At 37.7% G+C, this 72,089-nt stretch overlaps 1 pseudogene; it reads left to right on the forward strand.

The window, feature by feature from the left end:
- Nucleotides 1–30,328: 30,328 nt before the first annotated feature.
- Nucleotides 30,329–35,397, forward strand: LOC109454899 (phosducin-like protein 3; annotated as a pseudogene).
- Nucleotides 35,398–72,089: the final 36,692 nt, after the last annotated feature.

Consider the following 72,089-nt stretch of genomic DNA (forward strand, 5'->3'; position numbering starts at 1 on the left):
TTGCTGGGAGATTGGAGAGGACACTGTAGAAGTCAGACAACCGTGCATTTTATCATCTCAATGAGTTCAATCATTGACTTTTTGAAGGAAAGGAATGTGGTCAGGTCATGTGATTTTCAAACTTTGATGTGTATAGAAATTGTCAGGGATAATTGATAACTGTGTGCAGTGGAGACACCAGCATCATACCTCAAGAGATTCAGATTTAGTAACTCTAAGATATGCCCAATAATCTATATTTCCTATAAACAACACCCCACTCATTTGATTCTAATATAGGTCCCACCACACCATGAGAAACCCCAGTGTAGAGAAAAAAGAACTAAACCAGTGTTTCTTTAAGTGTGGCCCTTAGGCTAGTGAATAGGACCTGTAGATCAGCCTCACCTGGGAACTTGTTTGGAAAGCAAACTTTTGGGGCCCCAACCCAGACCTACTGAATGAGAAACTCTAGGGGTGGCAGGGAGGAGGTCCCAGTGATCTGTATTTTAACAAGCCCTCTAGGAATTTCTGATGCACACTCAGATTTTAGGACTGCTGAACTAGTAGTTGAGTCAGAAAGCCCACGTTCTCATCTGAGCTCTGTCTCTAGCCAGCTCAGTGACCACAGGAAAGTTATTCACTCTCTCGGGACCTCACCTTCTCTATTTATGATATAAAGATGAGAGGCCAAATATGCCCAAGGGCTTTAAAGTCCTAATCTCTAACTACTGTGTAGTATCTTCCATGTTATATTGTATTTTTGTACAAAACAAATCGTGTTTGGTTGAGAACCTTGAGTGCTATTATGTGTATTGCATAGGGATGCCCCAGGATCCAACAGCAAATATTTCCATGGCGCTAAGCAATCAAGCCAAGAACACTTCCAAACATGTGCATAAATGTCACCAATAATCCTGAGTGTGGATTGCCTATAAATCCTCTGAGTAGTCTACTGGCAAATAGTTTTTATCTTCTGTGTTTAAATATAAAAAGGCTGAGCTCCATGGGCATGTGTTTTACCCAGCTCATTTTCTTCCTCTGGCTCATTTGATCTTAATTACTAGGGCTAGTTCTTGAATTGCAGCAGCTTGCTTTAAGGAGCATATGGCAGAAGGTGCTAAGCACAGGCAGCAGACAATGTGTTACTAAAAGGAGAAGAAATTTTCCTTTACATAAGAAGCCATATGCAGTCCCAATTTATCCATACTGTATCACTAAAATGTGTATTTTAAAACTTCATCTATGCTTTTTCACAGGTATTGGTTTCATCCTTTGCATATTCAATATAGAACCTGCAAAGAACGGGCAAAGATTTTGATTCATTTCAAAATACTCTCAGATTGCTTCCATCCGTGTGTGACATTGGGGGCCACCATCTATTGTCTCCTCATGGGAGGTTTTGCTGAAAACCTAACACCCTCGTAAGGTGGCTTCTCCCCACAGCAGCCTCAGTTCTCAGGTCTCAAAAGGTCCTGATGTCAAGTTGCTCTTTCCTTGAAAGCAGAAAAAGTGTGAAAGCTGCCACACTCCTGCATTATGAGAAGAAAGCAGAGTTTGCTCTTTTTCTCTATCCTGACTCCTTTGTCTCTCTGTGAGAGACAGGGGGTCTCCGGAGCTTCTCCCTTCTGCAGCTTAGAGAACACCTGTAAAGCATCAAAGCCACAGAATGTGGCAAAGTGCCAGCCACCTGGATGTGGCCTTCTGCAAATTGTCTTCATCAACCCACTTATTTGAAATCTTATCTTGAATACCGCATCTCCTTTCCCCTCACCTGCCTTCAATTTCTGTCACCCCTTTTCGGCAACAGACCTCTGAGGGCACATATTAGCTACTTGGCCTTTCTTTTCCTTTTACAACAACTGTTCTGTCTCATCATCATCCTTGGAGCTTCAGGTTCCCAACTGTGGCACCTCCAAAATCTAATTGCCTGGCACTGCATTTCTGACATCACAGTCTGTTGCCATGGAAAGTGCCACCAATTCAGCATGATGACTTCCCTGCCAGAAGGAGAGGATACACAGAGAAGGAGACAACATTTGTTTAAGCATAAATATCTTTGATATTTAGCAAAGAGGCAAGAGACTACATGAAAGACAACAGAGGAAGCAAATATTCCAATTTAAACGATGCTTTGCTTTTGGGGCTCTTTTTGGGTGAAAGTCAGGTGCTCAACTTTCTTCAGGTCTTCCCATTATACAAGAATTTCAAGGTGATTATTGCTTTGACTTTCGGCTCTTTGGAAATAATACTGGAGTTTGAAAGCATTTACAGTTTGAAAAGCAGAATGTCCCTCCAAATGCTACATCTGCTTTTTCATGTCACTGTCGGGTGATTATCTTGGGAGAAAGATGAGCAGCAGCCATTCTAAATAGAGTTGCTCATCTGAGCACAGCCTTTCCAATGAAGCCAGTTTATAGACAATTTAAGCCAGCTTCTCCCTCCTGCACGTCCACTAAGACTCAGGTCCCCTTCTCTGCTAGGAATAAACCCTCCTAATAACGTCTACTGCTGAATTTACAGGGTTTCCCTGAACAGTTTTTACAAGGGTCTTGCCAAAACTCAAAATCTACTGTTATCGCATGGATGTAACTATTAAATGAAGACTTTCCAGACACCGTCTGGAAAATTACAAAAATTATATGCTAGTTTTTACTGTAACTTAATGGAAACTTATAATTTGGTACTTAAGGATTCATGGTAAAAGAGCAAATGTGAATGAATGAAATTTCAGAAAAAGAAATGAAAAAAATTCCTTTTGCAATTGCAACAAAGAAAATAAAATACCTAGGAATAAACTTAACAAAGGATGTGAAAGACCTATACTCTGAAAACTGTAAGACATTTTAAAAAGAAATTGGAAACACAAAGAAATGGAAAGACGTTTCGTGTTCATGGATTAGAAGAATCAACCTAGTTAAAATGGCCATATTACGCAAAGCGATATGCAGATTTAATGCAGTCCCCATCAAAATCCCCATGGCATTTTTTCAAGAAATAGAACACAAAAACCATCAGATTTGTATGGAATTACAAAAGACCCTGATTGTCCAAAGCAATCTTCAGAAAAAAGAACAAGGCTGGAGGTATCACACTCCCTGACTTCAGCTTGTACTACAAAACAACAACAATCAAAATGCATGGTATTGGCAGAAAAACAGACACACAGACCACTGGAATAGAATTGAAACCCAGAAATAAATCCACATAAATATAGGCAGACAATTTTCGCCAATGAGACAGAAACATGCAATGGAGAAAAGAAACTCTCTCTAATAAATGATGCTGGGAAAATTGGAAAGCCACATGCAAAAGAATGAAACTAGACTGCTATCTGTCACCATGTACCAAAATTTACTCGCAATGGGTCAAAGACCTAAACATAAGTCCTGAAACAATAAACTGCATAGGAGAAAACATAGGTACTAAACTTATGGACCTTTGATTCAAAGAGGATTTTATGAATTTGACCTTAAATGCAAGGGAAGTAAAAGCTAAAATGGAAATTCGATTCAACAAAATCAACGTAATCCATCACATCAACAAACTAAACAAGAAAAAATATATGATCATATCAACTGACAGAAAAAAGAAAATTGACAAAACCCAACACCCATTCATGATAAAAATCCTCAGCAAACTAGGAATGACAAGGAACTTCCTAAAACTAATAGACGACATCTAAAAAAAAAAAAAAAAAGAAAAACTACAGCTGACCTCAAGCTTAATGGTGAGAAGCTAGATACTTTCCCCTTAAAATCAGTAATAATACAAAGATGTCTCCTCTCCCCACTCCTATTCAACACAGTAATGGAAGTCCTACCTAATGCAATAAAAAATAAAAGATACACAGATTGTGAAGGAATAAATAAAACTATCATTCACAGATGACATGAGTATCTATGTAGAAAACCCAAACAATCAAGAACAAAAATCTCCTGGAACTAAGTGACCACAAGGTTTCAGGATACAAAGTTAACGTACAAAATTCAGTGGCTTTCCTGTATACCTGCAATGAATAAGAGAAATTTGAAATTTAAAATACCATACCATTTACAACATCCCCCAAAAGGAAATATTTAGGTATGAATCTGACAAAGTATGCACAAGATCAATAAGCACAAAACTATAAAACTGATTAAAGAAATCAAAGGAAATCTAAACAAAGAGATTTTTTTTGTTGTTCTTGGATTGGAAGAGTTAGTAATGTAAATATGTCTATAGTTTACAATTTGATCTATAAATTCAACTCTCTCCATCACCGTTTCAGCATGCTAATCTGTAGATTATCAACAAATTGACTCTAAAGTATATTTAGAACGTCAAGGAATTTGAATAGCCAACACAATACTTGATTTTAAGATTATTATAGGTCTACAGTAATCAAGACAGTGTTGTATTGCTGAGAGACTACTCGTAGGCACATAGATCCATGCAACAGAATAGAGCCTATAAATAGACTCACACAAACCGTCAATGGATTTTTGAGAAAGGAGCAGTGGCAAATTAATGGGGAAATAACAGCCTTTTCAAAAGAAATACTAGAAAAATTGGATGTCCCTAAGCAAATAAAAAAAGAAAGAAATCTAGACACAAACCTTACATCTTACACATAATTAACTCAAAATGGATCATAGACTTACATGTAAAATGCCAACCTATAAAACCCCTGTAAGAAAACATGGGAGAAAATCTACATGACCTTAGATTTGGTTATGAATTTTTAAATGTAAGACCAATAACATTTGTAAAAGAAAAAAATGGATAACAGACATTGGGAGTAGTTGCACTGGGTGGTTACAGAGAAGCAAGGAGAGTAGGCTAGAATGTCCCTGTGGTAATGGAGTAGAGTTACAGACATCATACGAACCCATGTTTAGCTTAATACAGACACAGATGGTTACATACAGAAATATTCATAGATATGTGCACAAACATAGGTTAGTACATACATTTTTTTTGCTCTGTCAGCTGAGAGTCTTATTTCATAGAATTAAGAATACCCCAGTGACAATGAGCATGCCTAGTAGGCAGATCTTGGTTTCTTTCTTCTTTTTTTAATTAATTTTATTGGGGTGACATTGGTTAACCTAAAATTATATAGGTTTCAAGTGTGCAATTCTATAATACATCATCTATATGCTGCATTGTGTGTTCACCACCCAGAGTCAGCTCTCCTTCCATCATCTTATATTTGACCCATTTTACACTCTTCTATCACCACCCCCCACCCCTCCTTACTCTCCAGGAACATACTTTTTGAGAAACTAAGAATTCTACTTGAGTCAATAATCTGTTTTGTTCTTGTCCACCTTGAAGGTGACAACTGGTTGGACATGGATCGCCATTGTATTGAACAGTAACTAGTTAAAAGAAAACTTTTACTGTTGTCTGTGTCTATGAGATTTTGCTTGCTTGTTTGTTTTGCTCATTTGTTGCTTTTTTTATATCCCATGAATGAATGAAATCATATGGTTCTTGAGTTTTTCTGTCTGACTTATTTTGCTTAGCATGATAACCTCAAGGTCCATCCATGTTGTCACAAATGGCACTATGGAAAACAGTATGGAGTTTCCTCAAAAAGTTAAGTATAGAATTAGGATATAACCCAGCAATCCCTCTTCTGCATAGCTACCCCCAAATTCTGAAAACGTTTATCCATAAAGACATATGTGCTCCAATGTTCATTGCAGCATTATTCATGGTGGCCAAGACATGGAAACAACCTAAGTGTCCTTTGATAAATGATTGGACAAAGAAGATGTGGTATATATACACAATGGAGTATTATTCAGTCATAAGAACAGATCTTGGTCTCCAAATACTACTTTCCAGTCAAAGGAACCAGGGTTCCTTGGAGAAATGACTGATTAGGACTGAGGCAGGAAATATATAAGATGATCCTGCAGCATTTTGTAATGCCAAAACTTAAGGAAATTCTAAAAAGAAAAAAAAAGAAAGAAAAAGAAAATGTACATTCTACAATGATGTGATGGAGGTGACATTGGAGTAAACTGAAAGAGTTCCCAGTTGCCAAAGTTGGAACAATTTAGGGGAAAAAAAAGAGTGTTGAATTATAACCCAAGGTATTTTAAAAGATCAATACTGATGATTAAATAAATAAGTAAATAAGAGATAACCTGTACATAATTAAAAATAATTTATGTACTACTTCATGCTTAAGGCGGTATAGGAGAATTTCCCACTCCTGAAGTGTGGCCTGTGTATAGTGACTTCCTTCTAGAGTCTAGCATAGAAAGGGAGAAGAAAAGCATAATTTTACAGTGGAAAACCAAACACTACCTTAAACCAGGTGATCAAGGTCAACCTCAACAGTGTAAGTCATATTGATAGTTTGTATCCTTTATATGTTGTGATGAGAACAGCATGTATTTCTGTGATGTTCCTCCCCAAAACGTATTATCCCAGCCTAATCATGGGAGTACCATCAGATAAATTCCAACTGAGGGATATTCCACAAAATACCAGTACTTCTGAAAACTGTCAAAGTCATCAAAAACAAGGAAAGTCAGAGAAGCTGTCACAGTCAAGAGGAGCCAAAAGAAATATGACTAATAAATATAACATGGTACTCTGGATGGAATCTTGGAACAGAAAACGGGCATTAGGGGAAAACTGAGGAAATGTGAGTAAAGTGTGGGTTTTATTTCATCATAATGTGTCAATATTGGTTCATTAATTGTGGCAAATGTACCACACTAAAGTAAGATGTAAATGTTATAATAAGGAAAACTGGGTATTGGATATGTGGGAAGTCTCTGGAATATCTAAAATAATTTTGTAAATCTAAAATTATTCCAATATTAAAAGTTTACTTAAATTATATAAAAATACGTAACTTTTTTTTCAAAAATACAAGTGTATTGTTGTGTGGTTTTCTAAAAAATACTGGTAACATTTCATCTTGGTTAGGAACATTTATACTTTCCTGGCAGAAATGTTAATACAGGACAACCACTTTATCCAGTGATTCTACTCATATTTTCTCAGGACTGATGAAAACATATGACTACAAAAAGCCTTGTACAAGAATATTTATGACAGCTATAATTCGTAGTGGCCAAAAGTTGAAGAGTCAAATATCCATCAATCGGAGAATGAATTAACAATGTGTGGTATCTTTATACAACGGGAGAGAGTTCGCATGAAAAGGGAGTCAACTACTTAACATTCTCACAACATGGGTGGATCTCAAGACGTGTGTTGAGCAAAAGAAGCCAGACACAAGAGTACACGATATAGGATTCCATTTACATGGAGTTTTAAAACAGGCAAAATGACTCTATAGTGAAATGATTGAGAAAAGTTTTGTGAGTGAGTGAGGAGAGTTGGACTGAGAAAGCCCTGAGGGAAATTTCTTGGGTGATGGAAATATTCTAATATCTTAATAGGAGTATGGGTTACATGAGCGTATACATTTGTTAAAATTCATGAATTGTACATTTAAGATTTGTACATTTTACTGTTATACATTTTATTTTAGAAGAAACTGTTAAAAAAAAAAGAAAACAAAAGCAATATCACTGTACTCATGTTGGTTCAGACCTTGAAATAATTACCCTCAAACTATATTTTGATTATTTCATTCATGTCATTCTTGTTTTCAAATATGATTTATGATTAAAATAGTTGTAGATCAAGAGAACAATTGAAATTTCAATAATTAGATATCTGAGTGTTTACTAGGAATAATTACCATAGGAAAACAACAATGAAATAAGAATTATTACCCAACTTTACAGATGAGTAAATTAGGGCTCAGTAAGGAAAGTGACTTGTTCAAGATTACTCAAAGGAGAGGGGTAGAATTCTCACCGACTACCAATATCTTTGGACCTTGCTCTTTGCCAGGTGGGTGGTGGGTAAAATAAAAGCCAAGGCACATAATGTAAATGAATAGTGAACTCAGCTCTGAGTTTTCAGGAATCTAGAGCAAAAGGGATACAAAAATGAGATGTGTAATTTTACTGCCCAATATAAGGAATTGTATTAGATGACCAGGAGGACCAAGCATCTTTTATGACACTAAATGAAAAGAAGAGTGTAGAACTTAGCACACAAGTCCTTGTGCGAGAGCCATGCCACAATGTCATGCACAATGTATTAAGTAGCAGTTCTACAGAACTTGCAGACACGTTCTTGATCTGACCCTTTCTCAACCCAATGTTCCATAAAAACTAAAAATCTACTGCAGCTCCCTTGCTCAGCTAACGGCCTTATTGTTGACATGGCCCTAGGAGCTCCATTTCAATAAACCCTATTTCATTTATTGTAGCCTGCATTAATCAGCCTATTCGTAATCATGCTAATTGAACTATTTGTTGTGAGTTCAATCTGATCTGCTACTTAGGAAAATAAACATCTTGGTTTATCCAGGACATGTGTTCTCAAGAAATGCTTCACTTAGCACTCAGCAGTAAGTCTGAATAAAATTGAGAAGAGAAATTTCCATAGACAAATGTTTTGGCTAACTCTCTCCTTTGGCATTTCAACTGAAATCTTCTCTTTAAAAAATATAGCTGCCACTTGAACCAAGATTTCTTTAGTTTATTCCATTTCCAATTAGTGGCTTAGCGTTGCATTGGCATTTCTGTTTTAGCAGCTGTAGTGGAATCATTGGGCCAAATGCTGCCTCCCTCTTTTGTCTACATGCCACTTTTACTGACGTACGCAGGCAGAGCATAAGTACCAGGGGGCAAAAGCTGCCCCAGAATATCTACTGTCCTATTCATTAATGCCTCAATGAGTCGATGACAGCAGTAGAAATCTGTCAAAACTTTTCTGAAGAACATAGATACCCCTGCTTATGGCTCGAATGAACGGTTGTTAAAAGCAATAGTCTTTCTCTCCTCCCAGCAGAAGAAATCATACCTCATGATAAAAGTTGTCATATTATTAGAAAACTGGAAGACTCCCTTGTAGAACATACATTGAATCTATTTAGTAAGCATCTTTGAAATAGAGGCTCAACATTACACTGGTTCTGCACGTGGTAGTCAGCAGAAGTGACTCTTTCTCCTTCTGTAGCAATGCTAGAAGTGTCTATGATGACTAGATTTTTAAAAAGAAATGGAGTGAAGACGTAAAGAGTAAGCAGCATGGCTTTGCCCGCTGGTCTGTCCCTCAGATGACTTTCTCTCCCACTTGAAGGATGGATGTTCATTTCAGAGGTTTGATTTAATGAGCACAGAATAATCCTCCTCTAATTTGGGGGTGGGGGGAGGTGGTCATATTTTTCTCTCTTAGGATGTGATGTTACACAAATATCTACAGTAAGTAACCAGAACCCTCCACTGCACTGTCCAATACGGTAAATACCGGCCACAAGTAGCTTACCTAAAATTTAAAAATTAAAAACAAAAACAAAACAACTTCTCAGCTGCACTAACTACATTTCAAGTATTTTGATGGCAGAGAATAGAACATCTCCATTATCAATGGAAGCCCTGTTGAACAACTCTACTCCACCTACGTGAAAAGGCCCCTGAAGACCTGGCTGCAGACAATTCTGGGTGGTTGAATTCAAGAGTCACCCATCATTGAAGACCATGGTAATTGACAGAGGCTTTTGATCTGACTGCAAAATCACCGATGCTCAATGGGGGTCAGCTCCTACCAGTGACAATATCAATAAGACCCTATACAGCATTATATTCTAAAGGGGTAACATACTGAAAACCTGAATCTTGACTTCAGGAAGCTTAGGGCTCAAGACGTTTTTCTCCCTCTTGCCTTTCTTCTCCATTCCCTTTGTCTTCGTACCTATCTTTGTCACCCTCCTTCTCTGAGTACCTTTCCCCTGCCTGCTCATCAGTGAAAGAATTCTGCTCATTTATGCCTCTGTAAGTAAATGATTCAATATGAGAAGACTTGTTGCTAGGTTTGAAGACAAAAGTTTTGACATCATAAGCCTGCTCTTGAGTAACATCTTTGCATATTCTTAAAAAAATATTGCTATTTCCCTTCTGGGAACTAATGGCATCCATCAAGACACAGTGACATCGTTGGGTATGCTGCAATGGCCTGCCAGACCGGTGACCCCGTAACTGTCCAAGCTTATCAAAATGCTACTGTGATGTCAGGACACCTGCATGATTGCTTCCGGAAAGTCTAATTACACTGGCTGGGAGATGAGCTTAAAAGGATAAAACGCTGTCCCTATGTAAGATAAGCAAGTGGAACTTTACAAATGTATATTCCCGTCCTCCTTGTCTCGTCTGTTGCCAACAGGCAGCCAAGAAGCCAGCAGGGTTCTTTCAAAGGCTGTCTTTCCATTAGGACCGCAGTGGCATTGGCAATGAAAGGTGAGACAGAAGGGCACGCAAAATGGAGCCGGATGCCACCCTGGAACCAAGTTTATTGTGCTGAGAACATACTTGTTGTTATGCTCATAGGGCAGGATTATATTTCTGACTATTTAAAATTTTCCAGCACAAATGAGGCAGTGTAGTGGGGCTGTTACATCACAGAGCTTTCAGAAAGGGTTAGTGGCTCCTGTCCATTTACACCTCCTCCTCTCACACATGGCCCCTTTCCTGGTGAGAAGATGCTTTTGCTTTTTACAAAGTGGTCCCATTTGCTTAGAAAACATCATGAGACTCAATGAGGATTTATAATAGCCAAATTTCATCAGGACTCCATACAGGTAAAGAAGCCTTGGCTATATTCCAAACATGTTCAACTGCCCACCCCTCCACCTCGCACTACTCCACAGCTGCTCCCCCAACGCCAGGAGGGAAAAAAAATGGGCCATTCAGCACCAGAGTTGAAAAGTTGGCTTAGGTTTTTTTGTGTGTTTTTTTCCTCCAATTTAAACTGAGTTCTGCTTTGTGGAAAGATGAGAGCAAATGAAGATAAAGCTGGAGAAAGTGAACGAGGAAGGAAGGAAGAGACTTGGGTTTGAGACATTGATCATTAATTGAGAATACGATTAAAAAGAAATGGTAAACAAAGTATCTGAAGCAAAAATAACTTGAAACTAACACATACACCTTTGTGCCTTTCCAATCCATCCACTTGTCTGCATTACTGCCACTCTCCTAACATAAGCTAGCATCTTCTCACAACTGGATTCCGAGTCTTCTCCCAACTAACTGGTCGACTAGTCCAACCATTGTTGCTCTGCTTCAGTTAATTCATTCTCCTCTCTACAGGCCAAGTGACGTTTTAATTTCTACATAAATCTCTTCAATAGCGTATAGTGCTTTTTAGATAGAGACAACCTTCCTGAACAGTTTGTGGGCTCTGGAAATCCAGCCCCGCCCTTCCTCTCTGAGAAGCTTCAGCTCACACCACGGTCACAGGCTTCTTTCAATCTCCCTGAAGCATCACACTTCATCCAGTTTCAAGATATTGGTACATGCCTGTCTCCTCTGCCTGACCCACTCTTTCTTCCTCTTTTCACTTGTTTAACTCTAATTCAACCTTTAAATCTCAGCCCAATAGCTACTTCATCAGGGAATGCTCCCTAATCTACGAAGGCAAAAGCCTCTATTATATTCAATGTTTTCTTTGTATCCTGACCTCACCTATCTAATTGTTATCAAGGTCTCATTTTTACATTCATTGTGTGACTATTTGATCAATGCTTCCCCCCTCCCACTAGCTTCATAAGGTCAGAGAACATGTATTTTGTGCTTACACTTATGTTCTTAGGGTCTACCTAGCACCTGGTTACTTTGTGACACCTCAAAAATATTGGAGAAAGGGAGGAAGGAAAGAAAGAAAGAGAAGGGGGGCGGGAGGGAGGAGAAGGGGAAGAGAAAGAGAAGTGGTGGGGGGGAGAGATTGGGTGGGAGCAGGAATTTATCCAGATATAATATATTCCCTGAAGGCATGGCATTCAGCCCATAACCCTGTTCCCTGTTTGTAGTGTCTTCTGGGTAAATCGTTGCTTAATCAAAAGCAGTTTGCAAAGAAAAATTGACAAAGGAAAGTGGTGAGTGTAGTAGGAAAAGGCTTTCTAGGTACAGGAAAGTGTACATCTAACAGCAGAGGAATGCACCTGTGAAGTGCATTAGTGGAGGTCTAGGCTGGATGTGGCTTTCCTGGGTTTGCTGGGTTATAGTTGAGATGAGCCAGGCTACATGTGTTCTAAGACACACAGCCAAAGATAATTGTAAGGTCTTGCCTTTGAAGAAATAGACCTTGCTGAATTTGCTTTCCTCAGACGGTGGAAGCAAAATGACGGACTAGGTGACCTCTGCCAAGTCCTCAGACCCCCAATTAAATCATGCAAATGCTACCAGTGAGCTTATTGAAGGGCCAGTTTGAGAGTGCTAAAAGGTATACCTTCCAAAAATTAGACAAAATATGATATTGACTCTACTGTTATTTTCCTAAATAGAGGACATTTTAGCTCACCAAATAAGATAAGTAGTATATTAAACAGCCTAACACATTTTCTGGTAGACTATTGCATCGCAATTATTTAATCAATGTTCAATCTGCGGCATGTTATGTAACTGTGAACAGAAAACAGAAAAAGGGGCTCTATAATAAAACTGACTGAAAGTAACCTGACAGTGTGATCTGATCATAAATTCCAACGGGGCAGGTCATGGTGGGCAGTGATGCCCCAGGCCTATAAGAAGGTTTATCTTTGCTTTAAGCAAGCTCTGTCCATTGCTCTTGTGCATCCAGATTGACACACCTTTGAAATGCCAGAGTAATCCTCTTTTGCAGACCCCTGAGAGGTGTAACTGCCCTCAAGAGAGCACATAATCTTTTTAACTATGCTGTACCTTGCTTTCTCTTACCTTCATATAATCTTCCTTATGTTCCCTCCTTAATTTCAAATGTACAAAAGAAACTGCAACGCTGTTATTCTCTGAAGTATTTGAGATCTTGCTTCTTGGCATGTCATCGGTTTGGCTCAAATAAACTCTTATAAAAATTCTCCACAGGTTTGGACATTTCTTACATTGACATATGGTATTTTGTTTGGGATCAGCTGAACCTAAACAATAGCAGCTCCCAGAACATGAATGTAAGGTCAGCCTGTATCTCCAATCCAAAACACAGCATCTACTTTGCATCACTCATCTGGTATTTCGGTTGCATGCGCCTGTGTATATTGTAGCTCCGCAGCAGCTTTAGTGACCCTGAGCTCCTAATAAGATGGATGTTAGCTCGCACTACCTAGATACTGGGCTGAGAATTACATTTCTGCATTGTCAACTGTTGTTTCTGAAGTGGATGAACCCTACAAAGATCGATAATGTCTAAACACACAATACTGAATCCATTATTAATCTTTCTTATTGCACTCTATAGCTAAGGCTAAACACTCGAATATAAAAAAATTCACGTTTCAAAAATGAGTATCGATATGTTCCATTTAAATTCTAGCTTCCAGGTAAATCATAAACACGGACTTAATGGATGATTTTAGAAGCACACTTGTCTAAGTTAAGAAGGACTCTCATTTATTATATTCTTAAATATTATTTAGCAGTTTTATAAAAGTTATGAAAAAAATAAAGAGACGTGCAAATTTGTTTACATAATTCTTAAGTGGTTAATTATAGCATAAACACCATGATTTTGTATATTGAAACAGACAAAAATATCCTGCGAGACATGTTTAATCACTTGGATCTAGTAGTGCAGTGTTTATTCATTCATTTTTAGTCCATTAGAGCGTATGTTAGATTTGATTTGCTTGCTCTGATTGGCTTAATTGCTCCAGTTACAGCTCAAATACAAATAAAAGTGTAAAAAATGGAACAGATGTTTAACCTACTCTACCAAGATCTTTAATAGTCAATTCCAATTGCAATTTACATTCAGCAATTTAACAAGACCCTTAGGAAACATATTTGATTATTAAAACAAGCTGCTTGCTTCTGTCTATGATGGAAACAAAACCACTGTGTCACATGCTTTGGCCTGGTGCTATTTTGTTTTGTATTTATATTTAATTTTGCTTATCTCTTGTTAGGGAAACACAAACACATACACACACACACACATACACACAGTGAATGCATGGCTACAGAAGTTTAGGTTGCCAGCTTGAAAAACAAATGGACACCATATTCAAATTGATGCTACAAGGGAAATTGTCCAAAATTATGAAATATTTTATTAAAAACTAAATCCTATTACATTTCCACAAACATCTTTAGCCTTTTTATAGCCAATGAGATAAACTCATCTTAATTAAAGCATCAATTAGAAAACAAATAACCAATTCCATTTTTCAGATTCTGCATGCCATTTACTCACAACCCATGTGGAAATAAAAATATACTTATAAAACAGGCATGGCATAGCACTGTCTGCTACAATCTGGTCACTTTAATGTGGCTGTTGAGATACTGCCTAACTTTTGTGTGATCTGTTCTTAAGAATGCTTGGCAGTAACTGACACATGGCATCTCTCATGTTTCCTCAAAAAGCAATTTAGGATGGATTTTGTGTCTACTGTTATAAATTTATATGAATTTCTAAAGAGAGTCTCATTATTTATACAGTGAGGTCATAATAGGTAACAGGAAAGTTAGTTTACTAAAAAGATAAGTTTGAAGTATAGACATAGAATTGTTGAATTGACAACCAAATAGACATTTAAAAAATCAGCTAATCCTAGAGTCAGAACTCCAATATATATAGCATCAGGGAAATAGCCTAAATGAGTGAAGTAACTACTTCAAAAAATTTCAAATATTCTGCATATTAAATAGCAACAACAAAAATCTGTGAACCAAGCACATCTTTAATTTATAGACTGCTGTTTACTCATTGATCTATCCAATCCCAATATTTTACAACTGATGACAGTGAGGCCCAAAGGGACCATTATTCCTTAATAGTAAAACCACAAACTAGAACCTCAGAAGTCCACCTCACGTCCTGCAAATTAGGAGGCTAAAAGCTCCCCTGACCAACTCTCAACACCTCTGAAATAGACAATAATAAAAAATTACTAATCCAGGAGGAGAAAGGCCTGTTTTTCTTATGAGATGTTTGTGTTTACCATTATGAGGCAAAGTGGAAAATAAAAAATAAAAAGTCATAAGCCAATTCGTCATTTAGAAATTGTTTCATTCAATCAAGTCCTTTTATTCCATCTGAATCCATGGTGATTTAATGCCTATTCAACTTGTCTTTATTATGGAGGATTGTTTTTGAAGTTCCTTATGTAAATATGACACACAATCCCTTGCCATGTATAAGCTACACAAAAGCCCAGCATTTACTTCCCAAGCATAGCATTCTAGTCAATGGAAAGAAAACACTAAATGCTTATAACTGGCTTCAGGTATAAGTTTTTGTCATTTTCCGAATGATCAAAAAAGAGAGGATCTGAGCCACTGTGAACAAAACTTGCAAAATGGGAAAAAGAAAGAGTATATTGGAATAATAAACAGTGAAATTCTCTTTACTGAGCTGAGAGTCACTGGTAGATATGACTCAGCACAAATTGTGGTATGCCATAGGTGCAATAGATTAAGATCATGTACAAAGTTTAAACCGGCAGGGGTTTAAATAAGAAATTGATGTTTTTTCATTTAAAAAAAATACATATATGTTTCTAAAAATTGCAGCACTTTTGTAAAAAACATCCTATGCTTTTTAAGAAAATATTTTCTATTATTTTGAAAGTAATTCCCTTTGTTTGGTTTTACTGCATAGTAAAATGAAGCAACAGACATGTAAATAATGACACTTAAGGTTAGAGTTTTGGGCATTATGTGTGATGGGTAACTTCAAAGGAAGGCTCTGCTGACTTGCATTAATAAGGAAGCATAGGTTCTCCTGGTAACTGCGAGAAATAGTCAAAATATAAAGCAATAGAAGAATTCATCACACCGTGAGTAAATAAGCTAAAAATGCATGAGATTATTTTTCTAGCCCACCATAAATTCCTTTAGGTAAAACTTGAATTTTAAATTCTACAGTTATTTTATGATATCAAGGGATGAAGTTCTGATGAAATAATTGAATTGGCCTCTTTCTGGAAATATGTGTCAGGAGTCCCATCAGACCTAAAATGTCATATTACTGGAAATATTGCCAAAGACCATTTGATCGTGCTCAGAATTTCTGGCACCTTTTGCTTCCAGAATATATAGGACAGATCCTGGAAACGTGAGTGTTTATCTGTTCAGAGGATTCCACAAGGTACTCTCTTTGGATTCAGGGAAACACAGTCTGGCACCTCCAGAAATTCCCCTAGTTTCCACCACAACAGCTGAAGAATCCATGGCAAACTGACCGTCTGTTCTTCTCAGGACTCCATTCACTGCGTCCATCTAGAAATCATTAATGAATCCTTCCAAAGCTTTCTCTACCTTTTAGTCCTGAAGGAGCTCTCATTCAATCTACTTCCACTCCTCTCCTTTTGACACTTTGTTTTTGACAGTAACTCCTGGAAATGTGGGAACTCAAGACTGGCAGAAAATATTCTGCCTCTGTGGCGAACGCGTCCATGTGAAGATTCCCAGATATCCCCGCCTCGACACTGAGACACTGCTTGTCCGGAGACTCGTCCAGATGGTCATGCAACATTGGAACCTGTGTGGTATCCTCAGACAAACCTTGTAAGCCCAGAGTTGGATGGGAAAGGAAGTAAGTGGTGACTGTGAAGGCCTCTGCCTGAATGACTTGCAGCGATCATTACCCATTTATCAGAAGAGCATCCTAAAACATTCAGTGCTTCACCAATTAAGGAGCTATTTGTAAATTCACCCTGACTTCGGTGAGTTTACAAAAAAATGTGAAGCAGCTGTTGGCCTGCAGGAATTCTTGAAGCATCTTAGGATGAGACCTGTCGAGGCTGGTGTGTGTACGCATATGTGTGTGAGTATATGCGCTTTCACACAATAGAATAGGCAGGGTGGGTGGGTCCAGCACTTATTCTTTCCTTAATGTAGCTATGTACCATGTTTGCATAATAATGATGAATCGGCCACATGGAGAGAGAACAGTCTTTAAAACTAGTGAGAATGTTGTATTAGTATTCCTACCGCCGCTGTAACAAATTACCTCAAACTTAGTAGCTGAAACCATTGCAAATTCACTATTTTACAATTATGAAGCCAGACGTGTCACTGGGCTTAAATCAAAGTATGGAGGTCTTATTGACTGAAATGAGTCCCCCAAAATTCACATGTTAAAGCCCTAACCTCCACGTGGCCGTATTTGAAAATAGGGCCTTGAAAGAGGCAATTTAGATTAAATGAGTTTGGAAGGGTAGGGCCCTAATTTGACACTACTGGGGTCCTTCTAAGAGGAGGAAGAGACATCAGAGATCTTTATCTCTCAATGCAGAGACAGAGGGAAGGCCACGTGAGGACAGAGCAACAAAGTGGCTTGCTACAAGCCAGAAAGAGAGCCCTCGTCAGACATCAACCCTGACTTCTAACCTCAAGAACTATGAGAAAATAAGTTTTTGTTGTTTAAGCCATCAGCTCATGGTGGTCTGTTATGGTGACCCGAGCAGACTACTACAAGGGGAGAATCCATTCCCATCCATTTTCCAGCTTCTAGAAACCGTCTGCCTTCCTTACCTCCTGGCCCCTTTCATCCTCTTCAAAGACAGCAGCACAACATCTTCAGTTCTCTCTCCCTAATTCTGACACTCCTGCTTCTCTCTAAGAACACCTGTGATTCCATTTTGGCCCACCCAGATAATTCAGGACAATCTATCGATCCATTTCAAGATTCTTAATCACAACTGCAAAGTTCCCTTTTCCATGCAAGGCAAAATATTCTATGTGTAGGAGATGAGGATAAGGGTATCTTCCGGGATTCAGGACTCTGCCTACCATTACATTGAAACACATAACACAACCAATTCTGCAAGCCAGAGTTATCTTTCTGGTACAGGTCCCCGACTGTGAAAGCAAGTATGGCTCTGAAACCATTTTATAGAGAAGAGACCGAAATGACTTTAAATCCAGTCACCTCACCTGAAGGTCAGTTCCCTTCAGGCTAAATTGGGGTAGGGATCAAGAAAAACTTCTTTGGGATATAAATTGAAAAAGCCCCAAGTCTTGTCCAGCCCTGAGAAGTCTAGGCTGTGTCCACAGAGGGTCCATCCATCCATAGTCTTGCTGAAGTGAAAGAGTAGCCTCTCAAAACATGATCCCCCATGTTCATAGGACCTTCAATATTGACATTAAGGTAATTTAATTTGTACAGAATCTCTAGGACCTGGACTATACCTAACCCAGTCTTTGTGCGCAAACAGTCAAATGACTGTTTGCTTCTAAAAATGTCTTGGGGGTGATGTTGCTGCTACACATTTTTTTTTCAAGGTACATGAACCAAGGTGTGCACTACTTTGGGAGTAAATACAGCCTAGGTATTTGTGTTTCCTTTAGCATTTCTCCTTAGGTCCTATATTCCAACTCAATTATACTTTTTTTTTATATTCTCCATGGAGCCACTGTGTATTTCTCTGCAATTCTTTTCATTATAAATTGCACAAAATAGGAACTGTAATATGGTATCATGCTTCTGCTGAAAACATTTCACTGAGCTTTTTTCACTGGGTTTTTTTTTTTTTTAACCAGTATGCATTTGTAGTAATTCACAATATCTAGGCCCCCTTTTTCAAATCTATGTATTGTTCACTAGAGATAGAGATGAATTCAGTGATCACGGTATAAAAACACATAAAGACTAAACCTATTACATTGACTTTCCTAAGCAAAATGCCACACCTGTGCAATACGGTTGAATACAGTTAGCTTCCAACTGCACAAAAACTATTCACAGTTCTTAATGAATTCCACCATTAATATGGTATATATATATATATGTGTGTGTGTGCATATATATATATATATATATATATATATATATATATATATTCAGATGAAGAATTAAGGCTCTTTGAGAGGGAACTAGTCTTGACAGATAGAACTTTAAAAATGTGAAGAACTTTAAAAATCATGAATACCTTTTTAAAAAGGTATTTCTGATGACTCTATGCTAGCATATACAGAGGGTGCCAAAAAAAAGTATACACATTTTAAGAAAGGAAAAAAAAACTGCATTAAAATTGTAATACTCAAAATATACCAATAACAAAAGATGAATACAAGTCATGTGTATACATTTTTTTTGGCACCCCCGGTATTTAGAGCAAAACAACTGCCGCAGGCATACGCACAAAGTAAAATGAAGTCTTGAGACACTTAATAAAAATTCAAAACAGATTTCTTATATGATCTGTTTAAATTATTTGGATTTCCCCCATTTTTAGTTTCACTTTGTTTGATTTGCTAGAAAAACTTCATATTTTGCACAAGTTTGTGCAGGTGTGTGAGTGAGTGTGTGTGTGTGTGTGTGTGTGTGTGTGTGTGTGTGTGTGTGATGTGGAGAAAAGGAAACCCTGGTGCACTGATGATGGGGATGATTTAAATCAGTGCAGCCACTATGGAAAACAGTATAGAAGTTCCTCAAAAAATTTAAAATAGAATCACCATATGACCCAGCAATTCTACTTCTGGGTATTTATCCAAAGAAAATAAAAACACTAATTCGAAAAGATATCTGCACCCCTGTGTTTACTGCAGCACTATTTACAATAGCCAAGATATGGAAACAACTTAAATGCCCATCAATAGATGAATGAAGAAAATACGGTATATATGCACAATGCAATACTATTGTGCCATAAAAAAGAATAAACTCTTGCCATTTACGATAACATGAATCGACCTTGAGAGTATTATGCTAAGTGAAATAAGTCAGAGAAAAACACATTATCTACCATATGATTTCACTTATATGTGGAATCTAAAAAACAAAACAAACGAAAGAACAAAACTCATAGATATAGAGAACTGATTAGTGTTTCCAAGAGGGATGGGGTTTGGGGATGAGTGAAATGGGTGAAGGGGATCAAGAGATACACACTTCCAGTTATAAGATAGGTAAACCATGGGGATGTAATATACACAAGGGAAAAAAAAGAAAAGACAAGAAACCATTGCCTGATCCGGGTCATGAAGATACATGTCTATGTTTTCTTCTAAGATTTTATGGTATGAGGTAGGGGTCCAACTTCAGTCTTTTACACGTGAATATCCAGTTAACCCAGCGCTACTTATTGAAGGGACTGTTCTTACCTGCATTGTCTTGGCACCCTCCTTAAAAGTCAACTGATTATAAACATGAGCGTTTCTTTTCTGACAATTCCATTCAGTCGAGCTCAATGTCTATCCTTATGCCATAGTTAGTGATTATTAAAAAGTATCTCTCACAGAAAAGGTAGTTCATGGAAAGAGTTAAGTATTTTAAATTAACATTAATACACACACACACACACACACACACACACACACACACACACAGCTAGAATGTTTATCATAATCCCGACTTTACAGAGCAGTAAATGGCTTTGAACGGTTAAGTGACTGCTAATATAGTATTGAAAACAGTAAAACTAAGACAAGAAACAGACTCAGTGAGTGCTACATTTAGGGTACAAGACCTGAAGAAAATGAACTCTGGCCAGCAGATAAGTTAATTTTACCTAATCATCGTAGCCAATTGTTCTTAGTCATTAAATCACTGCTTGCAGTAAATTAGGCAGCAACATTAAAACAAATACAAAATCTAAATTCAACTACATAGGGAATGTTACAAATACAATGGGATATTGTACTTCAAGAATCCGTCAACATAACTAGCATTTACTATGAACCAGACACTTTTACCTGCACTGCTGCATTTAATTACCTCAGAAGAAACTCATGACCCAGGTTAACAGGAATAACTCAATTTATAGGAGATAAAAATGAAGGTAAGAGAAGTTAAATAGCTTCTCAACATCACAGAGGTAGTTAGTGGACAAGTGGGACTTCAGCCTGGACGAGTCTCAACTCAAGAGAATTGATAATCACTACACTTCTTTTTCAAATCTTACTGTCCACCAGCTCCAACGCTGTTCAAGCTGAGGGCTGAAACCTCACATAACAGTCAATAATGAATTCCTATTGTAATTTTAACCTAACTATCATATCAACTTTTTCTTAGTCATCATAATCATTGCTTAGAGCAAATTAGTGAGGAAGATTTGAAAAGTATATAAAACCTGGGTTCAATAATGATTTAGAGAGCTTCTGGACTGGTAGCTATCGGACAGCCCATCTAACCCAGCCCTTGGTTTCACACATGCAGTAACTGAGACTCAATGGCTTTAAATGATTTTTCTCAAGAGCCCAATATGCTACTTAGTCACTGGTGAATCCCAGCGAAGACCAAATATCACAGTCGTTTCAATCACTGATTCCACTGTAATAAGCACCTGTTACAAATTACCGTCTAGTGTAATTCTGAGTCACATACTTAGAATTGAAAACCTTCCAGGCTATGCTTTTTCTTGATCTTCTCTTACTTCTGAGCCTATACCAGAGACACGGACACTGATCGCATCTGTTTTGGACGATCTTTCCCAACCTTCTCAGCTCCAAAGCCCTTCTCACCACTCACAGAGACTACTTTTGTCTTCTACTCTTTCACCAAATTACCATTCCAACCCAACCTATTTCCCATGGTTTGTTAGGGAAGTAGCTATTCAGCCTCTTTGGTTTCACTTACTTACCCCTTTGGCCAAAACACAGAAGGAAAACACCATCAAAGGTGGCACATTGAGTTGTCATCATCCTTCTCATGTTCCAAATTGTACGTATGTATGTAGTCTCTCCCTGCCTTAGGCTCTGAAGGTCAAAGCTGATTTTTAAGCTTTCTTCAATAAATGCTAAAAATGCCACTTAAAACAAAGTGTTTTTTTTTTTTTTTTTGTATTGTTTTGTTTTGTTTTATATTCTGGAGTCTCTTCTTTTATTCAGTTTTGGTGGACAAAGAAAAGCTTTGCATAAGAGTCTAGGTATCTGTGTCTATGAATGATAAAGACATTTAGGACCAAACATAAAAGCTATAATAGATAGTACACAGTATTTCTTTACCAATTCACAAACATTCAAGAAAAAAATTAAATTCCTCATTATTGCTGCTTCTCTTGTAAACAGAATAGTGAAGAGTTAAATTATTTTTAATCATTAATTTTTCTGTGCAGAGATTATTTTAATTCAGTCACTTTTGTGTCTGAGTCAAAACACAGGGCATAAAACTGGCTAGGAATATACATTTTCAGTTGCCTTTGCAAAGTTATACACCTTTTTAGAAAATCTTCTGCAAACCAGGTAATACCACTTTAAAAAACAACAACAAGTGTTTTATTAAGGTGAGAGTCCTCCACATAGCGAGCAACATGAAAAGCTGTGATCGGAGACGACAGTTGGTTTACTCTTCCCATTTGATCACAAAATTTCCATGCCATCTGCAGGACGCCACACAGGCAAATGTGTCATCACATCTAATAATGAAAAGAAAAAACAGACAGAACGTGCTGGAGAAACAGACTGCTTTAATTACCCCCTCGCAACGCTCCTGGAGAATCTGGAAGAAAAACATCACCCATGTGAGTTCCTTATACAGAGAAGGTAGCCCGAGCGGAAGACTTCTTTAAAAATCAGGATGAACGCCCGTGTGATTCCAGTATGTCCAGCTGGGAGTGGAAACAGATGTGTGGGAAAGCTTGAGGGGAAAATCTTATCCAAAACAGACTTGCTAAGGCAATAAATGGTATGATTATTGTCTCTTGTCCACTATTTATGTGCTGGAATATCAAAATGACATGCTTTAGACGACAACCTCTACTACAGGTCTGCAGAGGGAGTGTAGGAGGAGGCAGGAGACATGAAAGCAGTTCCAAAACCCAGGAGTCTGACCTGCCCTACTCACCCCCACATTACCCTTTCATCTTTTAAACCCAGACCAGCGACCTCTATTCTGTGTTCTTAATCTTCCTAACACCGGTGTTCTTAGAAAGATAGGACAGCCCTGAAGTCATGTCTTTTCTTCAAGATAATGAGGGTAAGGGGGATCAGATATATGGTGATGGAAGGAGAACTGACTGGGTGGTGAACACACAATGGGATTTATAGATGATGTAATACAGAATTGTACACCTGAAATCTATGTAATTATACTAACAATTGTCACCCCAATAAATTTAAAAAATAAATTAAAAAAAAAAAAGAACAGTAGGACTTGTGTCTTGGGCACCTACAAACAGATGGGAAAGATATAGGGACTCATGACTTTTCCCTCATCAGTGTAAGTATTATGACGCCAGATAATTTTAATCGCTTTCCTCCCTTCACTCTGAGATTGCTGCAAATTATATAGTTTCCCCAACCAAAAAAGAACCATTTCACTTGTGCGCACTTTCCCTTCAATTTCTGTTTGTTTTCCATTTTATAATATTTCTGCTCACCTTTACCCAGTTGTCTTTCTACCTCCATAAACCATCCACTGCTAACTCCCACCAGTCCAATACCTTCCACTCTCAGCAACGTACAGATCTTCCCATGATGACCTCTCTAACTGACATAAGAACTGTAATGTTGAAGTGAACAGGGCAAAGTGACTGACGCATGCTCTCTAGATACAATGACACATACATGTAGGACTTGAGATTTACAGCAAAGGTATTACAGCGTGGTGGCGTGTCTGTGTGTCATGGGAATTCACTGCCACACTAAAGTGTGTTGGCGTCCCTCTGGAATTTTATCATTTATTCATTCAATAACTATTTTTGAGCACCAACTATGAGCCAAGCCTAACAGCATTAGTGACATGAAGAAAAATTTTTTTAAAATAAATAATCATTGTTGACCAGAAAAATTCATTCTAGTTGAAGAGAATCAAACATTATGACACAGCATTTTTCCTTCCATTTTTCCCACTTGATATGCTTCAAAAGTATCATTGCAATATCGCATTGCCACCCCCTGTAAAAATGTTAGAATATAACAAATATGTAAAAATAGTAAAATGGCAAATGATACATAAATGTGTTGTTGGAGTAGAAAATGTTTCCTTCTAGATTGGTACAGTTTTTTGTTTTTTTTTTAATTTCTCTAATGTTATCTTACAATTCTTTTTTCAAATATATTTACTGAGTACTTGCTAAGTGCCAGGCACTGTCCTAGGCACTACACACACAAGAGTGCATGTGACAGATAAGCTCCCTGCCCTCCTGGAGCTTACATTCTACTGAGGGAGACAGGTAATAAATATGATTTATTTTGCAAAGTAAACTCTATAGTATGTAAGAGAGTGAAACGTGCTAAGGAGAAACTAGACCACAGAAGGAAGATTGGAGGAGGGAGGATAGGAGATGTCTTATAGTTTAAAATGGAGTGGCCAGGAAGTCTGCAAATGTGACTTTGTGGTAAAGACCTGAAGTAACTAACTTCATGGTTCACGCAGCCATCTGGAGGAAGAGTGTTAATAATCCTCAAACTAATTACAGATAAATTTTTACTTGTTTTCCATTTAACACAGGCCACACAAGTGTTTCATTTCACATTTCATAAGAAAAAGCATTATCTGTCAGCACATAAATTTAATTATGGCATGTTTGGTTTGAGCATTAAATATGCATTGAGATGTGATATAAAATGTATCTCCATGTGAAACTATTTAAAAGGATAAAAATTGTTTTCAGCATCTGATAATTGGTAGTTTTGCATTTTGTGCTTTAAAAAAATCAACAGGTTTCAGACTCCTATTTGCAAGTACATTTCTGTAAATAACATATTGTGAGTGGGGATAGTCTTAATTCCCAATAAGTAAAAAATCAAATTGGAAATAATCGTCAGTATGGCTTCTCCTTTTTAAAATTGGGTTTTGAAGTATTGGTTTTGGCTTGAAGTTCAACATGAGATATTTGATCACATAAGTGTGATTAATGGCTCTTATGAAGTTCATGTTGAGGTGAATTTGTAGACTTAGCATCATTTGTATCTCCCTATTAATTTATTAAATTTCAAAATCAGACTTCTTTGTCTTGCATAGAATTTATCGAAGCCTGTTATGGATTTAAATTAAATAATATATGGCCTATAACAACAAAAACACACAATTTAGAGCTATATAGTAATGGTGACTACCACAAGATAGGTAGTAGGGTTTGGCCAAACAACAAAGCATCTGAATTATTGACTCTGGGTCATGGTTACTGACCTTCAATAACTGCCTTCCATGATCATCAATCCATACTTGGCAACTCTCCAATGAGTTGGTTTTAAAGGGAAGAAAAGGCTGAGATAATTATTTTACTGCTTGACAGCTTAAATAATTATTGTATTGCTGAATGGACACCATTACCCTCTAACACTGTAAGCCGCCTGCAGTGCTTTGGGAAAACTTAAGTTGGGAAATACTGCAATTCAGCAAGCTGATCGCAAAGCAAGAGCTATGGTAGAAGGGCGTACTGCACTCAGTGGGAGCAGAGAGGAAGGACCGATACTCAGTGAAGACTTTCAATAAGAGTTCATCTGAAAGGGAAATAGGAAATAGGCAGTGGAAGAAGAGGAAGAAGATTCCACAACAAAGGTGTAAGAGACAGAAAGGGCCCGGTAGGTTTGGGGAATAGTCCAGATGTGAATCAGAAGCAGCAGAAGTTGAGGGAAGAAGACAGCAGATTGTGAAGGGCTTTGTACGCCAGGTAAATAAGTTTGAACTTTACCCTGAGGTGGTGGGAAGCCATCAAAAGGTTTTAATCACGGAGATAAAGTACTTTGATTGGTGTGTTACAAAGATCATTGGGGCAATGGGGAGGATTAGGAAGACATATCAATAATATCTTGTTTTTATTCTGACATGTATACAATCTGAATTACAAAATTTAAGGAGATCTAGAAACGCTTTTGCCAAAGTAATGCCTTCCTCCTTTTCTTCTACCCTCTTGGATATTCCAAGTTGGATTGTGGCACTGTCTTTGTGAATTCTTAGTGAAAAATCACTCAACTCACCAAAATGGGACAGTAAGAGTTATCAGCCTTCATTATTTTTGTTTATTATATTAGTTCTCTCCTAGAATAAAGAGAAGCCAGTGAGGTAGATAGGAGCGACAGTTTTCAGAGGCTTGGTGGTGGGTAACCTATCTAGGTGAATGGTAAGTCTTCTGTAAACAGTAGACAACAGATCACTCAGAATTTCTGGAGGAACTAGACTGGGAAAGAAGGTACACAAGCAAGAAATTGAGGTTGGTCATGGTAAAGTACCGTGTTTCCCCAAAAATAAGACCTAAGGAATACAGGCATGGAAGTTTAGAACTCTGACTACCAGTTCTAGTTCTTGTTCTGACTACCGGTGGATATCAGGAACTGCGAAGGATTTGAGATTTTACCTAATAAGTCAACCTGCCATAGTTTCAAAGACGCTGGCCAAAGACACAAGACTCATAGGCCAGTGACAAAGAACAATGTTTTACTAACAGCAATAGAAAGGGCTACAGTATCATCAGTATCTTGTCCCAGTTTTCTGATCCCTAATTACTACAGGGGAACATAAAAATGGCCAAGTGATACCTGCATAGGCAGTGTACTGAGATGTGGGAGAGGAACCCTGAACTTAGGAAACCCCAGGCTTTTATAACAGGCAGCAAATAGTCCAACCTTTGCTCTGGAAGGAGATATTATCTCCATCACCCAACACAGTTCACTATGCAGATATCTGGAAAGATGGTCCAGACAAAAGGCTCTGCCTATAAGACATGCAGAAATGCTAGAGATCTATGAAAAAAATGTCTTCCAACAGTGGTCAGCCATGTGTCCTTGGTCCGTTTTTCTGTCTTTATTGTGCTTGCTTCTTCATAACAAAATGGAGAAACCGTTACACAACTCATAGCACAGTCTGAAATAAAATATTATTCAAAACTAAAAATAGTCAAAATGATGAGTACTTAACTTTTTATATTATGTTGGAGCATTTTATGATAGCCCTGCTGAACATGTAATTTTGTTGTTAGAATATTAAATTATAACAAAAACACAGATAATTCCAACCCAGTAAGATTAAAGGTTAACTTCTGAAATTGATAAGGCATAGAATGTTAACGAATAGTATACCTATTTTAGCAATTGTACTTATACATTCCTTTTGTCTTTTCAAATCCCTATTTCTAAAACACTCTTTAAGCCCGCCCTTTTGTCTTCTTGCTGGTTGCCTCTTGCTATTTGCCTCATTAGAGAATTACTTAAAAATTTTACAGATGCTAACAAATAAATTTGTTCAAAGTTTGGTTGTAACTTTTGTATGAGGATTAAATAATACACAAACATACACACACCCACAAACACACACATTGTCTGAAGGTACCTAGAGTATACCAGGTATTCAATAAATATTAGTTCTTTCTTATTATAGTTCTAATATTCTATGATTTGAGGGTACAGAGAATAAATCACGCCAACTTTATCATTTTTAAATTAAAATTGCAAAGCCATACTGTTGCCTAATAGTTTTAAAATAATGACCATTTTCACCAGTTGCCATGTATTTTCAGAATCAATGTAATTTTGATTGCAAATAGCCATGAAAAATGATAAATGCCCCAATTAGTTAAAACACATTTGTAACTGAAGTATTCCTTTTAATTATCTCCCTCTTCATGTTTCCTTTCCATTCAGCTGGTTTCTCTCTCCTCCAAGTCAGTCTAGCACTTTAGTTTCAGGGATGGAGGGAAAGAAGATGTAATCTTGGAAGAGGGAGGATATGATTTCGGGAACTGTCCTACCCAGGCCAAAAGAAGATGGTAAAAATATCTCCCCTCCCCGCCAGTTGTTTGTGGGGAGGAAAAAAGCAACTAAGAGTGGGAGGCAGTCAAACACATGTGTGGGTATATGCAGTGTGGGGTTGGAAACCGCCGCATGAGGAGGAGGTCAGTTACACTGGTCAAGGGGGACACAGAAAACCGAGGGGTTATTTTCCAGTTAGCTATTTCTGGAAAGCCTTAGTACAGAGAGCCCTGAGCTCATTTCATATGGCCCCAACATACTCAAGTGGGCATGGCAGAAAAACTGAACATTGAAGTTGCTAATGGTTGGTTCCCTGCTTCTTGTGTGCATAGGTAGTGAGGTGAAAGGCAGGGGACCTGTTAAGAATCCCACCATGATGAGGGGAAGCTAAGGCTTTGGGGTGGTCAACATAAACCAGGGCCCATGTGATAAACGTGGCAGTGACCCAAAGAAGTCTTCAACACTTATGAAGGCCAAGGGGAGGCTGAGTCATCAGAGAGGGTTTTCTAAAGTCCCAAGACCCTGGAAAACCATATACTAAGAGTTTGTTCCGCAAATATATCAGTAACAGTGATCAACAGATTACCCGGTATGAGTACTGGCCAAGCCAAACCAAAGTCAACCTAAGTTTACATCATTTATGACACCCACCCAGGCTTCCCAGTTCCATGGTGTTGTGATCCTGCCCCATACTCTTGACTGCCATCTTGGAAAAGAGCAAGGAGAACATGGAATCTGAAACACTCCACAGTTGTCCAAAGAAGCCAGTTAAACCTAAAGAAACAGAGGAGAGTATTTTGTCTCACCTTGTTTTATATCAGCCTGTGCTAAGCTTTTTTTGTTTTGCTTTTTGTTTTGTCTTCCTCCTCTACCAAAACAGGTAGACATTAGACAAGAAAGATGACATATACAGAGAAGTATAGGACCTACATTATCTTTGCACATTCAAATTACAGGGTGGGTAAATTTGTGACCCCATTACATATTTTTGAGCTATTCAAACACATCTCATTATTACTGGGAGAGGAAGCAGTTAGAGAAGGCCCCACAATAACAGAGGCTCAATCTTGAGCTTTGCTTTTTTTAGGATTCCAGACGTCAGTTTTGTGTTCTTTTCCCATGACACGTCAGCCATAATAGTTTTAGAGTGCAAATTTATAACATTAAGTAAAAAGGGGTAAGAGTAGTTGTATAAATTGCTCATTAAAGCTGATTACTGTTTTTATTTTTTTTTATTTTTTATGCCAGTTAAACTTTAGGGAGCAGAGAACAACCCAGCCAAAAATCTACGTGTGATGTTGCCCTCAGTCTGAGTAGACTGGTAAATAAATCCTTCAGCCTGTCAGCTACTGACATCAAACTCATCCCAATCAAATAAGTAAAAACTGGGTCTGACTTATGGGAAATGCAAAGCATGGCTCTTGGAAAAGTGGAAAGATTTGTAGTGATCTAGACTCTGGTCAATTGAAAACTTGATTATAAGAGAAAATATGCAGAAGCTCTCGGAGAGATATAAAAGTGTCATGCAAATACGGGAGCAGTTGAAGAAGAGCTGAGATCACATAAAATTTTCTTATAAGGTGTGTCATTTTATTTCGGTGACCATGAAGGACACAGGTCTGGAAGCCAGGCTTCCTGGTCTTGAAACCTGCCCTTCCTGTTACTGACCTTCAAAGGGTCACTTAACCTCACAATGCCTGGGTTTTCTCATTTATAAATTAGGGTAATAATAGTACTGGCCTCCCTGGTTGTTGAGAATTAAGTTTGAATGTGTATCAAGTGCTTCAAAGAGGGTCCAGGATATACCAAAAAGTTTGTAAGTCTTAGCTGTTATTATTACTGTTACTGATTGACTATAAAACTACAATATGACAATAAGGCTACAATATTACAATAACACTAGTGTGTGTGAGGCATAAGTGCTGCCATGGGCAGCAGGATTACTATGACTCCTGCATTCAGGTTTACAATCTAACAACCGGTCTATAGATTAGAGTGAAGAGCCTTTGATATTTTCCAGTTAACAGATCAACAGGTTGTAACATGAACATGAACTGCATTTTAAATGCACAATGCAACAAGTGTTGAGAAATTTGAAAACTATTGGGTAGTTCTCAAACTGTCTTCTGAGAGGCACTGGGGTTTGAGTAATGATTCTTCTAAGGGGAGAAGGGGGAGAGGGTAAAGGAAGAAGATAAGGAAAGGAGATAGTGGAGTTTAGCATATCTTTCCTAAGACCAATGTCTTTTCAAAGATTAACATATAAGACATTTGGGTAAATAGCTCGCAAGTGACACATGAAAGCATGTCTAATATGCTTGGAAAATTATGAATCTTAAGCAGGTGAAGAATTTTCTTTTCACTCTTGCTATTAACAGTTAATTGACAGACCATTTAGGTCCCAAGAAAAACAAGTTCAAACTCACCCTTCTCTAGATTACACATTTCTGAAGTCAACTTATAATTGATTCAACAGAAATGACCTCAAAATACACCTTCTGAAAGCTATATTGTGATTATTTTGTTTTTCCAGAAAATCAAGTAATGGTGGTCTCCTCCTGATTCACAGAAAGGAAAGAAAAAGAAAAAAAACAGTAACAAATTTGTGTATAAAAATCTCTCATTTAAGTTTCTCTTCCATCAATTTTCTTCAGTGTTTGATGCTTATGACCATCAGTCTAATAACAAGAATTAAATCAACAAATAAGTAATGAATGAAAGTTGACGAAAACCTGGAAGCTGACCAGGCTCAGCTTGTGTATGTGCTGGGACACCTGGGCTGTGATCTTAACAGAGCACACATGCTCCATTGCTCCATTTTTGTTGCTAGTCCACTGGGCAACATTTCATGGAGTCCCACACCCTGTAACTTTCAGGAGCTCAGGCATCCGGAGGAATCTGAAACCACCCTAGTATATGGTCTTCGAGCTTTAACACAATCTAACAGAGAACCTACGTTGTCACGCCCAGCAGCTTTCCTGCCAGCTCCACAGGCTATGAAGCGGCAGGGTGATGAGCAACCATTACCAGCAGTGGTTCTATTTGTGATCTGTACACACTCATCCGCGGGGAACAGGGCTGAGAACATTGTTTCCCAGAACACTGTATCCTTGGTCTGGAAATGAACAGTAGTTTGATTTGATTGCAAAGCACAACGAGAGAACTTGGAAAAGCACAGTGGAGCGCTAATTCCACGGGGCTTGTCCACCTTCCCAACACCCTTTTAATTATTAGGAAGGACTTACCAAAGTTGTGGGAGTGATCGTGAGGCACATGGCACCTCCAGAGAGAACGCTTGCATTCCATGTCCGTGGTGTGTCCTTGGGGAAATTAGAAAACCATACTCAGTGACATGCCAGCGGGAGGTGATAATGATGATTTTCCCCAACATACTGTAGAGGAATTTGAGGAAAAACAAGGACATTATACTTATACTAAAAATCTCCGGCCTCAACAGCATGTGACAGAAAAACAAGGTTAGACCATCTAATTTCCAGACATTTGGCCACCCAGGGCTCTCTGTAGCGCTGCCCAGGGATCTTCCTCGCGTGTGCCCAGGAACCAGCCCCTCAAAGCTCTTCAAATCTGCTACCTCTTGCTGTTGACTAGCAAGACATCGCCCTCACACGGCAAGGCTGCGGGCCACTAATGACCCCACAGCAGATGGGAGACCAAACTAGGACTTTCACCAAGAATTTACGACTGTCAGGGAATCACGTAAAAGCGCTATGAGAACCAGCTGCTCAGAAGAGTGCTGGCCTTGGGTGCTGTTTACATCTCACTGCTTGGTTCCAGGGGTTGTCTTGCTTTCTCTCAGCTCTCTTTTTTTTTTCCACTTTCTTTTCCTTAACTGGGAATTAATGATGGCCTCTCATGGTGCCAAGTTAGAATTTATTTCTCAGAGATTCCAGACACTGGAAACCTTGAATGAATGCACAACGAAAACAAAATAAACGGTATGCAGTATTGACGAATGCATTTTGAAGTATGAGAGAGGAAAGGATTAGAGGCCTGTAACTATTTCCAAGGAGTATCCTACACATAATATGTTTTGAACATTCAGGAAACCTATGAGATGGCTCCTATCCTGCTCAGCCTTCGCATGAATTTCTGATCTTGAACAGTCTTTCAAAGATCATAGCTGCGTAAATGTAGATTCTGGGTCTCCAACTCAAGGCCAATTTATATTAAGCGACAAGATCTGCAGCTCAATCTTTAAAGAACGACATCGTATGAATAAGGACAGATTTCTAATATGTTGGATTCATTCAGAGCACTTTTGCATTTTATAATCTTTGACATTTTTCTTGTTGATTAAATGTCTCATTCACTCTGGACTATATACTCTGTGAGAACAGAAAATACAACTATTTTGCCTACTCATTTATATCCAGAAATTAGGTCTAGCACATAGTTGGCAATCAAAACAATAAAAGAAATCTACAGAAATGACTGACGGAGGGATCTGCGGAGAAGTGAATGGAAAGAAAAATGGGTCCATCACGTGACTAACAAGAAGATGAATAAACCAGCTGATGAACTAGTAAGCACAAGGGCAGGTCCCCGTTCTGTGACAAGTCCACTCAAGTGACAAGGTCATGCCAGGAGAGTGGGAGGCACAGAATTCTGACCCGAGGAGCTATTGGGGAATTGAAAATTTTCTGATTGGAAGGGGTTAGAGTTAAGCTTAGGGACTTCTCAGCGCTTACAAAGACAGGCTGTAGCCAGTTTATTCGAGGACTATCCAGACTTCCTAACTCCTTGTTTTAAGTGTCACATTCTCTGAAGCAGTGGCCGCTTGTTGGTATGAATGTCAGGATATGCTGGACCTACTGGCAATTGGCCACCAGCCTTCTTCTGCCTCCTACAGATAGATGTACTGTGGCTTCCTGATCCCCAGACTTCATTTAAAGGACAAGACGAGGCATATTTACAGAGTTGATCCCTGAGCTGAACGATGGTGAGAGACGGGAATATAGTGTTGGGGGCTGGTGAAGAGGGGGGGAAAACTGGCTCTGATGTCGACAGGTTGGCAGGGAGGATGGTGGGGAAGGTTCTGGGCTTTGGGAAAGCACACACAGAGAGGGAATACTGTGCTGTGTTCTCACAGTGGCAGCTGGGGAGTGTGGGAGGCCTGTAAAGAGATCATGGAGGGGGAGCTGTGGGAATTGGCAGCACTGAGAAGCCTGAATGCCCTTGATCTTCAAGTCCTGGGCTGCTCAGCAGAGTGGTCAGTCATGAGACCCTAGGGTCCCCAGCCAGTCTCTGGTCAAAAGTTCCTGGCATCTTAGACTGTGGTCCCTGTGCCTTAGGGCCATGTGCATATTTCTGTCTTCTCCCCAACAGAAGCTGGTCCTCTCAGGGGCCTTTCACCTGACTGTACCAGAAGTATGACTCAAGCATCCGTTCACATTATTCAATGTTTAACCCCAAACTTTTAAAGGCTTCATACCCACTGCGGCTTCTAGTCTAACTGTTGCTTCTTAACTTGAAGCTGGAAAACTACAGTTAGAGGTACAGAATTTCCCTTATGTTTAAAAAAAATAAAAATCCGACACAAAATATAAGGGTGAGCAAAGGGGACACTTCTACTGACTTAGCTTGTACTTGTCCTCTGACAGAAATATCCTACTCATCTGACCTTTAAGCTGCAATTTCTACTGGCAGAGTGATTTGTAACCACCTTTGCAAGACCGATGTTGACAGTATGGAAATGCAGCTGAATTCATGGTTATCCTTAGGTTACAGAGACGCTGTGTGTGCCTGGCTAGATCCTTGGGTATTTGGTCCATTTTGTAAGCTGTGTCAGTACGAGCTCTGATAGCATCTTGGATTTAATCTGGCAATATTCTTCAGAAAAAGAAACAAACAAACAAAACCTCAGGATGCTTTTTACAAATGTCATTCCTTTATACTTTTAGGACTTGCATTGAAAAGATTCTTAGAGGCAGGCATAAATTAAGGAAGCCATTCTTTTCTTTAAGAGCGCTCTACTGAGGTTTCCTATTTCAATGAGCCTGTCTGCATTTACACATACTTGTCTTAGTTCTGTTTGTGATTTTTCTCTCCAGTCTTTTACCTGTACCCACTACTCTAAGCTTATTTTCTCTTCAGACGGTCTCTTGTTGGCTCCCTGAATCCCACCGTCACCCCCTTGTCACACTCCCTTTTTTCCCCTTTGCCTGGACAATATTGAGTGAAGAAGAGTTCATCAAATATGTTTTCTTGTATTTTTTCTTTCTTTCTCCTTCACTTTCTGAAAAAACACAATGTAATTCCAAAGTGAAATTTTGGACTAATTTTCAGAGCTAGACACTAAGAGTCAGCTGGTTCCACATTTTAAACATATTATCTTATTTCAGAAACACAAACGTTTTAACTTCAGTAGGGTGGCACATAGCTGCTTAGTATAATTTTAAAATTAGACTTAAAACTATTTGATGAGTCAAATGTTGTGCTACATGGATTTATGTTCTTTTTTCTTTCTTTTTCATGCTCGCCTCCAAATACTTAGTGAGCATCTATGTTCTGTGTAGTTAATAACCTAGTTAATAACTATTATTTGAGAGTTTTTCTTGCTACAAGCAGTTTACAATCGAGTCAGCTACATTCAACTTCTATGGAAATCCTATCACTTTTTTCTTAATAAATTTACTTACATCCATTCTTTGTATTCATTCAACAACAACAACAAAAAAAAAACACATTTGTTAGCATACATTGCATTCGAGGACAGCTCTAAAGTCTGGTGATGAAAACCCTGTAGTCTTTGTTTGCACATGGGGGACTAATCTACTAGTCATGCTTTCAAATCTAAAACTACAAACTGAAAGAAGTGCTCAAAAGGCAAGAAACAGGGCTCGCTCTATAAGACCCAAAATGGGAGCCAGTGGCAGTCAAAGAAAGTGTCACGAAGGAATAACGTGTGACTCGAATCACGCTGCTGTGCATTCGGTCTCCAGAATTTATCTTCTAGTTGCAGGTTTGCACCTTTAAGAACAAATCCCTGGTGTGTGTGGAAGAGAGGTGAGGGACGGTGGCATCGCGGCCCACCTGGCTTGAGTTATTTGCAACAAGACGCAGGACCCCAACTCAGACACCCAGTGGAACCGTATTTTACACAGAAAAGGAATCCTGCCTTCAAAGGAAAGTTTGAATGAACTGGAAAAGGAGGCAGAGGAGGAGGAGCAGCGAGTCCTTCAGCAGTCCATCTTGAAGACATGACTTTGGAAGAACTGGAGGAGAATGAAGATGAATTTAATGAGGAAGATGAACGAGCTATTGAAACATACAGACAACAAAGACTGGCTAAGTGGAAAGCAACTAAACTGAAGAATAAATTTGGAGAAGTTTTGGACGTCTCAGGAAAGGATTATGTTCGAGAAGTTACCAAAGCTGGAGAGGGCTTGTGGGTAATCTTGCACCTTTACAAACAAGGGATTTCCCTCTGTGCCCCGATAAATCAGGAAACTTGCCAGGAAGTTTCCTGGGGTCAAATTTATCAAAGCCATTTCAACAACCTGCACACCCAATTACCCTGACAGGAATCTGCCCACAATATCTGTTTACCTTGAAGGTTATATCAAGGCTCAATTGATCGAGCATCTGGTGTTTGGTGGCATGAACCTGACAATGGATGAGTTGAAGTGGAAAGTCTCTGAGTCTGGAGCAATCAAGACAGACCTGGAGGGAAACCCTAAGAAACCAACGGAAGATGTGTTGCTGTCCTCCGTGCAGGGCTCTGTCCCCACCGAGTAGGGGCAGGGACTCGGAGGGTGACTGAGGCTGCGGGAACTTGCCAAAGGGGATGTGACAGATGGTCTGGATTTTCTTAAAAATGGAAAAGTAGGATTGAGTCCTTTGCTTGTTAGCCTTTTATAATTATGTTTCAAATCTCATAGATCTCACATAATATCATCGCTGGGAATCCTATTAAATTTCATGGAACCCTCTTTTGAAATTAATAACAATTCCTTAAAAAATAAAAGCCAGGTGTCGGTATGGCAAATGTATGCATATGTTTTCTTCACCTATATTTTAAGGGAACTGTAAAACGATTCACTGTTTAGTCACATATAACTATAGGCAAAGGAATATTGAATTTAAAAAATAATAATGTGAATAAATTTTACAGTGGAAAATTGCAACTAAGCTTTGCAGTTACATAGTTGTTTATTTTTATTCTTTTATAAAGATAGCAATAAGTTTATTAACTCAAAATAAAGTAACGATTGACAGCAAAGATCTTAGTATTTATCCTATTTTGGAGAAATAGGCAAAATTTTTATAAAACATACATTGTCTTACTAAAGCAATAACTGAAAGATTTCAATTTATTGCCATTTTAGGTTAAATATTTTCTTCTAGTTAAAATAATTTTGTGTCTGAGATTGTTGAGATATCAGCTAATCTCGATTACTGTCAAAGGCCACCTTAAATTATTTTGGAAATAACAGGTATAAGCACACATATAAATAAATAAACTTAATCTCAATCGATAAAAACATCAAGATGTTTTCTGACTAGAGTCCTTAGCATTTATCACTTCTTGCCACATTGACATTAACAGAATGCTTAGAGGAGATATTCCTTGATATTTGTGTTGAATGATGTAGTACTTATGCTGGTTGGAAACTTAAGAATCAGATTCTTGAATCAGAGAGGGCACAGAGTTCTTTTAGATTATACTGTAAAATTTATTTTTGCTGTAATTCAAAGAATGACGAACAGCTGTGACCATTTTATCTGTCAGAAGTGTCTGTGTCAGTGAGTTTTTTTCAACATACATGAGAGCCATCGCTGCTGATAAAAACATTCTCTGTGTAACGATTTACCTTGAAGGATGTTTTGGAAAATTTTAATTAAAGAGTTAATACAAGGGGGAAAAGATCCCTCATTTTCCCACCCCCAACCTCTGGTAATCACTTTTCTGTTCTCTTTTTTAGATTCCACATATAAATGAGATCCTACAATATTTATCTTCGTTTTATCTCACTAAGCATAGTACATTCAAGGTGCATCTATTTGTTGCAAATGGCAGGATTTCCTCCTTGTTCGTGGCTAAATAATACTCCATCGTATATAAATACAATGTATACAAATACATTGTATATAAATCTTTATCCATTTATTTGTTAATGGAATTTAGGTTGTTTCTGTATTTTGGCTATTGTGAATAATACGGCAATAAATGTGGGAGTGCAAACATATTTTTGATATCCTGTTTTCATTTCCTTTGGATATATATAGTAGGGTTGCTGGATCATATGGTAGTTGTATTTTTATTTTTATTTTTTGAGGAACCTCCATACTGTTTTCCATAGTGGCTGCACCAATTTACAATGCCACCAATGTACAATGCACTAGGGTTGCCTTTTCTGCACATCCTCGCCATCAGTTGTTTCATCTTTTTGATGGTAGCCATTTTGACAAATGTGAGAAATGAAATGATAATTATATGATGTGAGAGAGGTGTCAGCTACAGTGGTTATCATATGGCAGTCTGTAAATATATAAAATCAACACACTGCATACCTTAAACGTACACAATGTTATATGTAATTATATCTCAGTGAAGAGACCATGTGGACATAATTATTGTCAATTTCCTTATTATGTCCAATATTTATTATTTGGTTCCACTACTAGAAAATAAACTTCATGAGGGAAGGGGTCTTTGTCCGCTTTCCTCATTGATTTGTTATAAGCACTATTTAGAGTGTCTAACACATAGCAATCACATCATAAATATTTGTTGAATGAAAAAACGAGCTCTTCTAATTAGCAGGCATTTGTGTAGTCCCTACCATTAGCAGTGCACTGGCGGTGTCCTGGGTGAAGGTATGATCTGACTAAAGAGACAGGACTTGTACACAGGGAAGAATATTTGAAGAACTGCAAAACAACAAGGCAATCTACTTGAGCTTCACTCTATGAGAGCATGGCACAACCTACCAGAGGGAGCAAGTAAAAGAGAGGGATGGCATGTAGTACAGAAATCTTTTGCCAAGGGGATAGATTACAAATAAAGGCCAGAGAAATAATGCTATAGGTGCATACAGGTGTAATACACAGTGTGGTGTAACAGTTCCAAAGTGCCACATTTCAAGAGGAAATGATAGGGGAACTGTAGTCAGATGGATTCATGAAATGATCAACTGCACAAAGTTGAAAGTTTTCTTTACCACAGCACTTTTAGACCCTTTGCCAATCGGTTTTGTAACTAAGAGGGGATATCTGATGACAGAACTGTGTGTGTGTGTGTGTGTGTGTGTGTGTGTGTGTGTGCAGAATTTCAAGAGACATGTGTTATATAAAATATACTCTGGAAAACTATCAATCCAAGCACATATTTGCGACAGGGCACTCTGAAGCTAGACCTCAGCTTCCTGAACTGCTGGCAGCTCAGAAGCTAGAGGATTCCTCTAGGTCACTTTGCTCTGGACCGTCTTATTTAGCTGTTTTCACTTGCAGTTGTCAGGCAAGGATTAACCCCAATTGCTCTTAGGGCAGCAGCACAGGGTTCAATCAGGTTTGTCAAGTATTGACATTATTATGAAAAAGTGCTTCTCCACACAGATTATGATGATGTTAGTAGCTGTTTCAGGTTTCCTTCAGGAAAACCTAGCTACGGGAAGTTGTAGGGAAGTGAGAATTAGAAGTAAGAAGACATGACACCTAGGACTTTTTGGAAAATAAACAGACCCCAGGAAAATGGAAGCCTTCCCCTCTTCACCACACTATCCATGCATTTTCAGCTTAGCTCTAACTTCCCCTCAGTCATGATTTTCCTCTGATTTCCCTATGGTTAGGAACACAGTGTCTACTGCAGGAGATATGACGTACATATGCATAACCACACAGCAGTGCCCTAGATCAGTCTCAAACGTGAGTAATATACAGACCTCAAGTTACAAAGAGGAAATCTTACCTGGGTTCCACAAGAAAGCAGTACACCCTCACTGGTGTAGTATGATAAACACTAAGAAAACTAAATTCTTAGGTGTGATGTGAGCAAGATGGTGGAAGAGGGGTTTTCCGCTGTCAACTTCCAGCAGAAACACTGATGTTGGCAACTACCCACAGATGAGGGTACCTTAATGGGAACCTGGGAGTCCAGGAAAGAAGCCCCAGAACCCCATTAAAGCAAAAAAAAAAAAAAAAAAAAAGTCTGAGAATACACTCACTGAAGAGAGTGAGAGTAACAGTTTCCCTTTACCTACATCACCACTCCCCCAGGCAGCACAGCTCAATGCCAGCAGACTCCTCCTCAGCCTCCAATAGCTCCCAGAAGAGAAAGTGAGAGCATGTGGCTAAGCAGCCAATTTCCCCAAAAGTGTGGGACACAGCCCAAAGAGGTCTACTTTATTCATGCCCCACCCAAGACACTGAGAAGATGTGCATGGCTGAATAGTCTGGGGGAAGTGAGGAGCAGGGAAAAGGGACAAGGGCTCATACCAGCCAGGCCACAGAACTCAACAAAAGGATCACAGTTTCTACTAAGCACTTGCTTAGTAGAGGACCGTCTACAAAACTCATAAGACATATCATCTGTGGACCCCTCCAATTAACCCCCCACCCACACACACACTGCGTACCCCTACTTCCATAGCGTCCTGCATGTACCCTCACAAATGACCTGTGAAATCTTCTGCAGGTAGTGCACAAGTGCATGCAGATTGCTGGCTTGACTCTGCTGGACTGGGAGAAGGCATACAACCTTGAAAACTACAGGGAAACACCCTAGCGAAAAGAAATGAGAGGCTTGCAACACCCTGCCTGGTTTTGCAGAATTGAGGGAAGGCACACAATTCTAAGACATTCCCCTTAAGAGACAACAAAAGGAGTGGAGCAGCTGCATCCATAGGGACCCCTAGAATCCCCAGAAAGGCTATCTTGTCTAGACAACCTAACTAGCTTTCTCTCCCAAAACTGGTCAGTAAAAACTAAAAGGGGAAACTGCTTCTTCAAATGCAAAGACAGAAATACAAGACTTCAAAGAACATAAAAAATCAAGAAAACATGACACCACCAAAGCCAATACAATAACTGTCCAGTAACAAAACCCAAAGATGTGGAAATATATGAATTGCTTCATGAAGAATTCAAAATAATTGTTTCAAGGAAGCTCAGTGAACTGCCAGAGAACACAGATGGACTACTCAGTAAAATCAGGGAAACAATATATGGACAAAATGAGAAGCTTAACACAGAGATAAAAATCATAAACAGGAACCAAATAGAAATTCTGGAGCTGAAGAACACAATGAACAAAATAACAAACCCAACAGAGTTTCTGCAGCTGACCAATCAAGCAGGAAGAAATCAAGTGAACTTAAAAATGGATCACTGAAAATTATCCAGTCAGAGGAGAAAAGGAAAGAATGAAAAAGAGTGAAGAAAGCCTGCAGGATTATAGTACACCATTAGAGAAACAACATACATATTATAAGAGGCCTAGAAGGAGCAGAGAGAGAGAAAAAGGCAGAAACCTATTTAAAGAAATAATGGCTAAAAACTTCTCAAAAAATGGGAGCAACACACAGATCCAAGGCGATCAGAGATCAGTCCCCAAACAAGATTAACTGAAAGAAAATTACACAGAAACACAATATAACCAAATTTTCAAAAGTCAAAGACAAGTACAGAATTTTTAAAGCAGTAAGAGAAAAGTAACCCATCACATAAAATAGAACCCCCGCCCTCCTCACCCCCCACAAAAAAAGGCTGTCAGCAAATTTTTCAGCAAAATTCTTACAGGCTCAGAGAAATTTGAATGATCTAATCAAAGTACTGGGGTGGACGGGGAGGAGAGGGGAATCCCTGCTAACCAAGAATAATTTACCCAGCAAAGCTGTCCTTCAGAAATGAAGGAGAAATAAAGACTGTCCCAAACAAACAAAAGCTGAGGGAATTCATCACCACTAGCCTCCTCACAAGAAATGCTAAGGGGAGTTAGTCAAGTTGAAAGATGTTAATTAGTAATATTAAACAAGAAGATGTTAATTAATAATATTAAAACACATGAAAGTATAAAGCTCATTGATTGGTGAAGGTAAATATGTAGTCAAATTCATAATACTGTAATGGTACTGCAGAAATCACTTTTAAATCCAGAATAAAAGTTAAAGGTTAACATACTAAAAATCACTATAGCTACAATATTTTTAACAGATACACAATTAAAAAGATGTAAATTGTGACATCAATAACAGAGTATTTGGAGACAAAGTAGAAATGTAGAGATTTTGTATGTAATTGAAAGTAAATTGGTGTCAGCTTAAAATAGACTATTATTACTATAAGATGTTGTATATAATCCTCATGGTAAGCACAAAGTAAAAAGCCTCTAGTAAATACACAAATGAAAAAAAGAAAGGAATCAAACCAGATCACTACCCCCTCTCCCCAAATATCATTAAAAAGGAAGACAGCAAGAGAGGAAGAAATGAACTGCAAAATAATCAGAAAACAATGAATAACATGGCAATAAGTTCTCACAAAGCAATAAATACTTTAAATGTAAGTTAATTAAATTCTCCAATCAAAAGACATTGAGCGGTTTAAAAACAGATTCAACAATATGTTGCCTACGAGAGACTTACTTTAGCTTTAGGGACACAGCTAAGATGAAAGTGAAGGGTTGAGAAAGATATTCATTGCAAATGATAACAAAAAGAGAGGACCAGCTATCCTTATTTCAGACAAAATAGACTCTCAAATATGTCACAAGATACAAGACAGTAAGTATATAATGATGGGGTCAATTCATCAAGAGGCTATAACAATTACAAGTATATATGCACTCAACATTAGAGAAACTAAATATATAAAGCAAATACTAACAGAACTAAAGAGAGAAACAGCCAGCAAGCAATATAATAATTGTAGGTGACTTCAATGTCCCACTTTCAACAATGGACAGATCATCCAGACAGAAAATCAGTAATGATTTAGACTAAATGGACCTAACATACATATATACAACATCCCATTCAACAGCAGCAGAATTCACATTCTTCTCAAATGCACACAAAACATTCTCCAGGATAGATCATGTCTTAGGCCACAAAACAAATCTAATATATGTTTAGAAAGACTGAAGTCACATGAAGTATCTTTCTAAACTACAGTGATATACAACTAGATATCAATAACAGAAGGAAAATTGGGAAATTCACAAATATGTGGAAATTAAACAATATACTTCTGAATAACCAATGGGTCAAAGAGTAAATCAAACAGGAAGACAAAAAAAACTCTGAGACAAATGAAAATGGAAACACAACATACCAAACTTATGGGATGACACCAAAGCAGTACTAAGAGGGAAATTCAGAGCAACAACTGTCTACCTTAAGAAGAAAAGAAAGACCCCAACTAAACAACTTAACTTTACACTTGAAAGAATAGAAGAACAAACTAAGCCCAAATTTGGCAGAAGAAAAGAAGTAATAAACATTAGAACAGAAATAAATAAGATAGAGAACAGAAAAACAATAGAAAAGATAAATGAAACTAAGAATTGATTTTTTAAAGATAAAATTGACAAAATTTAGACTAATCAAGAAAAAAGATTCAAATAAAATTATAAACAAATGAGAAGATATTACTACTGATAACATAGAACTACAAAGGATCATAAGAGACTACTATGAACAATTATACAACAGCATATTGGGTAACCTAGAATAAATGGATCCATTCCTAGAAATATACAACCTACCAAGACTGAACCATGAATAAATAAAAACCTGAACAGACCAATAGTGGGCAAGAATATTTAATCACTATCAAAGGCCTCCCAACAGAGAAAATGCCAAGACTAAATACATCACTGGTGAATTCTACTAAACATTTAAAGAAGAATTAATACCGATCCTTCCAAAAAAAAAATTAAAGAAGAAGAAACACTTTCAAACTCATTTTATGAAGTTAGCATAACCCTGATATCAAAGTTATAGACATAGACAAAATGAGAAAAGAACTGAAAGGCCAATATAACTAATGAACATAGATACAAAAATCCTCAACAGAATATTAGCAAACTGAATTCAACAAAACTTTAAAAGAATCCTACACCATGATCAAGTAAAACTTATCCTTTTAATGCAGGGACGGTTCAACATACATAAATCAATAAGTGTGAAATACTGCATTAACAGAATGAAGGATAAAAATCGTATTCATCTCAATAGAGACAAAAAATTAGTTAACAAAATTCAACATGATAAAAACTCTCAATAAAGTAGGTAGAGAAGGAATGTATCTCAACATATAAAGGCCATATATGGCAAGGCCATGGCTAACATTATACTAATGGTAAAAAGCTAAAAGCTTTTCCTCGAAAATCAGGAACAAGCACCTCTATTCAACATAGTGCTGGAGTCCTAGCCAGAACAATTAGGAAAAACAAACAAACAAACAAACAGCATCCAAATCAAAAAGGAAAAAGGAAAACTGCCTCTGTTTGCAGATGATCTGATCTTATATACGGAAAATCCAAAAGATTCCACCAAAAAACTGTTAGAATAAACAATTTCAGTAAAGCTGCAGATACAAAATCAACATACAAAAATCAGTTCTGTTTCTATATACAAATAACTGAATAATCTGTTAACAAATAATCTGAAAAATAAATTAAGAAAAAATAACCCCATTTACAATAGCATCAAAAAAAAAAAAAAAAATGGGAGTGACACAGATCCAAGAAGATCAGAGGTCAGTCCCCAAACAAGATTAACCCAAAGATGATTACAGAGAACCACAACATAACCAAATTTTCAAAAGGCAAAGGCAAGTGCAGAATTTAACGATGAAGATGAAAGATCTGTATACTGAAAAGTACAATGCTGATGAAAAAATTGAGGAAGATACAAATGAATGAAAAGATATTCCATGTTCATGGATTGAAAGTACTAATATTGTTAAAATGTTCATACTACCCAAAATGATCTATAGATTCAATGCAATCCCTACCAAAATTCCAATGGCATTTTTCACAGAAATAGAAACAATCATAAAATTTGTTGGGAACCACAAAAAAACCAAAATAGCCAAAACAATTTTGAGCAAGAACAAAGATAGAGGCATCACATTTCCTGATTTCGAAATTTATTAAAAACTACAGTAATCAAAAGAGTGTGGTATTGGACTAAAAACAGACATATAGGCACATGTAACAGAATAGACAACCCAGATATAAATCCACACATCTTTGGTCAACTGATCTTTAACAAGGTTTCCCAAACTACACAATGTGGAAATGATAGTCTGTTGAATAAATGGTTTTGGGAAAATCCACACATGATGAAGAATAAAATTGGAACTTTATCTCACATCACATTCAAAAATTAACCCAAAATGGATTAAAGACTTGGACATAAGATCTGTTGAAACTGTAAGCTACTAGAAGGAAACAAAGGTAAACAGCTTCTTGACATTGGTCTGGGCAATTTTTTTTTACATGATCCTAAAAGCATAGGACACAAAAGCAGAAATACACAGGTGGCATTGCAGTAAACTGAAAACTTCTGTGCAGCAAAGGAAATAATCAGCAGAGTGATGAGGCAATCTATGGAATGGGAGAAAATATTTGCAAACTATACATCTGATAAGAAGTTAACATCCAAAGTATTTAAGGAACTCAACTGAAACACACACACACACACACACACACACACACACACACACACACACACACAAACCAAATAGCCTGATTAAAAAATGGGCGAATAACCTCAATAGATGTTTCCTCAAAGAAGACATACAAATGGCCTACAGGTATATGAAAAGTTGCTCAGTATCACTAGTCACCAGGGAAATACAAACCAAAACCACAATGAAATTACTATTTCACACCTTTTAGAATGTCTTTTATTTAAAAAGACAAAAGATAACAAGGGTTGGTGAGGATGTAAGAAAAGGGAACCCTTGTGCACTGCTGGTGGGAATGTAAATTGGTACAGCCACTATGAAAAACAGAGGTTTCACACAATATTAAAAACAGAAGTATCATACAATTCAGTGATCCCACTTGGGGGTACATATCCAAAGGAAATGAAATCAGGATATTGAAGAGATATCTGCACTCCCATGCTCGCTGCAGCATTATTCACAGTAGCCAAGACCTAGAAACAACCTAAGTGTCCAGCAACAGATGAATAAAGAATATATATATGTATATATATATATATATATATATCAGCCTTAAAAATGAGGGAAATACTGCCATTTGCCACAACATGGATGACTCTAGAAGGTATTATATTGAGTAACAAGCCAGACTCAGAAAGACAAATGCTGCATAATGTCATTTGTATGTGAAATCTAAAATAGCCAAACTCATGAAAACCGAGATGATAATGGTATTTGCCAGGGATGGGGAGGTGGGAAATGGGGAGATGTTGGTCAAAGGGTACAAAGTTTCAGTTAGGCAGGATGAATAAATTCTGGAAATCTAATGCATAAAATGGTAAGTATAGTTAAAAATACTGTATTGTATAATTGAAATTTGCTAAAAGAATTGACCTCCAGTGTTCTCACCACAAAACAAGTATAGTAACTGTGAGTTGATATATATGTTAATTAGCTTGATTGTGGTAGTCATTTCACAATGTGTATATATATCAAAACATCATGTTGAGCATCTTAAATTCATACAACTTTTTTTTATACTTTTTTTTATGCTCAATTATACCCCAATAAAGCTAGAAGTAAAAGAATATGATTGGTTCTATGTTTCTAGAATGATACCTTACATGTAATAGTCACTCAACATATTTATTGAATAATACTACTAATATATTTATTGAATTAATTACTACTAAATGAATACTACTACTAATAATTATAACACTATTCATTGAGTTATAGTTTAAGAATATTACATCTATTAATTCATTTTTTAAAAATCAACAATTTTTAAAAATTAAAAGGAAGAACACAGTTCTTATTCAACAAAAAGGTATTTCTATGTGAATGAATTATCACTGAAAAATAGGTATGTTTTTATTCATAGAATTTTTCCTTATTTAAGATAAATTCATAAAACATTGTCACCTTGTCATCAAAATAAAAACAAAAAATACATATAATATTTTAAAGATCTTGACAACTCCTCAAGCATGCAATCTCAGAGTTAAGAGACCTCAATTTAAAAGTGCTGCCGAACATAAATAATGTTGTTTGTATTATTTATTGTAGGGTAACAGACCACTCTAAGATTTGAGGATTAAAATGATAATCATTTATTTACTCACAACTCTGCAACTCAACCTTTTGGAATAAGGTTATCTGGGTAAAGTCACGCATTGGGCTGCCGTCACCTGGCAGCATATGATCAGATAGGACTAGATGGTCTAAGAACCTTATGTACGTGTCTGACAATTGTTTTGGCTGTTGGCTGGGAGCCCCCCTTCTCTTCTATGTGGCCTTTTTCTTCCAATAGGCCAGACCAGACTTCCTTAAATGTAATGAGCAGACAGTGCTCTAAGAGAAAGAGTGTAAGAGCTACAAAACCTCTTAAATCCTAGGTACTGCAACTCAAATAATGTCACTGCTGCCACACTCTGTTGGCCAAAGCAAGTCAAAAGGCCAGCCCAGATACAAGGAGACAAAAAGGAGACTGCACCCTTTACAGTAAAAGTAGCACTATCACAGTGCAAAGAAGCCACAGTATAAAAATAGGAGGAGTAACTGTTGCACCATCTTTGCACACAATCTATTGCAGATGTGTTAGCCTTCATCGTCAGATCACGGGGCTTGATGTGCTTTTCCTACCCTGTGAAATCTAGGACTGGTACAAGTCGTGTTTCCCCAGTAACTTTCTCCTAGAGCCCTGCTCTTTTTCTTATGAGTTCCTTTCTCAGTTTGAAGTTGTAGATTAGAAAGTGTGATTACTAGATTAATATCTCTCCTCCCTGCGAACAGAGATTGTTTTTATTCACTATTGTATCACCAGCACTTAGAACTGCGCATGAAACATAATAACTACTGGATGAATTTTGTTGAATTATTAAGTAAATGAATGAATGAATGTTAAAGTTATGACAGAGGTAATATGTGAGCTGTATCTTGAAGGATGAGTGTGACTGCATTAAGCAGAGGACAGGATGAGTATATTAATTTATATGAAAGAATCATCCTGCATAACTAAATGGCTAAGATTATAACATGAATTTCATGACAAAGTCCTTTAGTACAATAATTTGAATCCATTAATATAGTATGCTAGAACTAACAGAAACTTATTAAAATAGACAAAACTAAATAATCTCTTAAAATAGAAAGTTATGGCATATTAATGACAATCACATAAGTAGGAAAAGGTATTAACGATATACTATATAGTATAATGATGTACTATAATGTTATATACTATATGTAAAACAAATTAAAATGTATATTTCTAAACTGTGAGCATATATCAAAAAGGGAATATATTATACAAATAAAAAGGAATAAAATTATTCTAGCAAAAATGTACCATGGAGGGAGTGGCCGGCTAGCTCAGTTGGTTAGAGCGCAGTGCTCTTAACAACAAGGTTCTGGTTCGATCCCCACATGGGCCACTGTGAGCTGCGCCCTCCACAACTAGATTGAAACAACTACTTGACTTGGAGCTGATGGGTCCTGGAAAAACACACTTAATTAAATTTTTTAAAAAAAAATGTACCCTGGAAAATATCTTTAGAAAAATACATAAAGACCATCACAAATTATACCATTACATATCGATATATCTGTAACAACTATGTAAAAATTATAAATGTCAGTAATTAGCCAGGTAGGAACTTTGTTTCATAACTAGTTTTCATGTAAAACAAAGAAAATATTCCAAGATAGAGTATATTAAAAAACAACAAACAAATGTAAACATCTCTTTCTTTTAAAGAAGGTCTTATGAAGATTTTGGAAATTCAAACAGAAAACCCAAATAATATTAAGGACAGTTTTAGCCACAAACTATATTGTCATGCTGGGCAAGACGTAGACTACTGAAAATGAAGCCATATATATGGATTTTTTCATCCCCAGGAAGAGAAGAAAAATTTGTACATGTAACAACTACATTGAAATTTGGAATCCCATATACATCCTAATGGACAATGAAAGTTTAGATTAACAGCATAAAAAGAAATAATACCCTTAAAGGTACATAATTTTTTTTTAATTCCTTCCTGCTAGAAAAAAGGAGATCAGGGAAGTTCTATAAGCAGCATCTTTACAACAAACACACACACACACACTTGTAGGTGCTCTAACTTACGTAGAAGAGAAGAACTAGAAGCAGAACCACCTTTAACATTTGTGGGACCCAGTTAAACATGGAGACCCGTATCATACATGCAACTGTTTAAAGTTACAAATCATGATAACAAACCATGAAAGAAATTATTTCTACCCATTTACCTTTACAAAGTTTCCATCCTGACTCTGGGATCCCCCAGAACTCCACATCAGAACACAGCCTACCTGTGGCCAATACCCTGACCTGCCACTGGCACCACCAGGACCTTACGTGTGTGCAGCTAAGCGCCCTAGCCCAACGTCACTTTCATCCACATCCTCTCAAAGTACTCTCCCTCGGCCTCCCTTTGGGTGTAAAGGTGTGCACACCAACAGCAGGACGACCCTGGGAAAGAAGGCCTGCCTAGTTCTTGGAATTAGTTCTGGGGCTCTCATCAAGCAGAGAACTAAACAGGGAACAGAAGGGGACTGTGCGGGCTCAGACTCCACCTCAGTGGATGATATCACCATAGTAGGGCCAGAGTAGGGCATCATGTTACCCAGTCTAAGGAGGAAGTAACCACAGAAGAAAGGCTGGGCCATCAGAAAACACCATGGCACCATGCATAGAATGTTCTAGATCCTTACTACATCCATCACAGGTGGTTTTTTTTTTTACTATTTAAACTGAATTGTAACTCTTAGAATTTCTGATGTTTAAAGTTTTCGTACCTGATGATCCAATTGAAAAATATTTATTAAGGTCTACAATGGGCAGAAGTCTATGCTCATTGAAGATATGAAAGTGAATAAACATGACTCCTGCCTCCAGGAGCATAAAATCTGTCACACAGACTGTCACACCTACAATAAACTATAATAAAATGTGAGAAGAGCAATGGAAGTCATATGAAATAGTGATACTACATAATGTCCCGGCACTTGAATGTAACTTCCATTGGACCAGAGATTTTGTTTCTTTGACTTGCTGCATTGATTATCAGGACCTAATATTGGGCATCTAACTGTGTACCAGGAATTTACATAAATCACCATGGCTATGAAAGTGTTGCTATTATCTCTATTTTGCAGATGAAGAGAAGGTAACAAAGAAGTAACTCCTAAATTCAAATAACTGGTAACAAAGAACAAATAAAAAAATAAAAAGCAAATAAAAAACAAATAACTGGTAAGTGGCAGAGACCAATCTAGAACTCAGATGTGACCTCAAAACTCAGGCTCTTTGCATCTCATCCCTATCAAACCCAATTCTACAATAAATCTTTAGTATTTTTTTTATTGTCCTGCAATGAAATTCACAAAGAATATATATTTCCACATATAAGTTCAGAAAAATCAGTGCAGTGCCCTGATTGTAAAATAAAGAAGAAATGAAATCAATGTAACTGATAAAATAATACATACATAAATGCTTGGGGATGACTGCATTAGAAGACATAATGAAACAGATATCTGCCCCTATATATAGAGATTCTCCATGACCGTGAAAACTACAGATGCAGACTGAGAGAGATGACAGGTGCTGGCAGCTCAAATATCACAAGTGGTACTGCCATTGACTCTTCCAAGATAATGTTCAAAATAAAACAATATACAGTCTTCTCTCAGTTTAAATGGTAGTTGAATCTTGGAAAAGTCACCATAATTAAAATTGTGCAAAAATACTGGTCACAGAATATTTTTTGATTGTATAGAACTAGCTCCCACCCACTAAATGCCAAGAGTGCATGCTATCATTCAACAAGCAAAAACTCCTCACAAATTTCCAAAACACCATGGAGAGGGCAGTGCCACCACCCAGGGAACCACTAGGTACCTTACGGGTCATCAGGCAAAAGCTCAGAGAGCTGGGGCTTGTCAACTGAGCACTTCTCCATGCTAAGACCTTGGGGGTATTTACTCAAAAACTCCTCCAGGAAAAGGCTCAGTCTGACCTCCATAGTCAACCTTGTTGATCAGAGCTAGAACGTTACGCAAGACTCTAGGCTATTGTCAAATTTGTGTGGGGCAAAATGTAATCGTTGATTTGAATACATTTTAGTGACCTCAGCAGGAATGAGGGAAGTCAGCTTAAGCCAGATCTCTACAAGGATTTTAGCAACTATATTCCATACAAACTGGGTGTTGTCTTTTAAAGTCTTCCTATAAACCTATTCTGTGATCTAGTTTGTCAGTAACATTGTGAATACCGAGCATATTAGGCCACAGATTTAGAAGAAGAAACTTCACTGATGATTTGTGTGGACCGTGTTTTTTCTCAATGAGCTGAATTCTGTGTTTTCATATTTCTGTAACACAATTTCAGCAGTCTGATACCTTGTGCATTGCTTAATTGTGATGCTCTGCTTGATAAATGTCTCTGTTTGATTTGAAGTCTCATCTACTGTATTGAATCAACATAGCCCTGCATTTGTGTCTGCACGTGTTAGAGATGCTGTTCAAGCATCTGTCCAAATTAGCACGCTTAGCTGCATTTCCTTCCTTGGGGGAATCCTGAAATTTTTCTTACTCTAGAGTTTTTGAAGAGCCCCTAATTATTTATATTTCTTGTTGTGGATGAGTCCCTTAGAGCTGTTAACAAATGACTCATAATAAGTTGGACTAAAGGATCTCTAAAATTCCCTCCCAGTTCCAGCATTCTATGATTTTTTTAAGTGGTACGTTAATTTGCCCAATTTCTTGAGAACTCAAATGTCACACGCAGATATTGGGAATAAAACATGGTTCTCGGTGAAGTGACAATCTTGCATTATTTGAATATGGGGTACACTGGGAAGGATGTGAAGGGATAAAGGAACTGCCTGGATGGGGTTTAAAAAGAGTTCACAGAGTAGGGTTATCTTTTAAATGTTTGCAGGGAAGAATATCATATATTGGCAAAGAGTCATAAGGAAGTTCTACTAGAAGAGTGGAATGATCCAGAAGAGAAAAAGAGCAAAAACCAAAGAAGTGTGAGAGGTAAAGTTACAGATATATGTAGAGGACACTGGCAATTAAACTCTAAAAGTAAGTTTTTTTTCCAGTCCAGGTCATTTTAAATGTAAAAAATAAACTGGCACTTCAGATCGTCCCCCAGGCCCCCAAAGCTGCCACTAAATCCATCAACGATCCTGCAGCTGTCATCTTGGGAGGCTTGGCTGTGCTACAGAAAAGGATGCCAGTGTCTGGGGAGAGGCACTGCTGTTTCACAATTTTGCCATTTTCAATTTTCATGAAACATATATACTGACTTAAGCTACTTTGATTGCTACTCCTGTTACTGGAAAATAGAGGGAATGATTTTCACCTTTTTTGTCTTAATACAAAATATATACATTGTATTAATTACAACATATACATTGGTGGTTTTACAGAGCTATCTACCATCACTTTTGAGACCATTTTTACTGGACCTTTCATTCCAAAGCAAATGCATAATGAAAATTCACGTCTATTCTTTTAATTAGGGTATTGCCCATAGCACATCTTACCACTCTTCATTGGATTTCTATATCATCTTCATTTCTACCTGCATTTCCAATTTCCTTTTGTCATGTCCATCGTCTGTCCATTTCTCTCTGAGATTTTTCTTAAATGAACATTGGCTCATTCTGTTTCTCACTTTGTCATTCACCCTTTCCATGTTTTCATTATTTTCATAAGCATTCAGTTTGGGGAGGTTTGTACTGCTGCCTGTCTCACTGGCTATTTCAGGGCCAGCCACACCTTTTTGTCCTTCTGTGCCACACTACTTTATGTCCAGTGTTTTTCGTCTCATTCAGGTTTATTCTGTGGTTTCCCTTTCTATACCCCCTCGCTGCTGTTATTCTTCCACCTGCATTCTTTCTCTCTCTCACTCTCTCTCTCTGTCATAAACACACACACATACCACCACCACCACCACCACCACCACCTCCTCCTTCATTTTCCTCTTTTCCGTTCCCTTTGTCACTCAGTTCTATTTGCTACCCTAACACAAACACGTAAGTCCTTCATTCTTACTGCCATTCTCCAATTTAACTCGCATCTCTCCTTGTGTCCTCTAACCCAACCCCATACCATTATGCACCTATCCATGCTCATCTCTTTCTCCTGTCAGGAGATTATTTCAATCATGTTTATCAGAACAGACTACTTATTTACCACTTCAGTGAAAAGAAGCCCCCCAAACCGCAATTCAAATATGGAGACAGAACTGACTAGAAACTATACTGCTTCTTGTAACAAGTATGTGCTGAGTATAGCACTGAACTAGCTCCAGCTTTGGGAAAGAGTATTATCAGACTTGACTCCCTACCCTCAAGGAATTGCCAGCTTCTGTAGGAAGCATCGAATCACAAACTAAATGTGATTGCTCTAAAACGTCTGAAATTGGGGAGCTCACCAGCCAAGAGGTCTGAGATTTCTGTCTAATATGTCTTACGAATGTCGAAATATTTAAGACAGAGGGGACTTTACTTGGCAAACGGGAGTTTTCATTAAAGATGCAACTATGTTATGGACCCCTGAACAAAGTCACTGCAGATTGAAAAGGAATAAAGTGACATGTATCCAGGTAGGATGCATGAAGAAATAATGTAGCTTTTAGAAAAAAATCAAAAACAAAAAACTAAAACCTAAACCATAGCTGAGTGTTGTAGAAGATGAAACATATCCAGAATGTATTGACTTAAGTGCTTTGCTGCAACATTTGGATACGTTTTCCTGGGGCTTGCACTATCAATAACAAAGATATTTTGTATGCCATATTGTGTAACATCTTGTAATAAACTTTTCATGTCATCAATGCCATTAGATTCTAATTTATCTATACTTAAATCTAATTGATGCCACTTAGTATGTTTTGAGTATTTTTTTGCTAAAATTCTACATAATGGTAAAGTTATTACCATATCACAAAGGTTTAAAGTAAAAATAATGTCATTTATGTACAAAGCAGCTCAAAATGTTATTAAATACATAAAATAGTCAAAATATTAACTTTTTATTTTTTGTGGATTTTTGACACATTCTGAAAAAAAAAATTGAAATCAAGTAACGCAGTGAAAGCGTTAAGATAAAATAGGAGGCTCAGTAATTATAGGTGAGGAGGATTTGAGCAACCCTATGTGCCCCAACCAGAGCAGCTGGTCACGTCTTTTCAATGCTATTCCCCCCGTGTCTTCAGACACTCTACCAACGTGAGTACGTTTACTGTGATTAGCTCGTTAGGGCCACTGTGGCCTGTCAGAACTGCCAATAACTTACCTTCTACTTCCCTTCCTTCCTCCATGACCGCAACCCACATATAAACAAGTTTGATTACTGAACGCATTTCTGGAAAAGAAGGTGGCATCATTTTCCAAATGAATAACTTCAGGGTAGTTACTTGAGACAGTCTACCCCTGATATCCGAAGTCTTTGGAGGTGAAATCCCGTAACATATGAATGAGAAATCTGACTCTGATCTGCGCACAGGTTAATAGGGTATCTTAGAAGAGAAAATGCTCCCTGTCAGTGGAAGGTTTCAAGCACCTGTGAAATGACTGCGTGGGAAAGAATGCAGACCTTGACTAAGAAGTTAAGTTAAATGTTTTCTTTGGGAATTGTAGAATTATAGTCTTTTCACTGAAAATTCAGTGTTTCCACTTTTACAGAATGAATCCAGCTAAGTTGGCATATTAGATACTCATTCTCGTATCTTCTTGAAAACTCATTTTGCTTAGCTGTGAAATGGGGCTGTAACACTTATCTTACTGGTTGTTTATGGGTTCAATATTACATGGATTAATGAGAAAGTGCTTACCATAGAGTCAGTCATGGGCAATTAATTGTTAAGTGACGTTTCCTTGACTCTGGTATTTGTGTAGTGCTGATTTTAACATAAAGGAACTAAAAGACAGATTATTCACGGTATAAAACTTCTCTGTGCTTCGAAAGGATTTTCAGTAAACCTCATTTAGTATAAGGTAGCTACACTGCATGCTTGGCATGGAAACCAAAGAAAACTGAAAATTGGCTATGAAAGGGGGATTTCTAATAAAACACAGAGATAACTCTATAGGGAAAATTTTCTTTCCCAGAATTCCCATGGTTGTGGAGCTCTCCCACTTGTTTTGTTGCTGTTACTGAAAATTTTCCTTAACAAACCACCAATCATAAAATCTTATAGGAAGATTCACACAATAAAAAGAAATATATGAGCAGAAGTACTACTCTGTTTACATTTTTCCATTTCAATTGAGGAAACAGAAAGAAAATAGAAATCTAGGGAAAGAATCTGCAATATCAAAAAATTAAAACATTGCACTGAGATGAAAAGAAAAATACATTTACAAGATTTATGATAGGAAATGGAAGCAAACAGTATTTGATGTGTCCTCTTTTTAAAAATGACTATAAAATAAGAGAAAATATTCAATGATAAGATAATAGTAAAGAAGGGGCAGGGAGGAAAATGGTTGTGACACAGGGAGAAATAAAAAGAAAGAAGAATCAAACAAGAAAACAATGTGATGTGGAGGACAAATTTGCGTCACTTGGCCAGAATGCAGCAAAAAAGAACATTGAACTCTCTATATCTGAATCAATATCACCCTTTTAATTATTATAACTTTAGAACAAGCTTTAATAGCTAGTTGACTTATTCATCTCGCAATATTTTTTAACACTGAAAACTATGTTCACACTTGCTTCCTGTTAATAAAACTTTTTAAGATCTAACAAAAACACCACTGTAATTTTATACAAACAAAATACATATTATTTTCAAGAGAACTTACATTTTCACTTGCATATAGGTAACTTGGTGTGTGTTTCCATTTATTTTAAATCTTGTTTTTTGTCCATTGACTAAATTTTATAACTTTTCTTCATGTAGGTATGACACATTTTTATTAAATTTCTTCCTATGTACTGCAATTGTTTACCTCTGATTTAGGGCCCTGAAGTAACACCCTCTTAAAGGTGACACACTAGAGCTATCTAAAGTTATAATAATTAAAAGTGTGATATTGATTCAGATATAGAGAGTTCAATGTTCTTTTTTGCTGCATTCTGGCCAAGTGACGCAAATTTGTCCTCCACATCACATTGTTTTCTTGTTTGATTCATGCTGAAGTAGGGGTGACCTCATCACCTTTATAGTGAACATTGTTTTACAAATATTCTCCAATAAACTAAGATTTCTAAAAAGCAGGTATCTATAAATATTTAAAATAAGAAAGCAAACTTATAATGAAAAGTAGGTTCTTGGAATTCTACCTTCAACAAAATCAACTCAAAGTTATTATAATGCAAGAGTTTTGTAAAGTGGTAAGCGGCAATAGAATTAAATAAAACTATGGATGCAAAGCACCTGGAACAAATAGCAACATTCAATATTTGTTAGTTTTTAATGTTATTTCCTTAGCTACTCAAAGTGCACATTTGGGAGAATGCCTACTTGTAGCTAAAAGAGAAAGCGATGGGCCACAGGCCACGCACATTTCAGCTTTACCAAGTATTTCCACATGGCTTACCGATTTACATTCCCACCAGTATCTCTTTGTATATTTTAAACAAATCCATTTACACACCAATTTTCAAGATCATAGTATTCCAAAAAGTGAGACACACAGTTTTCTGTGATACTAGAAGTTGGAAAATACATTAATAGAATCTCTACTTAAACATAATTTTTGAACAGAGGTTACAGTTACTGTTCTTTTCTATAACAGATGAAAATTTATCAGTATGCAGAATAATTCAGTTCCACAAAAATAACTGAAAGATACTAAAACTCATATATTCCTGTTGACTCCATCACAACACATACTAGAACTTATTGAGTTCTATATATTACATATCTAGTTCCATATATGTATTGTTCTCATTTTTATGCCACTTTGCTCATTTATTAGCTCAATAAAAATTGAAGATAACAGCTCAGAATTGCCATGACAACTGTATGTGGAGAGAAAATATGGGAACAAATAAAAAGGAATAACTTATAAGGTAATCAAGAAAGGAGAAGCACATCCTTCCCAACAATATTTCAGCGATGAAACCATAAATATTATGGTTTCTGTAGAAGCAATACAGAAATCCAACATGGAAAGTCCTAACCCAGTGGTTGACTACAATGTCAGCTAATAAGTCCAAAACTTTGTATGCAATTTAATTAAACTCATAGCCCACTCATCTAAAGCACAAGTGGTAATCCTGTCTTTTTTTCTGAAAAATAGAAGAAAGTTCATCTGTTTCTTCCATAAGAACTTAGGTTTTACTACATAGCATCATTAATGTGAAATGGTACCCGAGACCTAGAACAGCTCTATAGTGTCTATCCTGGAAATTGCCCATACTTGAATGTGTCCCTGTGCACTTGAAGAAAGCAGTGTGTCAGTCCAGCAGAAGGCATGTCTGGCCAGCGGGGAAGGACAAAGCCTGGAGAAAAGGTCTGAGAATCTATGGTCTGGATGAGTAAACCATGTTTGGAAGGTGGTATGAAGATAAACTTGGGAACAGCAGAGGTCCCCAGTAAATTAGGAGCAGAGCCCAGCCCAGATCAGAATCAATGCTGTCTATCTCCATGAAGGTTCTTTTTCAGGTACATGTTGGAACTCAGGCTTACTGAATGGTTGGAATGGAGTCTGGAAAGATGGAAGAATCCAAGATGACTCCGAGATCAGAGGCTGGAACGATGGTATTGCTGTCATAATTATGAATATCAGGAGGCAGTCCTCCTTACAGTTCCTTGGTGAGAACGTTTAGCTTGCACTAGGGCAGAAGCAGGCTCAGAATTTAGAGAGGGGATCTGACTGTGCCCGGGGAAAACTAGTCTAATAAAGTCCAGCTGACTTAAAAGTTTGCATATCAGAGTGTAGGGATTGCAGGAAGGTTGGTAAGCTAAGCCTGTGTAGGTAGTGGTAAGCCCACAGTAGAAAGAATACACAGAAATAATTAGATTGCTTTGTAATGATCAAACTCTGTGAAAGCATTAGAGTGTAAAGTGCTGTCGAGAACATTAGGGTGTATGTACAATATTTAATAAGAATGGCTCCATATAATCTCTGGAATATAAAGCAATCATTGGGAAATTTTCATACCGACAAATAAATATATTGCTATTAAAATACGCAATAACAGAAATCACTTATTACCATGGCACAAAAAGCCGGGTGAGAACAATTTAAAATTCACAGGTAGAATGTGACCCCATAAGGGCATGCAGATAAGAACTGCAGTGGTTTAAACACATACGAGTATGAGGCCATCTCCTACTACCACTGTGAAGTACCTTCCAAATTACTCAAACTCCTCCAGCAGAAATGGTACAAAGCATAATTGAGAAGGAAAGTGGAGTGCAAGGTGGGGAGGGAGAAACCAGGTCATTATAAGGGACAAATTAGAAGAAAGTTTTAGGGGGTAGTTGTTTCAGCGATATTCAAGGTATCTGTATTAGATGTGTATCTTAAACCCAGAAAGGGTCCTCAAGATATCTCTGTGCAAGTCAAGGACTCAGAAAAGTAGAAAAGTTCCCTAGATTGTAGGAATTGGTGATGCTGTCCGCAGCAGGTACATGTCAAGTTTCTATGGTCGGTCCATGCTGGGCTGTCTCACTCCCACAGACTTGAACAAAATGCCTCCACTTCCCTTTGGTCAGTGTTTGGCCCTATCTGTAGAGGTGTGCTGACCCCTTCTGTAAATAGAACTGCAGACTCACTTAGGAATATGATCAGGAGTACATATGGAAACTCGTCACAAAGACTTCTGGAATCTTTTAAAACCCAGGAGGCCCGAAGAAGGTCAGGCTTTGTAATTATAAATCCCTATGAATCTAGTTATCCATCACAAATCCAAAAGCAAAATTTAATTAAATGATCCTTAATAGTTTGAAAATTAAATTGGACCCCAAAGAAGTGGGAGAAATGAAATCTTGGGTCTCTTGAGGTAAAATAAATACAATGAAAATGGATTTTCCCTGGAATTTAATGCCCAACTCATAAATATGTTCGAAAAATACCACTAACCTCAAGAGAAAATAATAAACTCAAAAAGGAAGAGTGAAAACAAATGGACCTGCACTAAATATGTCAGTGGCTTTTAAAACACTATGATTTTTCAATTCACAAAAGCTATTGTAACAGATCATAAAACAGATTAAAGGAAGAAATGAGGGAAATCCTAGCTTGCACTTGCATAAGGGAAGAATTCACAAAATCAAGCCACATACATTTGCTTATAAAAGAACATTCTAGAATATTTCATCCTTGAAATACTGGAGCTCTTAACCAGACAGCCCAAATGTCAGCAATGATTCAATTTCATATTGCTTTGAGATCTCTTTAAATTAGTATCACTCAGATATATTTCAGGAAGCTGAAAATCTTCACAGCCAATAAAAGTGATAAGATTTTAGAAATCACTGTATACCTTTCTTTTGCACCTTTCAAAAAAGACACATTCCAATAGCTGATTCCAGTGATTGTAGTCTATGACAAAAAATATATGATATTAAAATAAAATAGTCGACAAACAAAAATTTCATTAAAAAGGTTTTTTCTTTGACTTTGAAATTAGTCCCCAACTATGCAGGGTATGCATCACGGGTCCTGGAGAAAGGTGCTTGTAACAATATTTTAAAGTAGGCCTTTTCAAGATAGAAACTGGCATAAGCACCTCTATTTAAGGATAAAAGAAAAAACATGATTTCAAGTAGCAGAACCTTTCTAAACTGTTCTGAACATAATTGCTCCCCGGCTTATACTGCCGCTTGGTTTTCTTGGAGAGGTTAAAACACTGGGTCATTTCTATGCCTTTGTTAATCAGAATACTATAGAGGAGAACTGAGCGGGTTGGGTCTTTTGGAAGTTACAGTAAAAATGAGTATGGTTCAAATGAAAGAGTTTGACGAACAAGGGCTGTGTGGGAATAGGGTGGTGATAATGAGATTCAAAAATTAAATCAGTGCAATTCAGCAAACATGTATTAGTTGTATACGTAAGGCTGTAGAGGTGTTCTAGATTTGGGGAGACAGGTGAATAAGACAAGTGTCTTTCTGTCAATCTTCATAGCCTAGAGGGGAAGTCAGGGATGTAAACTCTGTAAGAAATGTACACAACACGGTGACTACAGACTTGCAGTCCTCAGAAGAAAATTCCTATGATTGGGGGACATCTAGGGAGAAGACCTCCAGAGGAGTTGGAATTCAAACACGTCCTTCCATGGGAAGAGGATGGGAGAGACCGCAAAGAGAACAGGCAGTGTGGGTGTGTTCTTGGAATGGCAGGTAATTCAATGGGACAGACAGAGAGGCCCAGAGTGAGGACACGTCTGAGCAGAGGGCTTGGGGCTTATTACAGAGGCTTATCAGGCCCTAAGCTGAAGGCTGGCACTTTGTTCTGTAGGAAAAAGGAGACAGCACAGGCTTTGGAGTAGAAGAGCAATATGATTAGATCTGTATTTCAGGCCACACATGCAGACGGCCATATGTGGGGTGGAAGGCAGCCAGGAATGACTGCCTCAGGGGGCCAATTCCAGAGACTGCTGCAAGAGTCTAGGTAAGAGGATATGAGAGCAGCAGGAACAGTAAGTGGGGTATGGCCAGAGGGAAATAAAATGAGGAAATGGGTACAATGTCCGATGACAAACTACAAGTAGAAGGACGTGAGGCCCTACTGGCCATAGAGAGCGGAGGAAGGGTTAGCAGTAAAGATGCCTGAAGTTCTTGTCTTTATGTCTGATTTGGAATTGATTTCAGACTTATAGGAAAGTTGTAAAAATTTATATGAAGAATCCTATGCCTCCTCACCCAGATTTCCTGAATGTTACATTTTATTATTCACTGTGTCTCTTTCTCTCTATCACACACATTATTATATTTTCTTTAAAAAAAAAAAGTCCTTGTCATCCAAATACTGTAGATGAGTGAAGTTCTGAGGTTTGAGGTATTGAGAAACTTGTGCCCAAAATAATCTAGAGTGTGAATGTGAAAGAAAAAAGGGAGGTGGAAAGGGAACCACACAGTGTAAGGAGGCTAGGATGGAGCACAAAAACGCCCTGCAAACCCTTTCCTTGGGTTTATCTCACTCGTGGGTGTTCCTTGTCTGTCTAGAAAGGTTACTTTCTAGTAAGTGTACAACTCTCAAAGGACTGCAGTCAGAGCAGTGACTGAGAGGGAGTGGCACTCACATCTCCAGTTAGTTCAGCCAAATGCACTCTGGTAATCAGACACCGTGGGAGATGAAACTAGACATTAACTTAGATATTAGTCCTCCCCTCCAACTCTGAATCTTTCATTCATTCACTCACAAAGAGTTATTAAGGACTTACTATGTCAGGTACTTTTTTACATACTGGAAATTCAGCAGTGAACAAATTCCTTGTTTTAATGAAACTTACATGCCTGATGGAGAAAGAGAGAGAGAGAGAGAGAGAAAGAGAGAGACAGACAGAGAGGTATTGTAAGATGATAAGGGCTATGAAGAACAATTGAGGCCGGCCCGGTGGCTCAGGCGGTTAGAGCTCCATGCTCCTAACTCCGAAGGCTGCCAGTTCGATTCCCACATGGGCCAGTGGGCTCTCAACCACAAGGTTGCTAGTTCAATTCCTCGACTCCCACAAGGGATGGTGGGCAGCACCCCCTGCAACTAAGATTGAACACGGCACCTTGAGCTGAGCTGCCGCTGAGCTCCTGGATGGCTCAGTTGGTTGGAGCGCGTCCTCTCAACCACAAGTTTGCCGGTTCGACTCCCGCAAGGGATGGTGGGCTGTGCCCCCTGCAACTAGCAACAGCAACTGGACCTGGAGCTGAGCTGTGCCCTCCACAACTAAGATTGAAAGGACAACAACTTGACTTGGGGGAAAAAAAAAAGGCCTAAAAGTACACACTGTTCCACAATAAAGTCCTGTACCCCTTCCCCAATAAAAAAAAAAAAAAAAGAGAGAGAGAGAGAGGATGTGATAAAATTGGAACCCTCATACACTGCTGGTAAGAATTTAAAAAAAAAAATGCTAAAAAATAAACCAAAAAAAAGAACAATTGAGCCGGATTAAAAAGTAGAGTGACAGGTCAGGTTTAGGGAGTTGCCTTAGATTAGAAGGTCAGGGAAGGTTTCTCTCATATTTGAGCAGAGATCAAATGCAATGGGGGTCTGAGCCATGTAGACATTTTCATGAGGAGAGGATTTCTAGGAGAAGGAACAGAGAGAACAAAGGCACAAAGACCATGGTTAATGGCTCTACGCAACGTCAACGAGATTCCATTGAATTTCATATATGCCCTAAGTAACCACCAAAATAACAAAACAAAGAATTATAGTTAATAAGCCATCAGAGGAGATTAAACGAACCATAAAATATACTCAATCCTAAAGAATGTAGAATAAGAAGAAAAGGGAAACAAAACATAAATGACATAAATAGAAAACAAATGAGATAAGCTCAAACATAATCATATCAATAATCACATTAAATATAAATGGTCTAAACACCCATTAAAAGGCAGAGATTGTCGTATTGGACAAGACCCAACAATGGGCTGCCTACAAGAAACACATTTTAAATATAAAGATAGAAGTAGATTTAAAGCAAAAGAATGAGAAAAGATATGGTCTGAAAACTAATGAAAAGAAAGCTGGAGTGGCTACATTAATATCAAGGTAAATTCCAGAACCAAGATTATTTTGCAGGATTAAGAGGGTCATTTCACAAACAGAAAAGGGCAAGCGATCAATTAATCAAGGAGACATAACAATCCTCAGTGTTTAGGCCTCTAATAACGAGCTTCAAAATCCATGCAGCAAAAACTACTGATAGAACTTCAGGAAGAAATAGAGAAATCCACATAATCAGATATGTCAATATCTCTTTCCCAGTAAGTGTTAGAACAAGTACTACATTGAAGAAGAATACAGTAGACTTAAACACTATTAACTAAATTGGCCTAACTGACATATAAAGAAATTTCTATGCAAAAACAGCAGCATACACATTCTTCTCAAGTACACAGAGAACACTTACAAAATTGAATATATGTCTCATTTGCATCATACCCACCAAGAACATTCAATAATGAACATGGTACACTCCCCACTCTGGTTAACGGGGTGCCACTTGTCTTCTGACTTCTTTTTATTGTCATAGGTAAAAACTAATACAACCACAAAGTTCTTTAAACAAATACAATCATAAAGTTTCTGTTCCGCTGAGAAAAATTCATGGTCCAGAGCAAAACTACAGATCAGTCCGTCTAGCCATCCTAGTCTCCTGGTCCACTTGTTTGGTTAGCCGACAAAACCAAGCTCATTCTGCTTATTCTAAGGTCTTCTTTCCTCCCTGAAGTTATTAACTCCCTCTTCATTAAAGTTTGTGTTTGCCCAGTATTGCTACTATGTTTGAGGAGTTTAAGTCTTCACTACTAAGCGGCTGCAATAGACACCATCCGTTTGAAATCATCACATTTAACACCATTAAATTGATGAAAATACCATCTAGATGTAGGGTTGCCAGATTTAGGAAATAAAAATATGCAACAGATGCCCAGTTAAATTTGAATTTCAGATAAGCAACAAGTAATTTTTTAGTGTAGGTATGTCCCACATTTTGCATGGGGCATATGTATTTTAGATCACCTAGAAACAGCAGTTGAGGAGCACATGGCAAATTCTTACAGCAAAAGATTAGGAGGCCTTAGTGCCTATATGTGGTGGGGAAGTGAGTAAGTATGGGATCTAAAGCAAAATCAACACGACAGAACCTAGGAATGACGAGGAGCACAGAATCAGTGCAACCAATATCTGGCACAGGAATAGCCTCTGTGACTTTCCCCAAGAGGTGGCTGTTTGGCCCCAGCATAAACACCAGGACAATTAGAGTGCAGCCCTTGAAGCCTACTAGCTGCAGTGCTGTATTTGCCTTGAATCTTTCTTATGCTCCTACATGCGGTAATTAAAATAATGCTGCTCCTGCTACTTTTATGGCTGTGTGTTGCTATGACTTTCAAAATGAAAGCTTTAATCTATAATCACACACGAAGGCGCTTGAGCAAAGGATCCTGTCTTTATTCATAAAACTGTTCCCTCAAGTAACCACTCTGCATGGGTTAGATTAAGGCAGAGAGGGAAGAGGAGGGGGACAAAGGAAAAGAAAGGCAACGAAGAAATATGAATAAAATTGCTTTGGCTAATAATAAACTTGTAGTTATAGAAGGCAAGGAAAATGGATATGCTTTAAGAATTCCTCAGGGCTAAGGCAATTGTTATTTTTACAGTTTCAACCTCCAATTTGAGATCTTTCATATAAAAAGAATAAAGTCATCCAGTCTTAGAATAGTAGTAAGCTTATATAGCACTGAGCACGCCACACTGAATGGAACAACCAATCCTACTGAAAACAGACACATCGAAACACCGTTTGGCTTCCTATCTTCAGATAAGACTGTTTCTATGTTCCTATACTTCATAGGCCTCTATGATTCTAATTTGGGGGAGAAACAGGAAAAACTTAGGGGAACGAGACAGTACTATCTTTGCTAAATTATTTTAGGCTTTCTTGCCAAAATAGGCAGGAAGTTCTTCCTCATAACTCCAATAACTACTATTGCAGATTGGGTTGACATCCTTTGAAATCGATTTACTATATTCCATAGAGAGAAAGAGCAGCTAGTTCCAACCAACCGGACAGTCCTCATTCAAGCACTGAAAAATCCTGAGTAACGAACTCCATCATCAGCCTTCTTCCAGATTTAATCAGTTCAGGTCTTGTAACCTTTGTGAGTCCTCTTTTCCAAGCCTTTGTTCATTTTTAATCATTAGTTACACCGTTGCATAAAGATCAGTGCATAAACGCTTTGAAAAAGTAAAAAACTCAAATAATTCATTCCAACAAATGAAATGCTAATCCTGTTGCTATGTAGCAACACTAGGTTCATTAGATGCCTTTGCTCAGCATGCCATCTGCAGATCTTCTTTTATCCCACCAGCCTTGGAACGTTGTAGAGGGTGGAATGTGTCACAACCCATTTATTTTGACTCAATACCAAATCACATCTCTGTTTTCTGTAAGACAAAATGAAGCTTGTCACATTTGGACTAATAGTTCTTAATGAGGATTAGGTTCTTAATGGTTATTTTTTTAACATTCTCCTAAGAGACACATTTTCAATGTGAGTAATTGTTTCATTAATGACTATAAAGCAATCTGATGAAACACAAATAGCAATTAGCACCAATTCTAAATAATCACGACGGTGATTTTGAGCCAAATGGACTGAAGTTTCAATGGATGAGGCATGTCGGTAAAATAATTTCTTGTAAACCTCAACAGTACTCTGGGCAAACTTGTAAAATAAAGTAAGTAAATTAGTCTTTTCAGACTCTTATGACCCACCTATGGGTTCTCTCCTCACCTCCTGTATTGTGTCCTCTAACCCATAATAGGTGCTCAGAGCTTTCCTACCCTTTCTGGATCTCAGGACTCCTCCATCTGGACAATCTGTCTCGACTCTATCACCACCCATGACTGATACAGTCCACTCCGGGACAGTAACCTATACATTTGCCAAAATCTACTGCTCCTAAAATTTATTCCCCGAAGACTATTCTCTGATGTTAAATAACTAGCCCAATAAATTCACTTGCTCTAATGACTTGTAAATTCTTTCTGAAAAACACCATAACCCAAGAGAGTGATTTTACTGATGTAGGAAGCATCCTTTGACCAAAGACAGAAATATTTGGGGCTAAGCTTTTTTAAACTCATCTCATGAATCCACAAATTTATCCACATTTCCATCTTTTCCAAGCTTCATCACACATTAAGGATATAACCTCAGCATTTTGCAGAGTGGCCTTACACACAGATAAGAAATTTCCACTTCATTTTGCTGGATGCGCTGCATTGTTGATTCATTAATACTAAACTCATAGCCAACATACTTTGTTTTAACTCATGCCTGAACAAAGCTTATCTAACACACATTTTCTTTGTAAGGTACATCATAGACATTTTATACTTAGTAACACTAGGTAGCACTTCAGCATTATACTTAGGGGCCATTTTAAAGACCAAAGTCACCACTGCCCCCCCGCCCCAAAAGCACAAAAATGTGGGAAAACCTGCCACTAAGTAGACCAGAAAAAAGGACACTTTCTTATATCATGAGAGCTGAAACAGGAAGGCCGAGTATTGCCATTTTTTGAGGTGTGATTGTTCTGCCTCAGCTGGGAGAGAATGAGCACATCTGGCAACTCACATTATTTGCAGCTGTGTAACCTTGAAATCTCACAAGCATTAATTTTGGGGTAATATGCATCAAAAAATAAAATATTTAGGCATAAATGTAACCAAGGAAATGAAAGATCTGTACACCAAAAACTACAAAACATTGATGAAAGAAATTAAAGCAGACACAAATATATGTAAAGATATCCAGTGTTCATGGATTAAAAGACTTAATATTGTTAAAAGGTCCATATTACCCAGAGTGACCTACAGATTCAATGCAATCCCTAACATGATTTCAGTGGCATTTTTCACAGAAATAGAAAAAACAATCCTAAAGCAAACATGAGCAAGAGTAAAATTTGATTTGAAATTATATTACAAAGCTATAGTAATCAAAAGAGTATAGTACTGGCATACAAACAGACACATGGATGGAACAGAATAGAAAGTCTAGAAGTAAACCTATGCATTTATGGTCATTAATTTTGACAAGGGTGTTCAAGAATGCACAATGAAGAAAAAGATAGTCCCTTCAATAAATAGTGCTGGGAAAGCTAGATATCCACAGGCAAAATAGTGAAACTGGACCCTTATCTTACACTATACACAAAAATCAACTCAAAACGGATCAAAAACTTGAACTTATGAGCTGAAACCATAAAATTCCTAGAAGAAAACAGGGGAAAAAAATTCCTTGATGATGGTCTTGGCAATAATTTCTTGGATCCGACACCAAAGGCACAGGAAATAAAAACAAAAATAAACAAGTGGGACTACATCAAACTAAAAATCTTCTGCACAACAAAGGAAACAATCAACAAAATGAAAAGGCCGTCTACAAAATGGGAGGAAATATTTGCAAGCCATACATGTGCTGAGGCATTAATATCCAAAATATACAAAGTGTGATCAAACAATACAGTGAATGCAGCTGCTGAGTGTCATCCAATGGAAAGGCAATATTAATTGTGTTTTCTAACCTTGATGGAATTGTGCAAGCTGAGTTTGTACCCAGGAACACTACAGTGAACTCTGAATATTATAAAGACTTATTAGAGCGTTTAAGAAATGTACATAGAAAACGGCCTGAGAAATGGACAAATGGTTTCATCCTCCATCATGACAATACTCTGTGTCACACATCTCTTCTGGTACAAAAATTTCTGTCAAATAAAAATATTACAGTGTGTCCTCATCTACCTTATTCACCGGATCTGGCACCCTGAGACTTTTGGCTCTTCCCCAAAGTCAAAATGACCATGACAGGTAAACATCAAGGCACTCACAAAAGAGGACTTCCAGAATTGCTTCAGAAAGTGGCAAGAATGATGAGATAAGTGTGTTTGAAGTGAGGGAGAAAATTTTGAGGGGGATTAATGGCAATGTGTCTTTTACAGAATTACACAATTTTAAATAAATTTTTTTATTTAAACATTCACCATATTTTTATCACACCTTGTACAAGGAATTTGTATAATCAATAGCAAATAATAATAATAATGTAATTAAAAATGGGCAAAGCATCTGGATAGATCTTTCTCCAAAGAAGGCATCCAAAGGCCAACACATATGCAATGCTCAACATCAGTAATCATCAGGGAAATGCAAATCAAAGCTACAATGAGATATCACCTCACACTTGTTAAAATCGTCATTATTAATTCTAAAAAAAAAGAGATAAATGTTGACAAGGATGTGAAGAAAACTCTTGGACACTGTTGGTTGGAATGTAAATTGGTAGAGCCATTATGGAAAATAGCATGGAATTTTCTTTAAAAAATAAAAATACAAGTACTGTATGATCCAGCAACCCTACTTCTGGGTATTTATCCAAAAGAATTGAAATCAGGATCTCAAAGAGCTATCTGTACTCCCATATTCACTAAAGCATTATTAAAATAACCAAGATATGGAAACAATCTAAATGTCCCTTAACAGATGAATATAGAAATTGTGCCATATACATAAAGTGAAATATCATTCAGCCTTAAAAAAGAAGGAAATCCTGCCATTTGCAACAACATGGATGGACCTGGAGGGCATTATGCCAAGTGAAATAAGCCAGACAGAAAGACAAATACTGTATAATCTCACTTATGCATGGAATCTAAAATAAACACTCGTAGAAACAGTCAAATGGCGGTTGCCAGGGGCTGGAGAGATGAGGAAATATTGGATGAAGAGTGGAAGATTTCAGTTACACAAGAGAAATAAGTTGTAGAGACCTACTATGCATCATAGTACCTAGAGTTAACAATGCATGTTATAAATTTAAAATTGCTAAGAGGGTAGATCTTATGTTAAGTATTCTTAAGGAAAAATAACAACAGTAAAGGTTGGAGGAAACTTTGGGAGGTGATAGATATGTTTATGGTCTTGATAGTGGTGATGTTTTAATAGGTGTACACTTATCTACACTCTAAAGCCATCTAGATGTATACATTAAATATGTACAACTTTTTATATATTAATCATACCTTAAAACTGGTTTAAAAATACATTTTAATGAGCAAATGAATTTAGAAATTAAGAATCCACGGATAATGAAGACTGAATGCATTATCCTCATTTATAGAAAAAGAAACCGAGGTAAACAGGGTAAATAATTTGCTTAAGATAACATAGCTAGGAAAAAATGTAAGTCAACCTCTAGAACTATACTAGTTGTATGACCCTAAGGCTCTCATTATTCTCTGTACAACAGGAATTGTAATGCTCATTTCATTGGCTTATCCTGAGGATAGAATTAGTATGAGGAGTCTAGCTCATAGCAAGTACTTGAAAATTAGCATGTAGTACCCATCGGTATTTATTCTTCTGGGGCCTCCCAGAACCTGCTCAACAAAGGGACTTTTCATCACTTGGTTTCTGCATACAGGCTCTTCAAAATCACAAGCAAAACAATGGCCACTTCGATCATAAGTCTAATAATACCGGCCACATTGCCCTACAGAACTCCAGCTCAGCTCTAGCCTATGCTCCCCTCCTTGCTAAGGGCGACCTAGACGTGTGATACACATATAGCAGCTCAGGTGGAGATGCCAATATTCCATCATTAAACATGGCTGAAAGCAAACCCAGACTCACTTAGAATGAAAGCTATGTCTGCCATGAACAGTTGTTTTTAAACTTCCACTTCTTTAAAAAGCACTTGTGTTTTGATTTTCAATTCCAGTTCAGAAATCACTCCATCTGGTCTGGCCAATCAGAATGCACAAGCACTGAATTTATTTTATATATATATGTCACATATATGTAATACACACACACACATATAATATCAGAGGGTGTGTTAGTGCAAAAATGAAACAAGGTTTGAAATAATATGGGGTGGGGGGAAATGGAAAGATTTCATGAACACTTCTCTAAACCCCAGAGGCTTTGGGTGAGATAGGAGACTCACATACTTGCCAAAGAAGGACCATGATAGCGTCTCACAGTAATGCCCAAGACATTTTTATTTCATGGCAGGCAAAGTTAAAAATAAGAACAGTGATTCTGTTTTTAAAGTATGAACTAACTAGACCACAAGTGATACCTACGTCATCTGCTTTATCCACATTTTCTGTGTAATGGAAAGATCATGAGGAATGAGACCTGGATTTGAATCACCACTCTTTTCCTTACTATGTGACCTGGGCAAGTGACCTGATTCCACTGAGCTGAAGGTTTTATCTATAAAAATGTTGGGAATAATATCAGCCTCACAGCATTGTTGCAAGAATTGAAATTAGAAAACATATGAAATTTCCTACAACAGAGGTATTAATAAGTCTTAATTTCATTCTAAAATAAAGAATTGTTGACTGGCAGGATATATCAGAAATGAATTTTTTTATCAAAACATTTCAATCATTTATTCAACTTTTACTGTTTTCAGTGACAGGTACTGTACTAAACCCTGTAAGTCAGAAATCCTTGCTCTTTCTGTGTGGATGGGAGGGAGGGCAAGGGAGGGGGACGTAATAGTACCTGTGGATGTCTGTCTCGTCAGAGATATATAAATCTCATACTTTTCTAGGCCATGAATTTGACATATTAGCAAGGACTCTTACAACAACCTCAAAAAGAAATCAAATATTTTTTCTTCCATAAAACTTTCTCTCATCATCCCAAGAGGAAGCGATCACTTTATACTCTAAGTTCTTATTATAACTCTCACTTATTCATTTAACAAGAATTAATGTATTCTCTTTTTCACTTGATAAATCCTTATGAGAATCCTCCTATATGTAAAGCATGCAACTTACATCAAGAAGAAACAGGACACCTAAAATTCCTTCCTATCCTCCAGAATTGCTGCCACCGAATTGGGAAATTAAGATATGAGGTCTGGCAATTAAGAATGCGAACTCATCCTAGGAAAAGTGCTACATACGTCATTGCTGAATATCACTACGGTCACCTTCAAAGTACTCCCCTTGGGAAGCTATGCACTGACGCCAGTGCCTAGTCCACCCTTCAGAACAATTTTGGAACTCTTTTTCTGGAATGGCCATCAGAGCTGTCTTCATATTACCCTTGATGTCCTGAATGTCATCAAACTGTCTTCTTTTCAATATTTTCTTTATCTTTGAGTAAAGAAAGAAGTCATTGGGGGCCAGATCAGGTGAGTAGGGAGGGTGTTCCAATACAGTTATTTGTTTACTGGCAAAAACTCCCTCACAGACAGTGCCATGTGAGCTGGTGCATTGTCATGATTCAAGAGCCATCAATTGTTGGTGAAAAGTTCAGGTCGTCTAAGTTTTTCACGCAGCCTTTTCAGCACTTCCACATACTAGTTAACTTGGTTAACTGTCCAGTTGGTTCAAATTCATAATGAATAATCCCTCTGATATCAAAAAAGTTTAGCAACAGCACTGCAACAAATTCACGAACTTAATTGTCCGACCTCGTATACACAAATAAATATTTTAATTCCATAAAAGCAGTGAGTAGTGCCATGAAGCTACAAAAGGGGAAAAGATCACTTCTCAGCAGATTAGGGACACTTCTTGGAGAATGGGCTTTATAGGATGTATGGTATTTCAATAAACAGCACAAAATGAGAGACAGAAAAACACAAGATCTTTTGGTCTCCACGCTTATCCTTTATCACCTTGTATTGTTCGTTATCTATTCACGGTCACATCTCAGCTCCCCATCTCCTTGACACCCACAGGGACCATGTATCACTCTTCTCTGTTCCTGCCACATCACATAACACACAGGGCTGGAGGTACATGTCTTAAGGGACTGAATTTTAAGTCCAGATTGAACTAGCCTAGTTTGAAGAATACTTGAAGGTGAGATCTCATCTGCTTTCTGAGATCCAGGGAAGGACACCCCAACACACCCTCAAAGGCAGAGTACCTACATTGGGTACAGCTACCTCCAAATCCTAAAGGACTTAGTTACCACTCATGACATGTATGCCAATACCAGAATATGTGCATCATAGAGATTTGATGCGGGCCTCTTCTCATCATCTACATTCTTCGTGGTCTCTTCTTTCTCTTGAGTTTGACAAGACGCTTCAAAGGGATGTTGTCCATCCCTGACCAGGAGGTGGAGTCCTGGGCTTTGGCACAGGCACTGCCACTGAACTTCCTCATTAAAATTTGTTTGGAGGGTCAAACTCAAACCCTGTTTCAGGGCTGACTTCATTTCTAAGGCATTACTGAGTCATGAAGTTACTACAGCACTGAATTAGCACATGCTGTTGCAAATGTTTGGCATGAATTCAGTTTTATGTAGTTAGAAAAGGTTATTACTATGGTTTCTGGAAGGGAAAAATAAATGGTTAGGAAAATAGGTCTGATATCATTTTTACAAAAAATATGTGTTCTGAACTCCTAATGGCTATCACAGCACAGCATATAGGGCTCTGACTTTCAATGTGTTTACAACAGGGGCCCCAGCTCTCTGTGAATCAGCCTAAACGGCACGTCATCCAATCCACATATCACGTGTTTAGAGAAACTGAAAATACTTTTCACTTCTTCTTGGGATGCTCTAGGATTGTTTTTGTTTTATTATTTTCCCACTTTCACATTGCTTTTTGGTTCATACTGGGGAGGCTGGAGGTCAGAACAGATTCCTAAGCCTCAGGAAAATCTTCTATTAGAGAGCACGAACCAGCCAATTCTTATTGCAATGGCATGTTCTGGTTTTAAGTAGAGAGAATGAACTCCCTGAAAAAATACAGACCAAGTTTCTAGCAAAGTCAATATAGGTCAGTAGGCAGGTTTCACAGGTCAGTGTCAGCGTCACCATTACTTCTGGTCCAATAAAAAGATCACCGTAACTCTTAGCTTGACTGGTTGCAGGAGTGTTAGAAAGATACCGGTATACATTGCTTGTAAAATGTTAATCTTTTCCACTGAAATCATAAGTAAATAATAGAAATTCTAGCCCTGTTTTGAAGGACTAGAATTTAAATGTTTCCCTTACATATTAAATAACCATTTTCTGTTAGAGTTAGAAGACAATTCAGAATTTGCATGGTAAAAACCTTGCTTTCTCAAGGTCTTATGACTAGTTGGTGGCAGAGCAGCAGTCAGAATCCATGTGTTCTCTCTAATTTAAAGTCTCTGAACTCCTAGGTAATACTCGTCACCCTGCCTCGGGGCTTGTGTAGTGACAGAAGCATCATGGCGGGTTTAATAGAGTTGCAATCCTTTCTACAGAGTCAAGCTCTGTCTGGTAGGCAGAACAATGGCCCCCCAAACATGTCAAGGACTCAGTCATCAGAACCTGTAAGTATGTTGCAGGACATGCCAAGGGCAAATGAAGGTTGCAGAAGGAATTAAGACTGCTAATCATATGACCTTGAGATGGGGAGAGTACCCTGGATTATCCAGGTGAGCCCAATGTCATTACAAATGTCCTTGTAAGTGAAAGAAGAAGGCAGGAGAATTAAGAGTCAGAGTGCTGCTGTGTAAGAAAGACTCAACCAGCTATTACTGGCTTGAAAGTGGACCACAAACCAAGGAAATGTGGCCACCTCTAAGGCTGGAACAGTCTGGGAAATGGTTTTTTCCATAGAACCTCCAAAGGAATTCAGCCAAGCTGAGATGA

The sequence above is a fragment of the Rhinolophus sinicus genome, linkage group LG02 (assembly GCF_036562045.2).
Source record: "Rhinolophus sinicus isolate RSC01 linkage group LG02, ASM3656204v1, whole genome shotgun sequence".
NCBI classification, from domain to species: domain Eukaryota; kingdom Metazoa; phylum Chordata; class Mammalia; order Chiroptera; family Rhinolophidae; genus Rhinolophus; species Rhinolophus sinicus.